Here is a 72,089-nt window from a genome sequence, read left to right as displayed (position 1 = left end):
ATTGTCCCGCTCAAGTGGCCAAAGAAAGGCTATCGTCTTTAAAACCAGCTGGAAAGAGACGCTGCCGCCACTGTTCCGCATTCAGCGAACATTGCGCAACCGTACAGCCCCAACCACATGGAGCGATTTTGCGAGCGACTTGGGGCGCGACGCGACTAGCGACGAACTACTTTTCGCCGCGCACCAAGTCGCTCATCGAATCGCTCGGTTCTGGGCCGCCAGAAACAGTCGCTCGCCTCCCGGAAGTGGCCTCAGCGACTAGCCAATAGGAGAGCCCCTACGTAAGCACGCAACCTCCGGTTTAAAGAGAACGGGGGGAAGATCCACGCAGACGACGTTATTTGCGGTGCAGCGGCAAAGAAAGCTTTGCGTGGCAAAGCTTGAGTACACGCTGAAGCACAAGCAAGAAGGCTCCCGCTCACACTGGGCGAGACCCGTGTGGGAAAAACGACGTCAAGAAAGCGAATTCTTCACGGCGTTCATGTTGGAGCCGAGAAACGAGGCGCAGAAGGAAAAGCGTGCGCTATCGCTAACCCAAACCAGTTTTGAAGTGCAAAAAGCAAGGTAGAAAGGCGTAATACTTTTTAGTTGTGCTTTTTATGACAAATGAACAAAAAAAAAATGTTTGCAAACATCCAGCGTACCAAGCGCATTACTATGCGCAGTGCGGAAACATTTAAATCGCCATCCTCAGTCGCATGCTCAGTCGCTCGAGCCGTCGCTGTCATGTGGTTGCCTCGGCGAGCGACTTCGGTTCGGCGACTGCGGATCCTAGTCGCGTCGCTCGTCGCGTCGCTGGAAAAATCGCTCCATGTGGTTAGCGCTTACCCCTCGCAAGCGCCGCCAGCCCGCAATGTAACAGATAAACAGAAAGACGAAAACCGGCTACCGCGCGAAAAGCCAAAGAGGGAAGTCCCGCCGCGAGAAAGGGACAGGACAGGGGCGCTACGCGTCGTTGTGTCTATTTCCGTTAACAGCACGGTCAAAACCCCCACGGGTCTGACCTTAATCACTAATTTTTGTGTGCGTGTGTGTGCGGTTAACCAGAGCGCCCGACACAAATTTGCTGCACCTGGCGACACGCCGACGGTGGGCCAGATTCGCGCCTCGGTCAAACAGCTCGCGGCAGACGTGCCGCGACTTGGCGGCACACAGCGCCGCCGAGTCTACTCTCCTTTTCCCATCGAGACGGCCGCACCAAATCATGCCTGGGACGACCGGCCCGAAAAAGACATGCAGCAAGTAGACCCTGGAGACGGCGCCGCTGAGTTGCCTTCCCTTTCTTGTCGTGGCTCGGCTGACGCAATCCCTTCGCTTTCAAACTGCGGCCAGTGATAGTCCTGATTGGAAAGATTCGAACTGCACGCGGCTGCGGCGGCACCCCGGGGGATAAAACCAGCCCTGAAGCAGCGGCTGTGCAGCGGCATTTCATTGGAGGCACGGAGTTGAGAAGTGCTATCGCCTTTGTGCGAGCCATGTAACACTCTTGCTACCTTTGTATATAGTGTATATAAATGCAGCTTAAAATCGCTGTCGGCTCGACAACTTCATCGCTCTGCTCTGCGCCGCGTCGATGACGGACTGAGCAGGGCAACGTCGCAACAGTGGTGACTGAGTAGGAATGGCCCAGTCCAAACAGTGTGCGTGTGTGTTCGGGGGGGGGGGGGGGGGGAAGGGGGGGCGTGGAGGGGGTATCGCTCGCAGTCGAGGGCCGCAGGGCACCCAGTTGCTGCCGGTGCTTGGCAGCCGTTCCAGCAGTGTCGAACTGCGCTGCCGTGCTTCGTGCACTCGAGAACAAAGTTTGCAGACGCGTTTTTCGGAGGCATGATAGCTTGCACTGACGTCACTGTATTGCCGTGTTGGTTGGTTGATTGCGCCGTGGAAATCTGCAGCTCTTATCTCGAGCAGTGCGGATGAAGCTGACAGCGATCGATCAAAAAAAGCGGTGGCGTCGTTATGTGCAATCCCCATGTTTTACGAGATGTTCCAAGACGTGAGCTTAAGCGACAATCCCAGCGTCTGGCGTTGGCGTTCATCACTTCAAAACGATTCCTTCACGAGGCCTCCCACAGTGCGAGCTTAAACTCGACAGTAGCTGCTAGCGAGGAGTGTGCGCCCGCCTGTAAACAGTAGTGAAGGGTAGGGGAATAACAACCACCGAAATTCATCATCATCGTCAGCGTCGTCATTACACGGTGGCATAAACGAGAAGCGGCGAATGGGGTTGCCACTCGAAAGTAAAGCCATTCGAAAGCAAAACGCTCCTCCAGCGGCAAGATGCCAGAGCTCTGCGACAAAATATGTGAGACTAAACAAGGCGTCTCACGCGTTCAACTGGATATTATGATGTCCGATTCACAACTCACAAACGTACTTAGGTGTACCCGGATATTTTATTTCCATTGCTGGGGCAAATTCCACCGCCGCGGTTGCACGGTGGGGCTGTATGCTCACTTGTAAATGGCACTACACGAGACCATATTACTAGCGAACCTGAGCAAAATGTTTCAAAACGGGAACCTAATAAAACCATATGAGCGCACGTACATCAGCCAAATTGTCGCTTCAATACACACAGCGAAATGGTGCGGACAATTTCGGTGAGACAAACGTTACAAACCACGTAGTCGGTTTGACGCGAGTTACGTAAACTAACTGCGACTGTTGAAATGAGCGGTTCGGTTCACAAAACGACTACACAGCGCGACATGCGTCTACGGAAACTTCTGAAAACCGAAAAAGAGGGATTTCAGTACGCCTAATGCGTCCATTGTTAGCAGCCTCCACCACCTCTCCCCTAAAACAACTGGAAGGGAGCACGCGCAATGAAGCCGCCATGCGTTCACAGGCCGCGTCAACAAAAATAACTGCGGCAGTCAACAAGTGTCGTAGAAGAGCAACTGCGGCCGCGTTTCCCGCCGGGCCCTCACCCCCTCGTTTTTCCCTCTTCACCGTGACCCCTTTGCAAGCGACCGCCGCGAAACGCTTACAGCGCCAAACATGGACCGGGAAAGGGGGGAGGTGCAGTTTTCGTTGTCTAATTTTGACATCCTTGACAGTTAAGCTGCACAGCGGCACTGCTAATGTTTGCGACTCGTACACGCGCGTCCAAACTTGAGCTCATGATAAAACTTGTTTGCAGTACTGTACTCACGAGTGCACATAATCAAGAGTGCAAGCGCTCGCAAAACCAGTATTCATGAGTATTGTACTCATGAGTACTGTGTACTCATGAGTACTATGTACTCATGAGTACTGTGTATTCACGAGTACTGTGTACTCATGAATACTGTGTACTCATGAGTACTGTGTACTCATGAGTAATGTGTACTCATGAGTACCCATACTCATTAGTACTCAAACTCGTGAGTACTCATACTCATGAATGCTGTACTCATGAGTACTCATACTCATGAGTAGTGTACTCATGAGTACTGTACTCACGAGTAGTTGACTTACCCCTGTACTCACTCGTCATCATACTCACTTTTTTTTCTGGGTGTGTACTCACTCATCATCGTACTCACTCGTGAGTTTGAGTACAAATGAGTACAAATGAGTGTACTCACGAGTGAGTACGCCGACCTATGCCTCGACGTATGTATGTAGCCACCTCTAGTTTAGTTCTTGGATTGTTTACTAGATGGCGTGGCTACCTCTAGTTTAGTTCTTGGATTGTTTACTAGATGGCGGTACTTGTATATGATGAAAAGATGCGCTTGGATTGTTTACTAGATGGCGTGGCTACCTCTAGTTTAGTTCTTGGATTGTTTACTAGATGGCGGGGAGCGTTGTAATAAAATCCGTTCGCTGTTGGCGCGCGCTCGGAGTCGCCCGATGGATAAGGCTGCAGATGTGCGAGCCCGCGAGGCAGAAGCGCTCCGTGAAGCTGCGCGACGCCGCCGCCAAGATCCTGCCGTACGAGAGCGGGAGGCCGAAGCGTGTCGTCTGGCTGCGCGACGACGCCGCCAAGATCCCAGCGTTCGAGAACGAGAGGCCCAAGCGTCACGGCAACGGCGCGAGGACCCTGCCGTACGCGAAGCGGCACGGCTGCGGCGCGAAGAGGATCTCCAAAACGTCAGAGAACGGGAAGCGGCGAGAAAGCGCGCGTATCGGCAGCCAGACCCCGATGCAGTGAGAGCTCGTGAGGCGTCTGCAAAACGCATCAGGCGAGCTCAGCCCCAAGGTGCCGACGCGCGACTTAAGCGAGACTTTCCAGACGTTACGTTCGGACACAGATGTAGTGGGCGAACTTTCACTGAAGAGTCACGGTTTTACGGATGATTTCCCCTCAGGAGCTTCGCCCACTCCTCATCATTCACCCTGTGGATATGCTGTGAATTTTTTCGCTTGTCGCTGTCACCCAGTACACTCTGCTGTTGTACCTTTTGAGTTACGTTTTCGGCGTCGCTTGTCACCGTCACTGCATGTGGTCATCCCTTCACCTTAAAGGGACCCTGAAAGGCATTTTGAGCACACTAAATGAACTAGCGCAACCGTTAGATTGGGTCGTCAACGGCCTCTGTGCCAAGTATTACTCTTTTACGCGCAGCGGAAAGCTCACACTTTTGTTGCAAAGTTTGTCGTTTTTTTCTCACCCTTTCCTTCGTGTTTTTGGACGCCGCCATCTTCACATGTCTACATCATCGATTCCCAGATGTTCGTCATGAGCTAGACATCCTGCTATTGGGCGGCTTTTTCACGCACTTCCGGAAAAGAGATGAGTCGTCTGCTCAGCGTCGGCTCGCCGGCTGATCTGCCAGCGGAGTGCCGGAGTGCTTGGGCATTTTACGACAAACGAAACAAGTGTAAAACAAACGCTTAACCGTTTGTATTGAATGCAACACGGCCATAACACGACATGGATATTCTCTTACCTGAGTACGTTCCATAAAGAAAGCGTTCAAGCCCCGTGGCACTTCTTTCGTGCAATCGCAGAGAACGCCCTGAGCCGGATGCCCGGGTTTGACGCATACATTTTATTCAGCTTCAAAACAATCCAGAGATGCGTTTCTAACGAATACAACGTCACAACATGCGTTGAAAGTCTGAACCCCGATTGACAGAGGATGGGTTGCCTCCTGCCCGTCGTAAATTCGGTACTCACCTCGCGGGCGGTTTGCGGGGACGAACAGCAAGTCACTTACCTCTGGCGCACAAGCCGATGGCTTTTAGCCACGCACACTGCACATACCCCATGCGAGGTTGAGTCGTACGTCGCTCGAGAAAGATTATCCAGACCATGGGAAGAACTATCCACCCGCAGAAGCACAACGTCGCATTTCATCGCGAAACAAAGGCGTCCACAACACACACACCATCGCCTCCTGTAATGCCAAACGCATCTCGCACTTCCCAATAGGAGTGGGTGGTACGCCTGCAGTGCCCACATGTCGCGAGGTGGGGCCACAAGCTGAACCGGGATCACGGAACCGTAACTGACTTCTGGAGCTGTTTGTGCCTTGTTGCCAAGGCAACCGATGTTTGAGATTGTCAAAGAAACGGCGCTCGCTCCAGCGCTAGAAAGCTCAGAGCCGCGGCGGAGCATGTTTTGCCAACGTTGCCGCTCTCCACCACGCGTCGCCCCAAGCTGAACTGATCAAATGATTGCAGCGTTTTGTGCACGGGTTCTGTATCGGTTCAAAATGTCTTTTTCACATTGCGCCGGCAGGAATTACCACCGCCGCAAAATAAGACCCGGCACCAGCGGGGCCACATCTGATACGGCGCTTTTTGGATAAACAGTGCGCGGTGCATCAAGGGAACGAGCGCACGACCCTCCCCGTGCGGCTGCGAGTTCGCCGCCGATAAAAAGTCATGTGCCGCCAGCAACGTACACCGCGAAAGGGCAAGGCCAGGCCGCCGCATACATGCGGCCAGATTTTTCGTTCGCTTTTTCAGCCTTGAGCGGAGTGCGTGCGGGATTCATGGTGTCAACAAAGCTTGCCCGTAGCAGACGACGGTCTGAGCAGCGCAACAGCGGAAGTACGTCACCGCTGCGGAGCGCAGCATCATGGGAGGCAAGGCTATCGCGCCGTCAACAGCGGAGAGTAAGTCGAAAGGAGGAGGAAACTCGGAGCGACGATAATGCGCGGTTTTTGATTTACGATTTCTCAGCTAATACTCATCGCTTTAACAAAATTCTTGCGGGAGGAGATTGCAAATACATTGCTTTATTTGGGTGCATGTACATCCATGCATCGGCGGAAGGTATTTCAGGACCCCTTTAAGAAACTCGCCGCTAACGCGAGCACATGCGCTAAGTGCTAATCACGCTGTTATTTAGACATATCTGTGATAGCCATTGAATGCCAGAAATTGGCATCCCGAAAACAGAAAAGCACACCGAAAACAGAACTAACAAGCACTTCAGAGCCGAGAAGCCTAATCCATAGCCCTTTGTACTAGCCACTTGCTGCCAATGCGATTCTCACACTACCCACAATTCCCATGTCGGCGTGCGATCTCAGCGACACTTTCCGCTCTAGGTAATATTGAGAAACTGTATGGTCGGAAGGGCAGCGCAGTGATTCGCTATAATGAACTGTAGCGTGGTTACCCGCTCACTGCTGCCACCCAATGCAATTCAAATTTCCCGCATTCGCAGTGCTCGCGTGCCCCTTGCCTGAAACTGCGCCAGCGGGAGTTCTATTCTTTTGTGCTTGTGTTTCCTCCCGCACGTGCCGGCATCGCACTGCCACTTTTTTTTGCTTAATATCGTAAAAACCAACCCAACGAGCGTTCCCAACTATATGATCGTGGCCGCTGCCGGGTAATGACGTATATTTCGCCTCAAATATACCTACAGTTTTCTCTGCACCAAACAACAGGGAGATGTATGACAATCGACCGCGGTTCACGAGTTTCGAAAGCTTATGACTATATAAATCGCTTGGTTTTTGGAGCCTTTGTGGGACACCGCGAGGACAGCCGCTACGATAGAACGCCGTGTGGCTCTACTTGGGTCCAGCTAGCGAGCTACGACGACAAGACGAGCCACTAAAGTGCTCTGCACTTAAAAGGGCCATTGGTTTGAAACGGTGCGGTGGCGCCATCCAAATGCGCGGGTTCTCGGGTTGGGGCAGCGCTTTGAGGGGCGGAGAAAGGACTAAAAGCAGTGAGGGTTGCACAAGGGTTCAATGAGTGCCCCACTTTTGCGCGTCGCTTTGCGCCCTTTAGGGAGTGCTTTCTAGCAGAGCAGGGCATGTTAAATATTTTTTTGGATACCACGCACCGACGCCTGCCTGGCTCTTCTAGGCCACAAGTCCTTCACTGGCAATATTACGGGCCCGACTGATTGCAATAATTTATGTAAAACGATAGAACTGTATGCACATAAAGCCGGTGTTAAGTTATACAGGACGATCGCTCCGTGCATTTTCTCTGAAGCAAGCGCTTCTCACCATTCCTTTCACGTTCCGCTGTCTCGCCAACGCACGGCACCTCGTCGATGCAACCAAGTTGGCGATTGCTTGCTAATAACAGTAACTACATGTGTCATCCTTTGTGTTCCTCATAATATTATCCTTTCGTTGGCCGTAATCGATTTCATTTGCCGTACAGCGGCTGACTGTGCAGTCTCCATCCTGGCGTTGCCGTATTTCCTGCCCAGACTCAGTCCTTAATCCGCTTATCGTAATAGCAAACCTGCCCTCAATGAACCAGTAGAAAGATAAAGGCTATGGAGCGAGAAGGAGACAGCTCTCCTGTAGTTCAATAATACCGGAACAGAAGAAAGGCCGTCATCCCACCCTGTGAAAGTGGATGCGGTGCGAAGCTTTTGTAAACTCTACACATGCTGATGTCGGAGGATATGAAATGTTCTTCGACGTCTCGGCGGGCTTGTGACTTGCGCTCGGCTTGACGCATGCGCTCTCCATCAAATGACGTTACCCCCCATTTCGAGAGCAGCTGAAAACGTAGTCTTTACCAGTGACACATGGGGGGTTCCATGGTTCACAGGCGTGTAATCTATCGTGTGGTTTCAATGCATGTTTTGGGTTTAAAGGGCGAAGCACCTTTACGCCGAGGCTGTGTCCGGCGTCCGTCCGGCGTCCGTGCTCACGGCGCAGCACCGTGTCTATGGTGAGTATGGCTCTCGGAGTCTCTACAGCGTACCATCACGTAGTAATACGGCCTTTGCTGCAGCAGCAGCAGCTAGGCAAATATGTGCGCCGGCGCTCTGAAGATCCAAAATGTTGTGCAGCGTTTGATGAAAGAAAGCAGGGGAGCTTACTCACTTTACCGTCTCGGGAGGGGGCGGTGTTCTCGGAGATAACACCCCAATGAGCTACCTCTGCACCCGACCTCACAGGTCAAACAGTTGGAACCCATTATTATTAGGTTTCTTGAGGTGAATTCATTGGAAGTAAAATTGTAATAAGAATTCTTTTAAACAAAAGGTCGAATCAACATAGTGCCCGCATCTTCCGTACTCGGGACCGCGTTTACTTGGAATGCTGTAAACACTGCCGGTATGGAAAAGGCAGCAAAACAACGCCCAACCCTCTTTATGCCGACAATACGTCACCTAAGTGGTTCTTTATGAATGCTTGCGAATAAGGCGCTGCGTCGTTGAAACTATAGCTCTGAGAATGTTCTTAAACAAACACGCCACGGGATTCCTGGTCAGAAGCGGACGCTTACCCCTTGTTAATGACCTGTTCAGCACTAAGCAGCGCGCGTATTCAATTATCCCTGCGGCATAGGGCTCCATCCAGAGACAACGCGATTTTAAGCGTTCGATAGGGGGCCCGCAGTACCGGTCTTCTCTCGGATGTTTGCGTGAAAAGGGCAAAACGTTCTACTTTTGAAGCCTTTCCCTCTAGCCGTAGAGCAACCTCTCGCAAAAAAAAGGTGAATTTCCTACCTCAACTGTACATTTGTTTTGTTTTAATAATACTCTGTATTTTCATTGACTGCAAAATGTAGGATTGAGAGCAGAACATTCATTGAAAAGGTCTCCTCAGGCTACTATCACAGGGGGGAACGGAGTAATGCGGCTAACTACTACTGAATACCGCGAATACACTTAAAGAGGGTGGTAGACTGGACAGTATATAGCTGAGAAAATCGCTGAGCCCTATTTAAACGCCTAATTGCGACGAACTACAACGTTTCCGTGAATCACTGATCCATTGTAATAAAAGGCTGATGTTTTCGTCCGGTCAATAAATGCCGTGGTATTTCGGTTCTTTTCTCAAGGACGATCGAAAAGTCATAGGGACGCATTTTACCGCGATCACTGAATAAACAACCTCTACTCGGTTGCTGCGAACAACATGAGCCCGCTACATCGTGGTAATGTCACATTTCACCTTACGCAAAAACCCTCACCCCAGTTACAAAACAGATTTCAGAGACTTCAGAACTTGTCACCGAGTGTCTTATCCCATGGAGCCATCCAAAAAGTTCAGTTCTGAACAAACACGTTCATTTTGTTACGTCACTCGGACGGAACAAAAAAGTACTGTTACTTTCTGTTCGAGACGCAGGTCTGCGGCCCCTGGTCTCTTTTGGTGGTGTTGACGCGCAACAAAGCGTGAAACGACGCGTGGAGCGAGCAAACAAGTCAACCGATCGGAAGCCGACCGAAGCGAGGGTCGGCAGGGTGAATTTATGGCATGGACCTAAAGCGACTCGTTTGCCAACTCAACACCCTCGGCATTTTAAATGGTAATATACGAGCTTCTTCTTCTCTAAGTGATTTTCTTGTAAATGCGCGGTGGCCTAAACCATTTCTTTGCGGCATAACTCGTATTTCATCCGTGCACAAAGCACAGCGATGCGATATGCGCATTGTCCGTGGGTGAGATCCAAGTCACGCTAGACGTTTAAAGTGACGGCCAGACTCCAGGCCAGTTGCCGTCACGTCGCGGCGCAGTTTCGCGGAATGTGTGCCTACTTTATCGCGTAAAGTTCAACGGATACTACTCAAATAAACCATGACTTTGTCCCTCTTCCTCTCTCTCTTTCTCACTTGAATATCTAGTGTCTAAATAATTACCCCTCTCCCCCACGCTTAGTCGCTGTTTCTTGAATTTTGGTTTTCATTTCAACATCCCCTCATTTTTGAACTCAGTGATGTTCCTCTTAGTTTGCGCTTATGACCTAGATATCTAAAAAGTGCCCAATCAAGCAGGGCGGAAATATCTTTTAGAAATCCTCTAAACTAAGGTTATCAGGATGTAATACAAATGTTCATCATTCTACCGCAATATCAGCCTGAAAAAAATAAATTGTACATTAACCATAAAGGCACTTCCTGTTTCTATCAAGCTGCAAATTTTACGACGATATCCCAGCTCACTAAACACTAAAGAGCATACTTGCTGACTTCTTTAAAGTGCGCACATTAATCACCACCGTCATTATCACCAACAACCCCCTTCAAGTGCAGTGCAAAATGAACGCGTCTCCCATTAACTTCCGACTCCTCCTAGCCTGCGCTGTTTAAATATGTTCCTTGCCAATGAATTTTTGATCTCTCCCTCCACCGAAATATCCGTCTTTCCTTAATACTAGCCTTATTCTTGGTAGGCACTTCATTACACCGGTTGTCAGGTCTTCACGCCCACATTTAACTCTTTCTCCATGGCTACCTCGACTAGGATGCCCACCACCGCGCGGGCGCCGCAAATGTGAGAGCTTGCTATCAATAATTGTTCAGCTTGTCTCGATTCACCTCTATTCAAGATAACACGTTTTCCATTTCCCATCCTGTTCGTGGTCTACTCCAATGCGCCCCCTTGCAGTATCCAAGCGGTCAAACACTGCAAGGGACAGGACAAGAAAAGCTTACAAGGACGGGCGCTGGATTAGACAAGGCTGCGCCCGTCCTTGTCAGCTTTTCTCATCCTGTCCCTTGCGCTGTTTTAATCATGGATCCTTACCGACTCGCCCAGCTTCACACTCTTCTTCATGCGTTATTCGTTCAGTATTCTTTGGTGACTCGTTCCGCCGACTTCAGTCTTCAAGGTGCGTTGTACGTCTCCAGGTTTCCGCCCCATCCGCCATCACGGGGAAGGCCCATTCGTTGTCTGCCTTGCTTTAAGTAACAGTGGGACTCTGGTGTTCTATTCTGACCAGTGTTCGTCGACTTCTTTACAGCTCATGGAAATTCTACGCCTGATTTCCTTCTTGTGCTTCAGATCGGCACTTGCAACTTGCGTAAGAGAGTTATATTCGTCCTTATCTTATATTATTTTATTGCCAAGGCCGAAAGGGGGCGGGCCCCTTGCGTGTGTCTCTCAATATATTTTCGACTTATTTATATACATCCTTAACACTATGACCACGTTTGTCGAGTACGGTTCCTCAGGCATTCTTTGTAGGTCTTCTTCCAAATCACTGACCACGACAATGTCACCTGCAAGTGTCAAGTGAATGAAATGTGCATCATTCAATTACATCTCTGCCTTCTCCATTCTAGCTTCCTAAATACCCTTTCCCCTTACTTCTCCCAATCAAGCAATCAATCTTACTAAATACCCCTTCTATAGGCACTTTTTAAATAATTTAGGTGGCGTGGTGTCAGCTTGCTTGACGCCCTTCTATGTAAACTCTTAGGCAAAAGGGAGCAAAATCGGGAGCAAATACGGCCGTTAGTCTTTTCGCGCAACCGTTCAGCTTCAAGGGGAGTAACTGTGGATGAATGTCTGCCGTGTGCACAAATGCGGACTCAATGTTCGTACCCGGCGATCTATAAAGAGCAACGGGAAGCCGAAACGCCACATTTAGGACCGTATTCTGAGTCCCCCCTCCACTCATTTTGCTCCCTCTACTTTGCTGAGGGAAGGATTCTGGAATTAATCATGGGGACATCGATTTTAATGACGTCCTCCAATGGAGGCTCGAGTGGAACAAGAATTAAGAATACCAGGGTTAGCCTCTTTGCTACGTCGTTAATCCCTTGTAATGGCATCGTCATTGCCATTTGACGCATATGCCTGTGGATAGTTTTAGATTTCCAAAACACAAGTCATTGCAGTCAGTGGGTCTTTTACATAGTGCCATGGAAAAAAGTATCAATGTAAAGTATAAGAAAAGCGCCCATGCTGAATCGAGCTGCCGTTAATAGAAGGAAGCGGCGAAGCACGATGGAAGAAGACATCTTGGTAAGGTTAAGGTAATACGATGTGTTGCATTGGATATTCGCGAGGTAAAAACGGCCAGTGGAAAAGTTGAAGAACATCAACAATAAATTAGTAAAAACACCAAACGTTCACTCCTAAGCGCAATGAATATGTGTATGTTTAACAGGCGAGAAAAATGCATTCGTTGCTTAAGACAACTCCAAAGTAAATTCTCGCTACAGCTAAGCGTCTTGAAGTTATCTTTTACACTCGATACATAATTTCCTTGTGCGCCAAAAATATGACAATGCTGCAACTGCTGTAAGACCCAGATGCATTTCCCAGTACCCATCATCTAGACAGAAAAATTTCAAGCTAAGCATTTGTTTCTTCTATGAAGGAAAATATGGCCTGTTTCCCTATTCCGACACTCATGCAAGCGATCGATTTCACACACAATACCGAGAGCCCTTAACATACGGAGCGAACACTAAAAATATACTGTTTCCGCTATTTCGTGCGCAGTCAAAAGAGTCGTCCGATCCCAAAGCAACACGTAGCAACTAGGTGACGAAGTAATTGTTCTTTACGAGAAAAAAAAACTATGGTTGTGAGGCTCTACTCAAAATCAAGCTGAGCAGTAGTCCCTAGCGTAAGCGAAGCGAAGGGGAGAGCGAAAATCACAGTCACGATCACTGGCACGGATGAAAAATCGGACTACAGTTGCAATTAATCGTCGCGTTATCCACAATACTGAGGATACACTTCAATACACATTTTCAACCAAATCTTCTGTCTGGCCGCATCGCCCAGTCATTACAAAAAAGGACGCGTTGCCTAGTGTGTATTGTAATGGATTCGTTGGGTACTGTGGCGGGGATTGGTGGTTCGATCTACACTGGTGCTGGTTTTTTTTTACCTTTCGGCGACTACCTTCCAACAGTTCATCCTTGGGGAATAGCGGAACGGGCCAACCGGGTCGCGGACTGACCATTCGTCGGCTCCCATTTAGTCTCCAAAAGGTGTAAAGATTGTGGCAAAGTCAGTTAGTCCCTCAGATGACAAACTTTTGGTCCTTTTTGCCTAATCGTGTAGGTACGTGATCCTCAACGTACCTAAAGTTGGAGAACACCCCAGAGTGTTTGCACTGTCAGACATAGGGGGGCATTTACTCTCAATATGGAGTTGCGCCAAAAATTCTTCCATGCCGCACACCGCCTTCGCCTAAATTAACTAGAGGCTCCAGCCCCAAGCGCTCCAGGTCAGTGACAGCGGGCTGCCCTTATCAGTCCTCTAGCGGTCTCACACTAGATTCAGGTCTCAATTTCTATCTTTTTTTTTCTGGCACGAAACCAACAGTGTCGATTCTGCACTCCTGGTCTGAGAGTTCACCAAATCGTGCCCTCCAACCTGTAGCAAAACCACGTGACCTAGCTGGCTCCTTTGACTGTACTGCCGACAAAGGCCCGTTTCCCCTAGGCTCTTTTCTTTTGCCTCTTGCTGGCCTCCGACGAAGATCACGGCTAGGATATCTAGAAAAAAATCATATATTTTAAAAGTGAAAGGTCAGCCGCATTCCTAAAAGCATCCCCCAAGTACTAATGATGCTCGCCTCTTCAGACCACTTCGAGGTGCGCAAGCGTGGCTGTAATTACTGGTCGCGAGACGTTTCCAACGATGACTGAAGTCGGCTAATTGCTGCTGTTATGGGCCCGAGCTTTTCGTGCCGTTCCCTTGTACGGGCTATCAGGCCATGAAAGGGGATGAAATGTCATTCCTCCCCAATTTTTGTTTGTGCCTTATTGTGTGCGTGCTTGCGCGCGTGCGTGGAATTTCAGCGCAAATGTGCGCGTGAAAAATAAAATTGGTGCGATGTCACCGGTGGGTTTCTTTAAAACAAATTAGGCCGCGTTTATCCGAAACCAAATCTCGCTAACTGTGCTGGGTTTGCGGAAATTAGTGGTTCAACAAACCAGGTAAAACGCCTACTAATTCTCATACGTTAGTGGCATTCAAGTAATAGCGGTTGTTATAACTGAATATAAGAGAATTTGCGAAAATGTCACTAAAATGTATGCAACCTAACAAGCTGTTTACAAAAGGGTGGTATGGACCTATCCAGTCCTTGGCAGTCTAGGAGGCCGGCTCCATTACGACGTCGGCTACTGATGGTTCTACCTACATTAGCGACACTGGTGGGTAGCCAGATCAAGAAATTCAAGTTTTTTTAGTTTTCAATTGCACAGAAATTTATCAACTTTGCCAGACTGTTGCCTACGTTACAAAGCACCCTGTGAAGAGTTTTAGCGTGTTCATCAAAACAAATTACAACCGTGTTTTTTTAAGTAATTCGCTCTTTCTAACTAGCCTAATTCCAGTCTTTGTCTCTTCACCCAAAAAAACGCGAATAATATTTACAAACTTTCAAACTTCGCACTATTGCATGTCAGCAGGGATGCCATAGCAAAATTTACAAAAAGAGACCTGCCAGTAGGTTACATGCATGTCGGCATTCAAGTGGTGCGAATAAATGGAACTACAGCCATCAGTAGAGTTGCACGGTGATTCTTCGTCACCTTTGCTTTGTAAAGATCTTCAATGCCTAATCTACAGCCCTGAGGATCTCAAATACCTCATCTGGTACTACCCTAAGTTCCCATTAACCCAAACATTCCTGCCCCACGCCTTACATCATAACACCGCCATTCAGTTCATACTCTCCGGACGACCATTTTCTACTCTCCATAGCTTGATTTGGCTTGAGAAGTTATCTTACATGTAAGACGTAGTTCTACGGCTTACTAAAATGTTCGAGATCTACACTACATGTGCAGCCCGCCGCTGGACTGCAATGAATGCTCCTCGGGATAGATAATTTAGCCCCTACCATTTGAATTTAACCTACCTTTCCCATTTGAACTCAACCTACGTGACTCTCGGCATTCTTCGGAAAAATGCTAAAACATAAAAAGAAGCGTGCAATGTATACGGAATGAAGAGGACTGCCAACGAATTCTAACAACATTTTCGCTTTTGCGAAGAATACATTACTCGAGGAATCCATTACGGCAATTTACACAGCCACAATGCGCCCGAAAGCAAGCAAAACAGTTCAAGACATTCTTCGAAATTTTGTACTCTAATAAAAACACAAACAACACTTGGAGCCATAAATTAAATTTGACGTGGGCCACAATGCGGCGAAAGCTTCCGGGTGCTTTTGGCCAAGAGCTAGCAAAAAAAAACGTCAGTAGCAATGCCTCGTAACATTAGCACAGGCTGAGTCAGGGCAAAGAGTAGCAGTTAATCTCTAATGTGAAGAATCCAAAATAGAATTCCGGAGTGTAAGAAAAAACACGTCATGTGGAGAAAGATCAAAGGTGAGATATGAAAATTAAAATAAAAAAGGAGGTAAGCCAACAAAGATGCGCTTATCGGCTGCCCTTTTCTGAGGCCGCTAATATGGTTTGCCCGCTAAACGGCACTGCTGCTCGCCGCATCGTTCGGATCGGTGGTAACGAGATGGTTCTGCGCTTAACGATACGTTTTTTTATGTAGCTGTATACTCTGTGGCACAAAATGCGGCTGCTGTGTCGACCAAGGTCGTGTCTCCTTTCAATTTTTTTCTCTTTCTTGAACATTGGCTTTCATGGTTTGCTCTCTATTTCTTTTGTCTGGATTCGTTCATCACGTTAACCATGCAGCAAACGCTCATTATAAAGAATCTGTTTTGTTCGAAACCTCACTTTGTTTAAAACATTTCTTGGTCTCCACTGCAGGGTAGATCATGTTCGTATTTAACGAACTATTGCTTATAATGAAAATATTGGACTGTCTTTAGGGATTTGGTGCTGAAATTGTGAAGAAAGTACCTCAAACAAAAAATAGACGATGAATCAAAGCGTTTACCAACTAGCAACAAATTACTGCCCTCTCCAGCACATTTATTGCCAGGGCACTGCCAGACTGGTATGTCTTGTTCATTGATCTGCAGCTGTGTTTTAGGCTTAATGCAAGAATGGGTGGGTTTGAGCCAGTTCTTGCATACCTGAACTACATTCATCTTCACATTGGACAAAAATGGATTTGGTGAAGACGATAAAAAATCCGCTGAAGTTTCAAGGAAATACGTTCGCAGGACGCGTGTACCTTGTCGCCATCCCCGATGTGGAGAGCCAGACGTTCCTAACAAAGCAATACTTTTTATGAATACGGACGTACCCGCCGCGGTGGCTCAGTGGCTAAGGCGTTGCGCTGCTGAACACGAGGTCGCGGGTTCGATTCCCGGCCGCGGCGGCCGCTTTTCTGATAGAGGCGATAAGCAAAAACACCCGTGTGTACGAGATTTCGGCGCACGTAAAGATCCTGAGGTGGTGAAAATTAATCCGGAGCCCTCCACTACGGCGCGCCTCATCGCCTGCGTTGCCTCAGTGCGTTAAACCCCACAATCAATCAATCAATCAATCAATCAATCAATCAATCAATCAATCAATCAATCAATCAATCAATCAATCAATCAATCAATCAATCAGTCAGTCAATCAATCAATCAATCAATCAGTCAATCAATCAATCAATCAATCAATCAATCAATCAATCAATCAATCAATCAATCACTCGATCAATGAATCAATCAATCAATCAATCAATACCGACGTGGCTCAGACCTGCGCCAAAACCCCACGACTCTGGTGTCGGGGCTTCCTTTGAAGTGACAATCTTTGTGTATTCGGTTCTGAGAAGCTCGAAAGAAAAAAATAGAACCTTCCGCTTTAATTAAATCCCAATCCTTCAGAACGACACACATCGCCGCATGAAAACCTGCTTCTGGTTCACGTTGTTTTAAGGCATGTGCAGTGCATACACACGTCTCGTACACACGAGCGTCTTTGCATTTCGCCTACATTAGAAAAGCGGCCGCCGCGGCCGGGAGTCGAATCCGCATCCTCGTGCACAGCAGCACAACGCCTTAACCACTGAGCCACCACGGCGGGTACCCTTTGGAATGGGAGTTGTCTTCTAGATTGATTTACATGTTACGCAGGCAAAAACAACGCATGGTTATTCCACCAGAGACAAGTTTTCTCAACTGCGCTCGTAAGAAAACTCAAGGACGCAGTAGACGTGTGAAGCGCTCATTAGGGAAGCAGCAGCTCGCTCTTTTGTTTCCACCGGATTTAATCCGCTGAAAAGGAGCTCGGCTCACTAATCTGACAAGCTACGTACGTACCTAACATTCGTATTGTTTGGCAGTATTCAGAGTGTTTCGAAAAGAAAAAGCCCAACCAAGCAAGAATAATTTCCGGCAGCCACTGCCTGCCACTGTCTGCTGCTGAAAACCCTACGATAATCTCAAAAGCATAAAGAGCGTGATTTGTGTTGAACTCAAGGCAGCACACCCGACTAATTCTACGGCAAAACCATTGTCATGCTGTACGGTAATCTTCCGCTCTTTGGGAAGTTGTTTCCAAATCGCCAACTTTTGAAAGATGCGCAATTAGTCCGTGCTGCAGAAACTTGTTCATAGTACGTTCGTTTCGTAAAGAGTGGTATTAGAGGTACTTTGAATAGGATACTCAGTGTTTCTCTTTAATGAGCTGCTCCTTGGCGGCGCAAAACCCAGCGATTGCAATTTGGCGATTCCGAACATAAACCGTACCAGCGTTGATATAGAGGGTTTGCTTTCAGTGAAGCTTACGGTGGCCTTAATGAGCTCCCCGATATGGCCCAAGGAGTGCAGGTGACGTATAGGTCGTAAACAAGAAAATGCAAACCTGTAGCCAGGGCGCACGTAAACGTTAATCGGGCAATCAACCGCAAGGCTCTCGTATCTTAAGTAGGCAAGCCTTCTTTGACGTTTCTGGCTGGCGATGACATTCCCGGATGCGTACTTTTATTTCGTGAGAATGGCAGCAAGTAAGGCGCGTTATTTATCTGGCACGCCAGAGACAGTGCGTCATTATTTCTACGAGGCCTCACAATTTTCAGCAGGTAGAAGGCTGCTCTAGTCATCTGTGGGGAACCTACGCTCTCGGTGGCCGTTGTCGAAAAAATTCTATGTAACCGGTGTTCTCCCTCATCAGAGCACAAAGTGCTAAAGGCATCGTTCACGCGCTTCATGAGAACAACGGAATTGCACAAATCACTACATAATAAAGGTTTCTAATGTCGGTCATTGAACTCTTACGTGCAGTGCCATAACGCTGGGCACACCACTGTCTGTCCCGTTTTTGCGCTGCTGAGCACGAGGTCGCGGGTTCGATTCCCGGCCGCGGCGGCCGCTTTTCTGATGGAGGCGAAAAGCAAAAACGCCCGTGTGTACGAGATTTCGGCGCACGTTAAAGATCCCCAGGTGGTCAAAATTAATCCGGAGCCCTCCACTACGGCGCGCCTCATCGCCTGCGTTGCGTCGGCGCGTTAAACCCCACAATCAATCAATCAGTCTGTCCCGTTTTACATTTCATCTTTCTTTTCTGGGTTATATTTTCCTGGATTCTTCTTTCCCTACATGGACAGCAAGATAATTTATAGCTTGGTTAACGTGCCTGGTTCCCTTTCTTTTTCTTCTCCTTTAACTTCTTTCCTTCCTTCCTTCCTTCCTTCCTTCCTTCCTTCCTTCCTTCCTTCCTTCCTTCCTTCCTTCCTTCCTTCTTTCCTTCCTTCCTTCCTTCCTTCCTTCCTTCCTTCCTTCTTACCTTCTTTTTTGCTTCCTTCCTCCCTTGCTTCGCTGCTTCCAACCGTCTTTGCTTCCTTCCTTACGACTTTACTTGCTTCCTTCCTTCGTTCCTGGCTTCTTTGCTTCTAGCCTTCCCTCCTTCCTTGCTTACTTCCTTGCATCCTTCACTGATTCCTTGCTTCCTTCCTTCCTTCCTTGCTTTCTTGCTTCATTCGTCCCTGCTTTGCTTCTCTTTTCCGTCTTGCTTCCATCCTTCCCACCTTCCTTCCTTCCTTCCTTCCTTCCTTCTTTCCTTCCTTCCTTCCTTCCTTCCTTCCTTCCTTCTTACCTTCTTTTTTGCTTCCTTCCTCCCTTGCTTCGCTGCTTCCAACCGTCTTTGCTTCCTTCCTTACGACTTTACTTGCTTCCTTCCTTCGTTCCTGGCTTCTTTGCTTCTAGCCTTCCCTCCTTCCTTGCTTACTTCCTTGCATCCTTCACTGATTCCTTGCTTCCTTCCTTCCTTGCTTTCTTGCTTCATTCGTCCCTGCTTTGCTTCTCTTTTCCGTCTTGCTTCCATCCTTCCCACCTTCCTTCCTTCCTTCCTTCCTTCCTTCCTTCCTTCCTTCCTTCCTTCCTTCCTTCCTTCCTTCTTACCTTCTTTTTTGCTTCCTTCCTCCCTTGCTTCGCTGCTTCCAACCGTCTTTGCTTCCTTCCTTACGACTTTACTTGCTTCCTTCCTTCGTTCCTGGCTTCTTTGCTTCTAGCCTTCCCTCCTTCCTTGCTTACTTCCTTGCATCCTTCACTGATTCCTTGCTTCCTTCCTTCCTTCCTTGCTTTCTTGCTTCATTCGTCCCTGCTTTGCTTCTCTTTTCCGTCTTGCTTCCATCCTTCCCACCTTCCTTCCTTCCTTCCCTCCTTCCTTCCTTCTTTCCTTCCTTCCTTCCTTCCTTCCTTCCTTCCTTCCTTCCTTCCTTCCTTCCTTCCTTCCTTCCTTCCTTCCTTCCTTCTTACCTTCTTTTTTGCTTCCTTCCTCCCTTGCTTCGCTGCTTCCAACCGTCTTTGCTTCCTTCCTTACGACTTTACTTGCTTCCTTCCTTCGTTCCTGGCTTCTTTGCTTCTAGCCTTCCCTCCTTCCTTGCTTACTTCCTTGCATCCTTCACTGATTCCTTGCTTCCTTCCTTCCTTCCTTGCTTTCTTGCTTCATTCGTCCCTGCTTTGCTTCTCTTTTCCGTCTTGCTTCCATCCTTCCCACCTTCCTTCCTTCCTTCCTTGCGTCCTTAGTTTCTCCATCCCTCTTATTTGCGGCAACGTCATCGTACCCACATGAACGAATAAAAGCGTGGTTATGGGAACAACCCAACGAAACGCGAGAAAGGGGACATGGAGCATTTTTGATTGACAAACAGCAGTTTTTTTATCAAAGTGAATGCACCATATATTCATAAAATTATGAAGTATATATATTAATAATTTTAAACCACAGCAAATGTTCAACGAAGTGATCACTTGATTTCTGTAAAAATTTTCCAAAAAAATTCCTTCGGCGATAAAGTTAATGTGTTTATTTTAATTGTCGAAAATATGTTTTTATTTTATTAGTTTGAATGCAGTTATGACGCTGTAGTAGTAATACATTTGAGCCAAAAAGGGATGCCCGTGTCCTACTCTGGAGAATGGTGGATTAGAAATTGAGTACCACGAGTGAATAAAGGCAAGATAATATTAGCTTCCGATCCAGTCCATCATACGAACGGCAAAACTATTTTTTTTGTCTTATGAGTGATTTGGGGGTGTATAATAGTAGAGCATAAAGCTCAAATACACCTACAGCGAACTGAGGATTGCCGACCCAGGATTCTCAGTACTCGTATTAAACTACTTTTGAGCGAATAGACGGCCGTTTCTGAAGGGGGCCGTACTCAATGGGTCTTCATGTGGAATGAGTTCTAAGGTTGGTAGACGGGGGGGGGGGGAGGGGGTGATATTGCGACAGGAGGCAAAAGTAGAAGTACTGAGGTGAGATAGCCGAGTGTGTCTAGTGTACTCTGCTGTAAGGTACTGCTGATGATGTACTGATGTGTGAGTTGAGGTATGAATATAAAGGAATTCTGATGTGACGATTGGGCAGCGGGGCGGGAGAGGGAGTTTGGGTAAGCATTATATGTGAAAGGTCTCTTGAACGTACACTCCATTGGCAGATAGTTAACTGAGGAATATTTATACGGTTTCATGAGGTAGAGGTGGGCCTAGAGGCTGCTTAAGCAGTCATAAGGAGTTTTTTGTGTTGTTTTGGGGGTGACGTGGGGACGTCTAAGTTTAACCGAGAACTCGTAATGACGACAACTGTTTCATATCCATACATTTCTATGTTTTACACTTCATTAGGTTAGCTGAAAATCTGAACACATGGGTTTTAATTTTATTTGTTCAGTCGCTGGGAGCTGGCAGCCTCTTTATTTACTGCTATTCCATATTTGCGGTTTACTTTACTTTACTTTGAGGTTAAGCGAGGACTCTCATTCAATGTAATTATTAGGCCCTCTGTTTGCGATTGCTAAGAATGTTGTGATCTGTAAAGACGGTATTTACAAAATGTTTTAAACGCCAAATTTACCCTTTGTCACTTATTTTGTTTCGCGTAATCTGGTACTTACTTGGGCTATGTATTTTTAGCTATTACTATATTGTGTCATCTTACAATGCCAATGCTAGCAGTGTAATTTCTCTCTACTTTATTAATTTTACGTCATAGTATTGCACAGTTTAAATACCTTAACAACATTGATGTTTTCTGCTTTCCAGTGTTTCCAGTGTCACAACCGCCGTGATAGTTCTCAAAATTAGGCGTGAACATCACTTGTTTTGGTTCCTGCTCGACCAACTTAGTGTTTCCAGGACATAACAGTTGTCACCTCCGCACGCGTTTAAGCCTCACAACGTACAGGCGACGAAGTGGTTTACCGACTTTCTCGTGCGACCAGTACAAAGCTACAGTGCCGCTGTCGCCTTTATTCTCGCAGGTGTATGGGATGAGTTTTGTAGTTACGAAGCGTCCGCGTCATTCTTCGCGTCGGTCCGATACTCAACACGCGTGCATTCCGGTGAACTTGTTTTCGTAAGTCCATTTCGGTCGTTACAGTTGAACGTTCGTTTTTTTTTTCCTGCAAAAGCAGTTTTTACTTTTCCATTGATGTTGGACTGAACATTTTTCTTACGTGTAAGGTTCTCCTTTCCGATTGCATTCCTGGTAAGATTAAAATAACTTTCTTGATTGTTTGTTGGTTTCTTTCTTCAGCTACAAGAAAAAAAAGTTGTCTCCTGTGTACTGTCCACCGCCCCCCCCCCCTCCCATTTTTTGCTTTCGCTGAATACTTGATTGTATGAGTCCGTAAAGCAAGTAAAGTAAAAAAAAATATCAGGAATGAAGAGAGACTTGAAAGCGTTTGACACTTGAAAACAAAAAGGAGTGCCGTGGTGGTTTCTGGGTAGTTTGTGTGCATCTACCGCGGCAATTGCATTTCCGTCTGTACTTTTTGCTCCAGATCGTGGCAGGCTAAATTTTTCATAGCTATAAATACGACATGGGCGAAGGCCCGTTGCATTTGCAACTTGTATTAAAGGCTCTCCTTGCAAGCAATTTGGGGGTCCGGAGTGTTTATTTTTTGCAACACAAATCTATGAAACACGCGAGAAATGAATGGGAACTGGCGACGGAAAAAAAGCGGATCATCCGCAACACGGAGGGATATAAATCACGCCGTCTCTTTGGGAAGCCTTGACCGCCTTTGTGAAACTGACCGCGCCATTTTTCACACTTGCCAGTTCACTTTTTCTCTGCTTCATCCTTGCACGAAACAACTGCAATTTTTTTGTGTTTGCTGGTTACTCGCAGTTTAAACAGACAATGGCTCATGATAACGTTCCTTGAGACGACGAAAGGAAAACATTGCAGCTTTATTTTGCTTGTTGTCGAAAAGAAGAATAACATTTCGCCACACTATTGCGGTGTTTTTTTTTGTATTTTTGAGGCTGATGTCTGAACCTTGATTTCTCCAGCGTACTGCTTGTAAAAGCATTTTTCAGGCATCTCGCCTTTGTGCGATTTTGATTAATATGTTCAAACCGAAAGCAAACTCCCCTATCTTTCGTCGAGTACTTTTTTTGCCCGAGACGAGAAAATATAATTTCTTCTAGAATAAATTAAATGATATTTGCAACCGAGCCATTACCGCTACTGCGCCACCTATGCACACTGCTAGAGGGGAAACGAGTGCGTAGCCTGGTGCGCAGCCTGGTGCGTGACTGGGGACGTGACAAAACGTGAGTAAAAAAGGTGCATGGCAGGCAAAAAGATCTATGATTTAGGCAAAAATGTCGCGTTGGTCACGAACTCTGGTAACTTGGTTTGTCGAAGGTTGGTCACGAAGGCTGCTCTCGAAGGTTCCTCTCGAAGTTTGGTCACGAACTCTGGTTAGTTGTTCCTGCTGCGCATGCGCGGCCCGTCGCAAGGATGCGCGCTATGCACTGAAAGCCACGCGCTCCGTTCTTCGTATGCCAATGTATCACGATGGTACACGCTTGTGTCCAGGTTTCATTTATTCGTATTCGTCACAAAATACCTTGATTCTATTTAAACAATCTCGCGCAGCGATAATAACTCGATAATTTTGATGTCTCCCAAGCAAGTTTCCGTTCTTCAGCTATTTCGAGCATTTTCGCCCTCATTGCTGTCATTTCGATAACAAGTACTCTTGAAGCTGTTTTGTTTCCAAGGTCCACATTCACAAACGGGACGAAGTATATTTTCTCATGCAAGTGTGTTATCGTAGGCCTTCTCAAAGTCCACCACCGCATGTACTTTTATATATTGTCACGAAGACAAGGACGATGCAGTTGTGTTGAATGAGAAACACGTTTATTGGAGCGAACTTGTGCTCCCCTAACAACTCAAAAGAATACAGAGGCGGCGAAGCAGCGGTCAACAAAGTGACTTGCACAGGCGAGTGTCGTCGAATCGAATGCCCCGGCGTCCGCACTGCAGGCTTTTTATCTTTTAGCGCGCGTGGTTCTCGAAACGTCGATTCGCATCGAGAACATAGTAGATCCAAGAAGATTATTCTGGGCTGTTCACGTTAGATCGGAATGCTCTCCCTATCACAACAGATAACACATGCGGCACAGAAAGAAAGAATGGAGCACGCGCTTCCCTTGGCGCACAGACCGGCGCAGCCGGGCGGTAAAAGGAAAACACAAATAAACAAACCCAAAGTATGGTTCGCGGCATTACCCCCCCCCCCTCTAAGAGTGCATCGACCCGATGCTAACATAAGCGACAGTCCGAACAAATGAAAATAAAAGTTCGTCATCGTCCGTAGAAAGGTTTTAAGCGAACCACATGGACGACTTCAGGCCGCGTGCGTCGTCGTGATGTGCCGGAGTCACCATCGGTGATCACTTCGTAGGTAAGTTGGCCAACACGTCGTAGAATCTGGTAGGGTCCGAAATAGCGTCGCAGGAGCTTCTCACTGAGTCCGCGTCGTCGGATGGGAGTCCAAACCCACACACGATCCCCTGGTTGGTACTCGGCGTCTCGGCGTCGGAGGTTGTAGCGGCCCGCATCCACCAGCTGCTGGTCCGTTATACGAACTCGAGCGAGCTGGCGGGCCTCCTCCGCACGTTGAAGATATCCGTGGACGTCAGCGTTGAGGTCGTCGTCTTCTACGTGCGGAAGCATGGCGTCGAGCATCGTAGTCGGCCTTCTACCGTAGACAAGCTCGAACGGCGTCAGCTGCGTCGTCTCCTGGATAGCCGTGTTGTACGCAAACGTGACATACGGGAGCACTTCGTCCCAAGTCTTATGTTCAACGTCAACGTACATTGACAGCATATCTGCGATTGTCTTGTTCAGACGTTCTGTTAGTCCGTTCGTTTGGGGGTGGTACGCCGTCGTTCTTCGGTGATCCGTGTTGCTGTAGCGTAATACTCCTTGCATCAGCTCCGCAGTAAATGCCGTTCCGCGGTCTGTGATTAGGACTTCCGGGGCTCCATGTCGCAGCACAACTTGGCTTATAAAGAACTTTGACACTTCTTGTGCAGTCCCCCTCGGAAGAGCGGCGGTCTCTGCGTAGCGCGTCATGTAGTCTGTCGCTACGACAATCCACTTGTTCTGTGATCGTGACGTAGGGAACGGGCCTAAAAGGTCCATTCCAATCTGTTGAAATGGTCTCGATGGGACGGCGATCGGTTGTAGAAGTCCGGCGGGTCTTGTCGGCGGCGTTTTTCGTCGCTGGCAGTCACGGCAGCTCCGGACGTAGTGGGTGACGTCAGAGGTAAGGCCGGGCCAGTAGTACCTCGCCTTGATTTTTCCAATAGTGCGGGCTGTGCCGAGATGTCCGGAAGACGGGTCGTCGTGGGACGCTTCCAAAATTTCGTCACGAAGGTCCGCGGGGATGACGAGAAGGTAAGTCGCTCTTGTTCCGGGGCTGAAATTCTTCTTCACGAGGACGGAGTTTCTCAGGCTGAATGCTGGTAAGCTGCGTTTGAAGGTCCTAGGAACGGCAACGTTGCATCCCTCGAGGTACTCGATTATGACGCGTAAGTCGGGGTCGGCACGCTGCTGGGCGGCTAGGTCGCTCTCCGTCACGATCCCGAAGAACACGCTGTCTTCATCAGAGTCTTGTGGTGGTGGGTCGACGGGGGCGCGGGACAGGCAGTCGGCGTCGGAGTGTTTCCTGCCTGATTTATAAACGACTGTAACGTCGAACTCCTGCAGGCGCAAGCTCCACCGCCCAAGACGGCCAGAGGGGTCCTTCAAATTGGCGAGCCAACACAGCGCATGGTGGTCTGTTACAACCTTGAATGGCCTTCCATACACGTATGGGCGAAATTTTGAAATCGCCCATATAATAGCCAGGCACTCTTTCTCAGAGGCAGAATAGTTTTTCTCCTCCTTCGACAGACCACGGCTGGCATAAGCAATTACCCTTTCGCAGCCGCTTTGCTTTTGGACAAGGACGGCACCCAAGCCTATATCACTGGCGTCCGTGTGCATTTCCGTTTCGGCATTTTCGTCGAAATGAGCGAGCACGGGCGGGCTTTGCAGGCGTTTTTGCAGCTCGCAGAATGCTTTTTCTTGGTCGTTTTCCCAGCTGAAAGGGGTGCTGTCTTTCGTCAAGCGCGTGAGTGGCTCTGCAATGCGTGCGAAGTTTGCGACGAAGCGCCGGTAGTATGCGCACAGCCCGAGAAATCTTCGCACGCTCTTCTTGTCTTTCGGCCTAGGGAAGTTCGCGATAGCTGAAGTTTTTGCCGGGTCAGGTAGGACTCCCGCGGCGTTGACGACGTGGCCCAAGAACTTGAGTTCCCCGTATGCGAAACGGCACTTTTCAGGCTTCAGCGTCAACCCCGACGTACGAATGGCCTCGAGTACAGACTCCAACCTTGCAAGGTGTTCGTCGAAAGTCCGGGCGAATACCACTACGTCGTCGAGGTATACGAGGCAGGTGTGCCACTTAAGGCCAGCTAGCACAGTGTCCATGACTCTTTGAAACGTCGCTGGTGCTGTGCACAGCCCAAACGGCATCACCTTGAACTCGTATACCTCGACGACGTAGTGGTATTCGCCCGGAGTGTCGTCGAATCGAATGCCCCGGCGTCCGCACTGCAGGCTTTTTATCTTTTAGCGCGCGTGGTTCTCGAAACGTCGATTCGCATCGAGAACATAGTAGATCCAAGAAGATTATTCTGGGCTGTTCACGTTAGATCGGAATGCTCTCCCTATCACAACAGATAACACATGCGGCACAGAAAGAAAGAATGGAACACGCGCTTCCCTTGGCGCACAGACCGGCGCAGCCGGGCGGTAAAAGGAAAACACAAATAAACAAACCCAATGTATGGTTCGCGGCAATATTCTCAGCGCGTAGACCCGACGTTCTTGCTCTTTCGCTGTTTGTAACGCCTCCCCGCATCGTTTTGCTTCGCCGCCTCAATAATGTCTTCTTTTATGTGCGTCCTAACTTCAATTAGCGTCATAAGGTTTCTAATGTCCTGTAGTCAACCGATATTCTCTGCACGTATCGCTGCTATGAAAGGTCCCACGCCTGTCCCCCTCTCATGTTTTCTGGCTTTATTACTCGTCCAATTTCCTGCGGTGAATACGGCTCCCTATTCCCGCACGTACCTGCAAATGTCTTGCTTCTCAACTGAATTTTCTTGTTTTTCTTTCTGTTACGAATCGTAACACCTTTCTAGCGAGCTCGGGTTTGTCCTTCGCCCCAGACTCGGAACGTAAATGTGACCGACCTCGACTTCCGTCATTTCATTTCTTTACCTCTCATTTCATTTCCTTCTTCGTCTCCCATACGAGCTAGGGCTGCCAAGAAAGTTAACACACGACACCACACTTTGCAGAATCCGTCCTCCAATTTCAGTATCCTGCTGACGTTTCTTCCAAACATTCTTAAAAGAGCTTCCATGGAACCTTGTCGCCTTGTCTTCGTTGACTTCTGCAGAGTTTTTTTATCTCCTCACTCTTCATCACGACAGCGTGTTTAGTGTGCTGCCCTTGTCCTCACTTTTCACAGAATACATTTTCGCCTAGTCCAAAAACACGCCTCGAGGCAGTGTTTTAACGACTTCTGAAAGGCATCGGTGCCAAAGCGATTGGACGCTAGATGTCTGCACGCCGCTAGCCGTTTTGTATCGTTGGGATAGGACTATGAAGTGACGCTTGAAGTGCCACAAAGACTACGAATATCTTTTAAGGTATTTCAAACACCTAGCTTTTGCTAACTCGCTCAATTTAATTGCAGCGCAGCCCCAGAGGGCGTCGCTGTGAAATAAAGAAAAGAAAGATCACAAGTGTTTCCAAAGTTTCGAATTTCCCGTTGCGCAATGTCAGCGGCGACATCGTTGGTGATACAGCAACAAACAATAATTACTCTGTTCGCGTCAGGCTGACATTGCTGCGGTGAGACAAAAAAGCAAGAACGCCCGTGTGTACGAGATTTCGGCGCACGTTAAAGATAACCGGGCGGTCAAAATGACTCCGGAGCCCTCCACTCCGTCGTGCCTCATCGCCTGCGTTGCGTCGGCGCGTTAAACCCTACAATCAATCAATCAATCAATCAATCAATCAATCAATCAATCAATCAATCAATGCGGTGACGCAAAAGAGAACTACAGAGGACCAATACAATCTCGTAATCCTTATTTCTGTCGGTAGCTTTTGTCGGCATCAGCCAAATCACACAACTAGCCCCTGTGCCAACATAATTCCAGTGTGAGAAAAATGCTGGCTAGTGGTCACTCTTTCATCTATTTCCCTCTTTGTCGAGCTTGAGGAAGTGTTTAAAGTTGGTTATGAAATTGCCATAATTCTGACATTTTAACCTTTCGAATGTAAAAAACTTTTTCTCGCCTTCAAGGTATTGTTAAAACGAGGAGGCGCCAATATTTGTCTACAGCGTGTAAAGTGAGGTTCAACTAGGACTGGTTCATGTATACGATACAGTCACACGTAACTACGCAATAACCACATTCTCAACCCCAACTAAAGAGCAGACACAAAAAGTAAAAATATCCTGCTCGCACGCTTAAGCACACTCACTTCATTTTGTTTCGAAAGGAGAGCCAGTATCCTCAGCCACAGCAATAGTGGTATTTCCGCTGCTACTGCAAGTCCGACAGCCAACTCAAAACTTCCAAAAGCCTGCAAGCTGCATTCAACGTGACTCACTAACGTTTACAAAAACCACCGCAAAACTTAGTTCTCCAACGCAGAGAACCTACCTTACTTCGCTTCCGGTCTTCCATGGAAGCACATCAGTGACAAAGCCCTCACTTCGTCCTTCTATTTATTTTCACATGGCTCTAGACACGCGTGGGTGGCTTGGAGCCAACAATAGATTGGTGCACGGCGGTGCAGCGTGACACTAGTTAAAAAAAAAAGGTCAGTAACGACGGCGAATGGCTGGGCGTCTGAATAAGTGCTTTCTACTCCAGCTCTATCCATCAGTCTAAATCCCTTCCAACATTGCCTGCTCTTTTGTTCAGTAGAAGCACTTTGCTTTCACGATGCAACAGGCCTTTTATTTTGCGAAGAGCGAGGGGCGAGAAATGGAGCACAAGAAACAAGATAAAGGTCCAGTGCTCCCTCTACGCTTCTTTTCTTTACCCGGCAAACATTCGGGGAAACCAATTCTGCAAAGGCAGTACATCCGTCCGGCGCGATTCGAAGTTTCTTCCTCTTCCCTTGGTAGAGAATGGGAGACGAAGAAAAGGAGTGTTGACGTGTCCCGCATGGGCTTTGCCTATTTTAAGTCTCACGTGCAATATACGCCAAGTCCTGGAGACAAACCTCTCATTAACGTCTTCGCGAAGTTCTTAGGACTACGCCAATTCTAAACCTTGGCCCGTAAGTGCATTATTTTTTATTTTACGGGCAGCCTTTGCTCGGAGGTGGCGGCGTCGGTCTAGGCCTGTTGCCTAGACCTACAGCTTCGAACACGTCACAATGACAACCCCTCCTGCGACCTTGAAGAAACCCTCAAGCTTCGCGCAAGAGCAACGAAGTGACGAAGAAGCAATGGAAGACAACCACGAACAAGAAGATACCACCGCGACGAACAGTAAGGAAGAATGGATTGAAATATTCAGCCGAGCCGAGTGACGCAAACAAAAGGCAAGCAGCGCTACGTTAAGAGTAACCCCTAATCATTCATCTACCGTACCTAGCTCAACGACCTCTAAGGCTAAGCCACCCCCTTTCCGAAAGACGACTACAAGCTCGTGATTAGACCAAAAGAAGGTTTCATCATCATCATCATCATCATCACCAGCCTGTCTACGCCCACTGCAGGGCAAAGGCCTCTCCCATTATTCTCCAATTACCTCGGTCCTGTGCCAATTGTGACCAATTTATCCCCGCAAACTTCTTGGAGGTTTATCTCTAACCAAATTGAACCCGGCCAAACTCGCTGGAGCTATTTTACATGAATCAAGACTTACCTGGCGAGAGGCAGACATTCGTATTAGAGTGGAAGAGACTCAAAGCATCATCACCGTGAGTACACCTCACCAGAAGGCAGCGAGGGCCCTCAATCAAATCCGGGAGATAACAATTGACGGGAAAACACATCCGGTCAACATCTATGGACTGGCCCCCGCCGACTCGGTCAAGGGAGTGATTCACGACGTACCACTTCACTACAACATGCAGCAAGTCCTCGATGACCTCTACTCCCCGGGGCATGAGCTTCTGACGTGCCGCCGCCTCGGCAATACCGGGACTGTGGTGATCACCTTCCAAGGACACAAGGTACCTTTTTATGTGTACTACATGAGAGTTGAAGTTAAATGCTACTTACACAGGAAGACGGTGCCAGTGTGTAGTGTGTGCCACGTGTTGGGACATCGTGCCGATGTGCGCCCAAACCCCACCGTTCGGTCTTGTGACTTCTGTGGGGCACGGGATACGACACCAGAGCACGTCTTCAAGCCGCAGTGTGCCCTATGCAACGGAGACCACCTGACTGCGTCCAAAGGGTGCCCCAAGAGGTTTTGCGAGCCTTTCGTCTTGCGCCAGAAGGCACTGGCGAGGGATCGTGAAACCCGGCGCGTGTCCGCGCTATTCAGGCCCTCACGGAGCAGGTCTCACGGACGCAGCTCATCCCGTCACGCATCCCGTGGACCATCCCGCTCCAGATCCAGATCGAAGAAGCGGAGCACATCCCACGCAGGACAGGTGAGCTGGGCAAGCATTGCTTCTCCCGCTGCTCATACCCCCGCACTTACCCAACACCAGTGTGTCGAGTGCACAAAGGTCATGCAGAGAATGAAAGACGAGAGGCCGAATGCGCGACAGTTCAGGCAGAGCTAAGGAGACTTAGGGAAGAGTTCGCTGCCCTCAAGGAAGCAATAACTACGCAGACCAACGAGAAACGCAGAAAGATGGTGGTAAAGAAAGATCTCCCAGTTGAGCCGGGACAGCCTAGAGTTGAGCCACGAGAAGAAAACACACACATATTTGAAATAATCACCGAGGCAATCGAGGCGCTACTGAAACAGTCTACAGCGAGTATCACAGAGCAGCTTGTTACACTAACACCACGGGTAGATCAATGTACAAGGAATCAGGTGCCTTGCACAAAAGAATCGAGGTGCTTGAAAAGTCTCCGAGCAGGCGTCGAGACAAGCCTTACGACAGACCAAACACGCAAGATCCCCAGCAAGGCTTCTCAGGTAGTAGCAATGGCCCGTAACCACAAGTCGAAGCAAAGCAACAATATGGCAGTGGAACTGCAGGAGTGTTAAACCTAAAGTCGGATCCCTGCAGCAGTATATAGGAACCGTCAGTATTCTACCAGACGTAATTGCGCTCCAAGAAACCAATGCATCGGTCAAACTATCGGGCTATATGACTCACGGAGATTCCCATCAATAATTCAGCTACACTCATCAAAAAGGAAATCACAGCCATACAGCATTCGCTAACCCAGCATGAACAAATCGGAGTTCTGTCCGAACTTATCCCCAGAAAAACAGGAAGAGCCCAGAGCCTGTTTGTTCTCAACGTGTACTGTCGCCCCAAGAGGAAACAGGCGGAGATAAAGCAAATAATTCAACAGGCGGTGCGAGTAGCGGCTGATAACCCGCTCATCATTGTAGGCGACTTCAACGCCGCTCGCCCACTGTGGGGATACGGTTACACCAATAAAAGAGGCACAGAACTCAGCCTTGCCATGGAGGAAGACGACCTCACACTGGTCACTGACCACTTGGTCCCCACACGAATGGGTAATAGCGTCACCAGGGATACTTGCCCTGACCTCACGTTAGTCAAGAATATTAGTGAGGTCAGCTGGACCAACACAGGTGAAAACCTAGGCTCTGACCATGATATCATATCCACAGTCATCCTAGGTCCCGAGTACCGAGCCCACCTAGGTGAGGCCAAAATCACTGATTGGCACAAATTTCGTGAACGCCGGGAAGCCCAAGAATTATCGATCGAGATTACAAGCATACAGGAATGGGCCAGAGGAGTACGGGAGGGTATGAGATCCACGACCCAGAAAGTAATGGCCACCACGCAAGTGCGTAGCGTCGATCCCAAGCTGCTTCACTTATGGGAGGCAAGAAGAGGACTGATCCGCAGGTGGAAAAGACAACGCCACAACAGAAAGTTGAAAAAGCGCATAGCCGGACTCACCGCGGAAGCGACGAAATACGCAGCACAGCTGAGTCGAGAGAATTGGCTCTCCCTTTGCGATGGTCTAAATGGGACTCTCAGTAGCTCAAAGACGTTGAGGCTGCTCAGATATTTGATAGACCCGACCAACAGCAAAGGCCAATCTCGCCGCACAGTGACGACGGTTCTGCACTCATTTCCCGGGATGCAGTCAGAGCTACTAAAGAAATTGCAGGACAAATACTTGCCACCATCCCCTGTTACGCCTATCTCAGACTACACGGGAAGGCCAAATCCTGATTTGGACAGGGACATACAGCTATGCGAAGTGGAAGCTGCAATGGCAAAGCTTAGACGCAACACCACTCCGGGACGAGATGAGATTACCAACAAAGCGCTAGCAAACCTGGAGCCTTCCACGGTGACTGCTCTCACCGCATACATGAACACCTGCTGGAAGAGCGGAACCCTCTCACCGGAATGGAACACCGCAGAAGTGCGATTCATTCCCAAACCAGGGCATCCCGGACTAGGGACGCCCCCCACCGGGCGGGTGCCCTAACAGCAGCACCAGCGCTCGTGGAATAAACATTTATTCCTCCTCCTTCCCAAACCTGGCAAGGAACCACACATTGAAAACCTCCGTCCCATCTCTTTGACTTCTTGCGGGGGAAAGCTCATGGAACACATTGTCCTCACGAGGATGCAGAAATACATGGAAAGCACCGGAAAACTGCCATCAACCATATTTAGCTTTAGGCCGCATCTTTCAACTCATGATATCCTCTTACAACTGAAAGAAGATATCATGATGCAAGCCAATAGCCACACGCCAAAAGCCATACTGGCCCTCGACCTAAAGGGGGCATTTGATAATGTCACCCACCAGGCTATCTTAGTAAACCTCAATGGTCTAGACTGTGGGAACCGGACTTACAACAATGTCTGAGACTTTCTGTCAGGACGGAAAGCCGTTATCAAGATCAGAGACATTGCGTCGGACCCCAGCGACCTCGGTGGGAGGGGTACGCCACAAGGAGCGGTTCTGTCACCCCTACTGTTCGATATCGCCCTTATTGGCCTCCCCGCTAAACTAGGGGTCATACCAGATCTGCACCATGGCTTGTACGCCGACGATATAACGGTGTGGACTGGAAAGGGCTCGGTGGGGGAAATGCAGGACCGCTTGCAACTTGCCGCCGACGTGGTCAATGAATACGCCAAGAGCTGTGGCCTCTCTTGCTCACCGCAAAAATCAGAGCTCCTCATGGTGCATAGGGGAAGGCGGCAAGCCCCAAGCATCGAGATCATCTTAGATGGCCATACCATCAGGCCTTGCCGTCAGATCAAGATCTTGCGAATGTTCTTCCAGGCGGACAGCAGGAACACAGTTCTTATCAGCCTGCTCAAGCGCACAACCGAACAAGTCTTACATATGCTCCGAAGAATAACGACAAAATCTACGGGCATGAAGGAGGCGGACACACTTCGGCTCGTTGAGGCCTTTGTGATGTCCAGACTGGCTTACACCCTTCCATATCCCATACTCAATAAGGCTGAAACAGCTAAATTAGACGCATTAATCATAAAGGCATATAAGCAGGCTCTGGGCCTCCCAATAAGCACCTCGAATGAAAAACTTTTAAAACTGGGTATTCACAACACAGTGGCTGAGATTATCGAGGCTCATCTATCAAACCAGCGACAAAGATTGGGGTCAAGTATTACTGGGAGAAGCCTCCTAGGCCGACTAGGAATGACGTCCCCTGAAGAGGTGCAGTATTGGGATATGCCAATCGAACTGCGAGAAAAGATTGCAGTAGCGCCAATACCGCGCAACATGCATCCAGTACATCATGCAGGCAGAGGAGAGGCAAGAGCTCGTGCAATCGGAAGGGTCAATGACAACACGGCCAGCACGGTCTATACTGATGTGGCTGACTACGCTAGAAGGAGATCGATGACGGCTGTTGTGACAACCGCAACGTCGCATATTAGCAGCATTACCCTACCCTGCACGACCACTGACCAAGCAGAAGAGGCTGTCATTGCCCCGGCCATCTCTCAGACCACCGCAGATACAGTTGTCACAGATTCCAACAGGCATGCTGAAATTACCTGCATGGAGGAATATCCAAATGTGGCTTAAATATTCTTCTTCAACGTCCGCTTCACCGACGAGTCAAAATACTCTGGACTCCAGCCCATTCGATCCTCCAGGGAAACAACACCTCCCATAATACTGCCCGAGAGCTATCCCGTCGGGCACCACGAGGGATAGAGGCTGCGAGCCCATTTCTCACCTACCATGAGATCAGTCAGCATTACAGGCTCGAGCGCAGAATTTACCCCCCGGCCCCCGAATCCTGAACGAAAGCGCAGGAAAGAATACTTAGGCTGCTTCAAACGAATACGTTTCCCCACTTGACGAAATTGCGCCTAATGTACCCGACTCAGTACTCCGCTCTGTGTCAGTTTTGTGGCGAACCTGGCACGCTCTACCATATAGTGGGGGGGTTGTCGGAAAAACCCCAAGTTGGACAGAATTCCTCGTCCGTCTTATGAGCAGTGGGAGAGCGTGTTGTCCAGTTCCAGTCCAGAAGACCCGCTTCGGTTGGTTGAAAGGGCTGTCGCAGCTGGCACCACGAATGCGGTCCTGAAATGAGGACACCACTGCACATTTGTTTTTTGCTAAATAAAGAAGTTTATTCTCTATCTCTCTTCCCTTGGAAATCATTCGAGAAGGGCAAGATCTGATAGCTTAGATGGAGAGAAGTCTAACAACAAAAATATATAGGTGTATTTGTTCCCTCGCCAGAAGAGCTTCAAGAGGCTGACGGGCGCTACCATTACGCACAAATGTTTTGTGATAACGCATTGCTGGCAAAGACTGGCTATGTTTTGCTTGTTTATTTTGAAAGTGAGAAGAAGAAAGGCGAAAGGGATCCTGACTCCTGTATTGATTATTGACGAAGAAGGATGAATACTAAGGGGAAAAGACTGGTTTATAGTCATAGTTTTGCATTGAAGCAATCTGGAGCCCTCTCAAGGAGACGGCAGCAAACACTCATCATCATCATCATCATCAGCCCCGCATTGCAACTGACGTGAATGCTTGGGTATGCAATATGGGGTCCACCGTGCTGTGTTATATTCATTCATTCATTCATTCATTCATTCATTCATTCATTCATTCATTCATTTGTTCATCTATCCCTAAAGACTCAAGGTCGTGAGCATCACTATCGCGATTTAGGGGTCGCGATCAAGGTGCGGTTCGTGCATAAGCTTCATTAAAAAAAACTGAAACAGGAATAACAATATACAAGGAAAACTTCAATAAAACAATGAGTTCTACATACAAATACTTGGTTGCCCAGGCTGCAGCGGACACTTCCTTTGCGTCTAGTTACGTTACTTTTGACTTGTTTATATTTACCTTTTATCCTGCGACTAAGTTTTCCAAGTACATCCTTCAGCCATCCTTTGCTGGTCTTCAGTAGTATCACAGAGCAAGACCACAATATTTACAAAGGCCAATTGGTTTAAATATTCAGCGTTGTTTACATGGTCTATGCGGGATGAAATATAAGTAGGCGGAAGCGTCAGCTGTTCTTTGAGGTGTATGATGTGGAAAAATATTTTTGGAAAACGCAACGACGATGATATTTGCGACGTGCCGACAAGTCAGGCAGGCCAAGAACAGATTTCATTGAGGTGACACTGGCATTAGGACTATAGTTCGATAAAATGAAACCACACGCACGATTCTGGATGGCTTAAATAAATTGAGCGAGCTTGATTTTCTCGGGGTTCAGGAGAACGCAGGCGTACTTTAATTTAGGACGAATGAGTGACTTATAAAGTGCTAATTTAACATCTGACGGCACGAAGTAGAAGTTACAGCGCAAATATCCAAGCATGTGGTTGGCATTGGTACTTATGTATTGTACATGCATATTCTAAGTCAGGTGTTTTGTGATGTGAAGCCCAGACATCCGTAAGAGTCAGCGGAAGAGAGGGGTAAATTATTCAAATGATACGCATGTGGGTTGTTTTTCAGCCGAGATATTCGCATGCTTGTGCATTTAGTGATATTTTATTTCATAGGCCATTTTTTGCATCAGTTAGAAACGCTGTTGAGATCATCCTGGATGTAAGGTCCACTTATGAGGTCAGTGGGCAGGCGCGCAGGCTGCGCGTGAGAACCCGCCACTCTGTCTGGTGGGTCAACACTGTGGACTCTACGCGACAGCCGTCGCCAATTCGTCACGACACGCATGGGCGCCGGATAGACCGGCCAACGGAATTCCGCAGGGATGATCCCCCATTCAGGGCGCAGCCGGTGTCGAAGGAGTTGTAAGACCCACTGATGAGGTGAGTGGCCAAGCGCCCGGCCGGCGTGTGAGAACTCGCCACTCCGTATGGCGATGTAGCACTGCCAACACTGCAGAGCAGTCGACGTCAATTTGTCACGGCACGCACGGGAGACTTATTGTCTGGCCGAAGGAATACCGCGGGGATAATCCCCCATTGTAGACGCAGACGGTGCCGCAGGGTTCCGAGAATATCGGCGTGGCGCGCGGGGGAGGTGTGATTACCGACGTCGAAACGTGCGCCGCGCTGGCCTCCATTGTTAACGCCCTCCGGTCAGCACGACGCACAGTCGCGCCTTTCGCCATCACCCTTCGGGGTCGTACGCGATTGCTGGCCCGCGAGCGGGCCGCTGACCCAAAGATGGCGGCGACTCATTGAATATTCCACAGCACGCTGAGTGACAGCTGTCTACGCGAATTCGGGCACTCCCTTACGCGTGTACGAACGCTACAGGGGCGTTCCCGAGAGAGCGTGAGCTCGAGGTGTCATAAGGCCGAACTTTGCCGTTAGAAATCGTTCTTGTCTGAGCGCTGAGCTGGGCAGTTCGCGGCGGGACAAGGAGTCTCGACCGTTGAAGCTAGGTTTGGATTTGTGAGCCCCCTAGGCTAGAGGTTAGGATAGCGTCGGAAGTTAAGGGTACAGCGCCGTACCGGGCAACTAGACGGATCCTGCGGCGAGACAGGGTCTCGGCCGTCACTTCTCGAGTGGTTTGTGTACGCTCCGAGAATAGGAGAGTTAAACAAAGTTGAGGAGCTCGAGTGATTTGTGCGCACTCGGAGCTAGCGTCTAGCTCAAGTTTGAAGTTTTTGTTTTTACTACTCATGTACCACTTATCCTACTCGAGTTACCCACTTAACAACGCCTCGAGTTCGTCAATTCGACCGCTATCTCCACGAATTTCAACATCATCGCCCTGCCAGCCTTCTGCCAAGTCAACCGGAGCCCGGGCGATTGTGTTCCTGATCGACACCGGATTTCGGGGAAACGAACCACAACCATCTTTACTCTTGAGTTCATGCAAATCATTGGGGCAGTTAAGGCTGTGGAATAAGGCATAATAATGTGCAAAAGTTTAATGGATGAGTGAGTGACGCTGCTGGGAAGGTCTTTATCATAAACGAGAAATAGAAGAGTCCCCAAGACTGACGTATGCGGCACTCCGGAAGAGACAGGAGATGATTCGGATGAAAAACCATTAGCAATGGTGTATTGCGTGTGGTTAGAAAGGAAACTCTTGATCCAAAAAAGTACATTGCCATATATGTTTACCTTGCTCTGTTTAACAATAAGTAATTCATCCGAGACAGAATCAAACGCCTTGGCGAAATTGAGGAAAACACAGTCAGTATCACAACCCTTGGCAGCATTATTAAACATATCGTTAGTGAAAGAAAGCAACTCCGTTTCACACGATATATATTTTCTGAAGCCATGTTATCAATAACTGAAGAAGGAATTCAGCTCTATGTACCTAATAGGATGGGAACATAAAATATGCTCAAAAATTTGACATGGAATACTCGTTGAAGATATAGGATGGCAGTTGCCAGGAAATTTTGAATCACCAGACTTGTGAACCGGAACCACCTTCCCTTTTATCCAATCAGCAGAAAGGGCACTTGGCTGTAAATATTGCGCGAAAATTTTATACAGAATGATGGCCGAGCCCAGTTCTGTACATTTGAGCATTTTTGAATTAATCGAGTCAGGGCCAGAAGAAGAAATTTTTAGATCCGTAATAAGTCTGCGAACACCAGGCCAGTCGATAGTTATTGAATCCATACGCTCAAATGTTTCGCTGCGTTCAACCGGAAGACAAGCGGGAGCATCAGCATTGAAAGCTACAAATAACGCGTTATTAAGGACAGTGCAGCATTCGTCAACTGGAACCGCGATATCAAAATTGGAAGTGGGCTGGATCAAACTGGTTTTTGTACCACCTACTATGTTGCAAAATTTTCGTAGGTTAGTTTGTAAAAGCATAGGTAGTGTGCTGTTAAAGAAATTTTGCTTTGCATTGCGCACTGCTTTGATGTATTCTGCGTTAGTTTGGTGGTAGTTCAACCAACGGGCTGCATTATTCGCCACTTCTGGTTTACGAAATAAACGCTTCTTTTGGTTGCGTAAACAGCCTAAATGGTTGGGAAACCATGGAGAACGTGGGTTTGACCCATTTTTTCCTTAGGTACGTGTTTATCGATCAATGATAATACTTTATTTCTGTAAAGTGACCAATTCTTATTGAACGAGCGTTCTTCAAAGTTTTCCAAATATCTCTTCTCGTCTTCTTCCACGAAAAGAAGAAGAAGACGATAGACAAGCATGAAAAGACACAGCTACATAACTCAACGAGGAGGGATGCTCAAGAATTTGCACAGTGCAATAGGGAGCATACCTAAGAGAGCGCAGCCTTTTTAAGGGCAACTTCAAGCTTTTGTTTGTGCTTATTCGTATTGGGGCGATTTTCATGTAACCTTTGTGTACATCAACGGCGTCACTGCTACTATTTTTCGAATACATACGCCGAATAAAAAAAGGTATACGAAAAACAAAAACGAGAACGTAGGAAGAATGGAAAGGTCAGAGAAGAAACACACACGACAAAAAAGAAGAAATTCTGGAGTTTGTTCTCTCCATTCTTGAAAAACATCCGCAGGCCGTATGAAGCAAATGCAGACAGCAGAAAGGGAGGAGAGACAGGGAGATGAATGGTTCCCTGAAAGCGATGAAAGAAGGAATGGAGATGGAAAGAAAAACACCTGAAGCAGTGAAACTACAGTATAGAGTACCTTCCGTGCTACCACGTGTGTGATAAAAGGAAGGCAGGAAGGGCGAAGGGTGCGAACAAACGAGCGTATCGCGCCTTCCCTCTTGTTCCTAAGGGAAAGCTACGAAATAGGGAGAAACCGACCTGCTAGTCGCAAGAAAGATAGGGACAGGGATGTTTCCGGGGGCCGCTGGCCCGACGCGACAGTATTCCCATGGGTGCAGCCTCGTCGCACATGTGGGCTGTTTGCCTCTACTCGGATCTGTAGCGGAGGCCTTTTCGCGTGAGTACTTTCTAAGCTGAGGAAAACGGGGGAGGATGGAAGAAGAATTGTTAGACGCAAGACATCTCATGCTCGCCCCTCTGTCCTTCCTGCGTCTGTCCGGCGTTGTCCGCACAGCTGCGCCTCTCTCGTCTCCTCTCTCCGATAGCGAACACTCTCTCCCAAACAGCTGCGGGTTGGCCCAGCGCGCTCTCACTCCGTTGCTAGGCGCCGGTGGGCGGCGCTGTGCTCGGCGCTGCGCATGTGCAGTACTCTCTCTCTCTCCACGCTCTGCTCCCCTTCGGGTGCTGTGAATATAAAGCGGCATGTCGCGCTCCGACGGTCTCAGTCGACGGTCGTCCGCGTTACGCTTGTACTCTCTCGTAGTACTCAATCGTCGAGCCCTTAACTGTGCACTTTACGGACCACAAGGCACTCATTCTCATCTGCAATAAAGACCGTACCTGAGCATACGTGTACTGCATGTGCATTGCATGGTGAAAATAGAAAATTACGCCCACCTCCCCTTCGCGTGAGAATCCCTGCTATAGGCGTAATCAATACGATGGAAAACGCCAATGGAACCCCCCATGAGATGCGTTGCATCACACCAGGGTTCCCGCGAGGGGAAGTGGGCGTAATTTTTTGGACTCTTTGTTCTTACAACCAGCGTTAAGGAGACGTGCTATCTTTTCCAAAGTTTTGGAGGGCATGGCAACAGTTTCTTGGTCTGAAGGAGCTCAAAGCCAAAGTTTAACCTTCAAGTGTAAGCGAAGTATTTTAATAGTAGAAAAGACAGTTATTTGCAATGTCCTTCTTGTATTAAAATATTTCTTTTCACCCACGTCACTGCATGGTAATCATCCCGATCTGGCGTAGCAACCACTACCGCTGGCAGAGCTGACCCCTCCAGCCCACTTTAAGAGTTCTCTCTCTCTCCAACAGCGTAGCTTCCATCTTGAATTTTTCGGCCTATAAGTTATCCTTTTGACATTCCCTTATCTTTCGACAACGCCTGCACATGGCTGGCACGAAAAGGCTGTCGGTGCGGGTTCCGGCGACGGGTAGAGCACAGCAGCGAACGTTGTTTGAACGTTTAAATCTGAGTAGCATCATTCTAGTTCATTGGACGCAGCAGGCTTCTCGCGTTGTAGAAGCTCCGAGGAGTAACGGGGCTCAGCCGATGGGGAGGCAAATATTATTAAGTCATGCCAAATGCTCCCCAGAAGCAACGTTACGTCCACCATGGCTGTGGAAGGCACCATGTGCGTTCGTGTGCTTGGTAGCTCCGGGCTACCGGCAAAATAGGTACAAGCGACTCCCCGGCCTGGCACTAGGCCCTTGTGTGGGACTACAACGCTTGGGAAGTTCACCCGGCTTGCACGGGAAATCGCCCCTATGGAAAGGGGCGGCTGCAAAAACGCAGGAGCGTTGGCGGGCGCAACTATGACCCTTTTATTTCCAGCGCGGAAGCATGGATAACGAGAATCGCCCAATGGCTGGGAGCAGTAACGCGCTGCTGTAATCCTGCGTTGGAGTAGGCCGGGGTGTCAACGTTGCCTATAACTACGTCGCTCAACGTTATAGATGTGGTGCCTCCTCGGGTTATTAAATGTGATGGAGACGCGGGCCGGAGGCAATTGCACACCTCTGTAACCCATGCGGTGTCCTAGAGAGTGTTGTTCCCTTTCGCTGGGGGTGCTGGCATAACCCTGTAACCTTGCTTCTGGGGAGCGCGACTGTCGAGTTATGGAGGGTGATAGAACTGGCCCTCCGCGGTGGCCCCAACCTCCACGAGGTTCCCGCTGGGAAAGGCGAAGCTTCCGAGAGGAGGTGCAGCTATGCTAATAGGGGTCACCCATTAGTTGAGCGGCATTGTACGGTAGTCGCAGGGGTGGAAATCTGAGTGCCGTCACTTGAGGAGACCGGGCAATTCCCGCGGATCTCCACACCCCCCTGCCGCTAAAGGCGGGCGGTTATTGCTTTCCGTCTTTCCGTCACGCCTTGAGAAAAACCTCCCACCTCCCCTCGCGGGAACCCCTGTGTAGATGCGACGCATAGGTGAGCTGCAGCTGGCGGGGGTGAGCTGCAGCTGGCGCGGCGAGGAGAATGGGGGAGGGGCGGACAACGCCGACGACGACGACGACGACGCCGGAGGGACAAGGCGAGTGAATGAGATGCTCTTCATCTAAAAGATCGGTTGGAACCTCTGCCAGTAGGTTGGAGGGTTTGCCATCGACGCCCTCGCTGTGCACACCAGGGCGTGATAGTCCTGCCCCCTTTACGATCCACGGGCGAACATTGCAAGTCGGTTTGTGGTTCCCGCGGATCTATCCCCCGTGGGAACCCCGCATCTCATTGGAACCAGTGCGACTGATGTGTTAGCAGAGGATAACCTGCAGGTGTGGACTTTGGGATGCCCGGGGTGTTACCGGAGACCCGCTGGGCGGTCCAGGGCCCTGTGTCTCCCCCTTCGAGGAATTCTTTCTTGGTTACCCGCTGCAGGCCGGAGGACGATGTATAGGCCGCCTGTTCTCAATGACGAAATGTGCCCTGGACCGATGACACGGATGGATCACGCTCTTGGTATGTAGGGCGCGGAGAACCTCTGACTATAAGCAAAGGGCCCACCCAGACTATACTTCTCCGGTCTATTCATTATGGCTCTTCCTGGTTCCGTCGTCGTGAGGCACACTTGTTGCGAGATTCTCGTTACATCAGCGAGCTATCTCGTGGTATTGTGAACTCCTAGAGTCATGAGGCGCTCGTTGCAAGTAGACAATCGTAGGCCCGTACGATGGAGGATATTTGCTTAAGTCAATTCCATTTTCGCACGTTCCACTGCTCGTGCGCCATCTGTTGGAACGTTTCTTTACTGTAGAACTTGAAACGCCGTCACGAGGTCCAAAATCGCTGCATGCTCTCTCTGCGTTTCTGTGTCAAAATATTGCTTTAATAGCATATTTTCTCTCCTATGGGAAAAGCGAAGAAGCCATGTATTTTTAATTAAAAGAACATTGCAAATGCATCTTATCTATTGATGTTTTGCCTCAAATATGCATAATGTTTTCTTTTTTTGCTGAACAATGTTGACAAGTAGGAATGGTGTCTCAGAATTTGGTGTTTTAAAATTTTGTTCTTATAAACTGCTCATTTTAACTTTTGGCGGGGACGTTGAATATCCATTTTTAACAAAAAGCGAACATATATCTCCTTGCATGCGCGTGTTGGTGTACCTTAAAGGGCGAGGCTAAGGAGCGCCAGACGGCCCACTTTAGTACTGGTTGCCGTGTTCTAGCGAACCGAGTCACAATACGTCACCGTGTATGAGGCGTTAGGAGTATATACCATCAGAACTAGAGCCGGAACAAGCATAACTCGCACACGCGTAAGGCAGCCGAGCGGCTGGTGCAATACAAGCCTATGCGAACCTATGCAACTTACATGTACTTACATATACAAAGCTTCTATATGCATGGTAACCAACAGCGGGTAACGTTAATCTCTAAAACAAAATATGCATCATCATCATGATCATCTGCGTGCAAATGGCCATCCGAGACTTCCAACCTACATAGTCCGACTTCGTTCTGGCCCCAGAATTCTCTCACGTGATCACTACACCAATTCGCGGAGAATATCTTCTGCCCCTATGGCAGAATGCTGGGGTTACTTTGTACTCGTCGATCTTTTAGGCCAGTTTCCACCGACAAGGACCAAGCGGAACCAAATGCACTTGTTCCACAACAGAGCGTATGAGTACTATGCATATATAGAAAAAAGTTTCCCTGTCTACTAGTACCGGTGGAATGGGTAATAACGGTGAAAATTGTTTGGTTCAAGGAAGACCTTGCGCTTACTTAAAGCGAATTACCAGTCTCTCACTGGGATCAGCAGTGTTTTTAAACATGTGATATATAACAATTTAATTTTTCCGAAATCGAATTACAATTATCTTATCTAGATTACTGAAACATGTCCAAATTGGGTGACATTAAACAATAAATGACCTTAATTCTTTTTGTGAACCTTGTCGGGCAAACGAGGCAAACAAATCGAGCAAACGAGTCCACGAAACTAAGCACTGTACCTCACAATTTTCGATTTACCCTCGGCTATAAATACTGTAAATAAAGGCTAGTAGCAAGAGTAACACCAGTAACGCACTAGCCCGTATTCCTTAATTATTTAAATTGTTACATATCGCAGTTTCCTTTGCCTCACTGAATGCGACCGTCCGCACTAAAACGCAGTGCACGGAAACCAGCTTGCTGCGACGATGATGGTCATTGTGGACGAAGTGAAAGGTGGTTGAAACGTGAAGCTTTCTTTGATAAAACGCCGCAGACTTCAAAATCATGACGCCCGAATGCACTGCAGGAAAGCCAACTTGCACAACATATTTCCACACGGGCACATCAAGCGCCTCGGGAAATGGCAAACAAAAATGCCGGGCCTTCACCACTAACGTGAAATCTGAGGAAAGGCGAAGCATGCAGTGTAGAAGTGTATTCTTGGCGTGTTGGCGTTTTTGCCGAAGGAGATGAAACCGTTTAGGGGTATAGGTATACGGCTTTGCTGTAAAAGTCTGGCGTCTTTGAAGCACGAAGCTGTATAGCGCGAGGCGTGAACGAGTGTCCCGGTGTTTTAGTACCGTGACTAAATGAGACGACGATTACGACGACGACGACGACAGGAGAAAACGCTTCCCGTAGTGGGAATCGAACGTGGGTCTCTCGCCTTATGAAGCCGACTTCTACCCAACTGCGCCATTCCGACAGTGTCGAAGCAGCTTCGCGTTTTAACCATCTTTACCTTAAAGGGAAGATGAAGAGGTTTTAGAATTAAAAGGAAAGTTGACTAGCAGCAGGTACACATTGAATAGTTTCCGTGCACGAAATATTTTCCCAATACATGCAATAGAAGCTTCGCAATGCGCAAACAAAAGTGGCCCGATGCCCCGCCCCCACTTCGGCGCGCGATGCCGGAAGACCGAAGAGCGCAGGCGAAAACCGGCCGGGAAACGTCATACCTGGACTTCCGGCCGGATCGGCCGCCTCTGCCATGCTCTGTTCGCCGTGTTTCCTGTAGAGGCTCGCCACAGGAAGAATGATTCTTGTTATTGCTGCTGATAACACTTATTTGTACAATTTTCGTGTTCAAAAAGTATGCACGAAAGCCAAACGAGGCATGCGTTACCATGCCGTGTTCCTAAGCAGGTTGATACCACACCGGGGTGTTTTATAACATACGGAAGCGACAACCCAGGTGGCTGTGCTTGATGGCAGAGAATATACCACACTACGTTAGATACTTTGTAAAGCGCTCCAATGCGTTTTTCCTTTTTTTAGATGCGAAGCGTCTTATGGTCGAGCCTTGTCCCGCGTTGTTGCGCCGGCGTCCACACCTCCACTGCGCATGCGCGTCTCTCCTCCATTCTCAAGGGCGCACAGAGGAGGGCACGAGGCGCTGCCGCGTAACGGCAGCGGCGAGCGGCGCATCCCGAACTCCGTGCACCTGAAGCGGAACGTAAACGTCAGCGCAGAGAAGCGGTGTTGCGCCGGCGTCCACACCTCCACTGCGCATGCGCGTCTCTCCTCCATTCTCCTCCTCACAGTCGCATAAGCCAGGTGTGCACACTACCACCCTACCCACACGTACTCTAACACCATCCATCAACTCTACTTACGCACAACCCACCCCATTGCTGCTTCGCATCCTACTCACGGTTCCCCCTCGGGAGCATGGCGTAATTTTTGTCTTTCTTTTTTTTATTTTTTTTTTGCTTTTTTGAGACGACAGACATGAATATTTACATCAGATGCTAGATTTAGGAAGGATGGTGAATACTGCTGTACTTTGGCCGGGGATGTTTTGTTCCGTTGCAGAAACAAAGTCAGATTTGTTGAGCAAATACCTGTTCCATTAAATGCGTCTGTTTTCTTTTCCTATCGGCTTAGAACAGTGTTGAAATACCCAGTTTTCGGCGAAACTAAACCAAGGGGCCAATCCTGATAGATCTCTCCCGGCTAATAGGAAAACAGTATTCCTACAAAGTAAAAGAACTAAGAATACCACATTACTTATTTTGCGAGTATACCACCCACGATAAGGTAATATTTGTCTGGAATGAAAAAACACCGCTCCGAACCACCACCGTACCATTATTTGTGTTGACGGCGCGGGCCTAATTCTTTGCCGAAGATTCCCTGTGCCTGCATATTATAACCTGGCAAGCACTTGTTGCCGCTGAACCTCAACTGTGCTCCAGCGATAGTCGTTGATATATATAACGATGATTTAAAAAAAAAAAGTAGGAGCGAAGAGTATATATACGGCCTTTGTCCGACCAGCGCGGTAAATGCTTAAATCTAGAATTGCAGAAACAAGCCGACTATTCATTATCACAAGCGTTTGGATATTGTTACCTAAGGTAACGTAATACAACGTAACTGCCTTGTCCGACTGGTCTGTTAATTATAACGAGGTGGCCGCATTATTGTAGCAGAATGCGGTGCGCACACGCGAAAAATCAAGCCCTACAGAGCCGATAATGCTGCGGAGGAACCAGTATGCTAGTGTTTTCAGAATAAATGCAAGTCAAGCAGTAAGACGTCACTCATCGAAGTGCAGCTAGCGATCGCGGAGGCGCCTTAGCGCCGCTGCCCAAACTGCGCTCGTGCCCGCGCGCCTGGGGGTGTGTGTATGGGGATGAGTAAGGGAGGTGGGGTGGGCGACAACGAACAAAGGAAATTCGGAAGCAGAGTCCGCTTGTTGGTTTTTGCGTGTACCGGCAATATATGTCTCGCATATACGCTTACAGCGCTTCAACGCTATTTTTTCGCGCAGTGCACGTACGTGTTTTTCTCTGGTAGTTTGTTCATAAAACACCGCTTAATCTGGGGCATAAATTGTTTCGTATACAGTAACAAACAGTTCAGGCAGTACCTAATATAAACATACGGAATAGAAACCCCTGTGCTGGTTGCCTAATTCGGAAATATTTTGACGGAACCCTCTAACCGACGCCACAGTCACTGCTTTGGCGTTCTCGGTCGTGTAAAGCAAATTTAAGCTCCAAGATACTTGAACCAACAGCCCGGGAAGTTGGAAAATAAACTTCAGACTTGTGCGAACATTAAACTGGAAGCTAAATTGCCGAAAAGGCAAGCGCCGCTGCCGTGCTATCGTTCCCAATGCTTCCGACAACCCGTGCCGCCGAAGGGTGTCCTCCATTGACGTCATGACCGGAGCAACCAATCAGAGGCGTCAAAGATGAAGAGCGCGCGTCTTTCAAACGGGACCGTGCGTTTTGCAAAATAAATGCCGGTAGCACTTAAGTACAGTAAAATTCAATGTGATATTCGGAGTCAGCGCGCAAGAAACTCTATAAACGTGCCTATAACTTATCTTTTTTTTAAAAGCGCTCAGCTTCCCTTTAAAAAAGGGGCTTCAATATTTTCTTCAATACTTGGATCTCGGTTAAGCAGCCCAGCGCCCAATTAAACAACCCACCGCCCCTCGCCGGCAAAATGGCGCGCTGACACTACAGGCTTCAAGAACAATGTTGATCCGCATGCCGTTTGGGGCAATTACCCACCCAGCCCTAATTCCAATGCTGGCCGTGGCGCTGGGATTTAAGCATGCTTGCCGGGGCAGCCATCCATAAAGTGTTGCGCGTGTTGCTTCCTCGGAGCGTCCAGTTCACGTATGGGTGGCCTATAATAGGATCAAAACCTCGTGGAATATTTTGGCATCCTCAGGGCTGGCGTGTCTACGCTGTAGGCGGGGCATTTCGGCCTGCTAAATGGTCCAGTATAAGAGCGGTGAATACGTGCCACCCACGTGGAAAGCAATGATCATTTCAGTCTTTCGCAGCCCGATCACCTATTAACATTTATATTTTCTTTCCCGATGTTTCAAGTAGCAGAGCACATTTCAGTAGCAGAGCACATTTTTGTACGAGTTGACGAAGGATTAATTCATTTTTATCGTGTTTGATTCCACGAAATGCTCTTTTGAAGCAGTATTTCATACTTTTTATGTTTATTCTTTAACTACGACGTTTTGTTTCAAGTGCTCTGACAACTGCTTTTTATGTTTTCTCTCCGCAGTGCCGTTTCATAACGGCCATGCATCGCCAAAAACATTTTGACACGGAACTTCGGTGACCGGTATTCGCGCATAAATTCTAAAAAGCGAGGAGACGTACAGGCTGTCCCGTACGCTGAAGGTTGTGGCCCCCACGCAGATCTCCTTTTTAGTTTTGCTGCGTGGGGTTTCCGTGCGTGTGAGGACTCCCGAACATGCATTCCCGTTCAATCGTGAGGGAATGTTTTTGACACGCATATGCTGCGTTGCATATCACCGCGTTGTCTTGTTGTATCCCTAAATGTTATAGTTTATTTGTTTAGGACTGTTGCAGCTGCTTTCAAAAGTGCAAGCAGCGAAGATGCCGACGAAACGACAGAGTTTTCAGTGTGCCACAAACTGTTATAACGCAGCCGATTCCAGAAATGTCGTATGTCGTTGTTACCTAGTGACATGAAGCAGAACGATCGACTTCGATTTAGGTGCCAGGAGTGAGCGTTCAAAAGAGTCTTCCATTCATGCTGTCGCTGGAAATGAAAATGTTGATTCTAAAATATAGTTTCACGTGTCTGAAGAGGGCGCTGTTGTACTATCCGTAGAAGAAGCTCTTACGCCGGAGAAAGCGTCGATTCTAAAGGTCCAGCTGATTTAGAAACAGGTGCAATCATGCGACCGGCACTAATAGTAGTATCCGACAGAACATTCGCAAGGGGTGCCTGACATTTAGGTTTCGAATCCAAATACATATGGGACAAGAAAAGAGCGGAGTGAACAAACGCGTGTTAAGGATATATTAGTAGAAAGTAGGACGATAAAATGGCGGGGTTAGGGCATGCAATGCGAAGGCAAGATAACCGTTGGTCATTAAGGGTAACAGATTGGATTTCTAGACAAGGCAAGCGTGGCAGAAAGTTAGCTGGGCAGATGAGATCAAAAAGTTTGCGAGGAGAAATTGATCGCAGTTAGCACAGGACCGGGACAATTGGAGATTCGTGTGAGAGGCCTTTGCCCTGCAGTGGGCGTAGATAGGCGGATGATGATATCCTCCTTCCTTTCCGGTGGATGTAAAAAGTGAAAACACTCGTGTGTTTGAGATTTTGGCGCACTTAAAGATCCCCAAGTGGTCAAAATTAATGCGGAGCCCTCCACTACGGTGCGGTTCATCATCTGTCAAACGTCTGCGCGTTAAACCTCATAAAAATCAATCAAATCAACCAAATTTATGCTACATATAAAAAGTATTGGCGAGTGATCAACGGAGTCATTGGTAGACGCGATGCTGACAAAAACCTCCAAGGTAAGAAGAAAACCAGGTTTCAGAGTCCTCCCTCGGTAGCCACACTGACCATGCGGGTTCGACTCTGCTTAAAAAAGCGCGCCAAAAATATCCCCACATGGACGAGTAATCGCGGCTTGTCTAGCCATCCCATAGCTTGGGTAAACTGCGGTTGGCGGTAGCTGCCAGGCTCTTTTCTTAAGAGCCCCCTGCAACATGGTCGCTTAGTATGAGGATGAGTGTTAACTTGATGCACAGTAACCGTTTACGGAGATGATTATTCCAGGTGTAAACTGCGGGTGCAAGCGGTGGGTGTGAACTGGGGGTGTAAAGTGTCACATTTTGTTTTTATCGGGCGAAAGGTGTGTTGACAAAAAGAGCAATGGTTTTCCTAGGTTTTTGCACAAATCAAGCTTGAAGCATAAAACCTGAAGAACTCTTCGCGACTACCAATGATCCGCGAAGAATGGTGACTTCCGGAGCTGTCGGATTCTCTACGTGTATCGAGGGAGCCCCACCTCTTTAGATAGCTCCGTCCACAGTCCACTCGCGGATAGAGGTGGTAGTATAGGTAACGGTCTAAAAGATGTTACATCATGGTGGCCATGGGAGCTGTCATAGTTGATTTTACCCAACCGGCCTCGGCGCTTCCGCTCACTCACGAGCCAGGGTCACTATTAATTCTTGATAGTGACTCTGGCTAATCAATGAACGGCAGCGGGAGAGAAAAATCACGAGAGGCTGATCACTTCCAGGTGCGGAACGACACCAGCGAGGATTTCCCTACTGGATGGGAAGAGAGTGTCTTGCCTTTTACCCAATCGGCCAAACCGCTTCCGCTAACTGAGTAACCAGTGTCGCTATCAGTAATTAACGGTATCTCTGGCTAATCAATGAGCAGCAGCGGTTGTTCCGGTTGGGTAAAATCAAATATGACTGCTCCCAAGGCCCCATGATGCAACACTATTTAGACCGTTGCCGCAATAGAAACGTCTATGGAGGCGGCTGCACGTCTTGACATAGCTCTGTCTACAGTCCACTCGCGAATGGAGGTGGTAGTATAAACGTTTATGAACCCCATAGTACTCTAAACCCCTGTAAACCCATACCCACCCTAGGTGGGTAATAGAGCGGATGATCTGCGTAGATCTTGAAGTGATCACACGGGGTGGTTGGCGTTTCTAACCCAGGATTTCATGGCCTGTCGCAGCACCAACGGCCCGTGTTACCAGTACACTCTGGTTCTCCAGGTTCACGCCGGTCAGCACGGCCCCCCATTGCTACTGTGACAGTATTAGGGTCTCGGATAGTTTCTGTACGCTCTTGCTCTCCCACACCTTGTTATCGAATGGAAGATAAAAAATTGAAATAAAAACAAGATTTTTTCAGTAATCAAACCACTGGAAAAACGCTTCGCAGATAGGGCAAACCAAAAACATAACCAAAGTCACTCGGTCTTATGTGGCTGTCCACGAATTTTCTTTTTGTTCTCTGGGTAAAGATTTCGTTCGCTGGTTTGTTTTTTATTGAAGTAGTCATGAACCAGCAACCCTACCCTTCCATTCTAATTCTTCAGATTCTCACTACACTATCAAGAACCACAATGCTCAGACTTCCCGCTAACGTTCCTATCGTACTTTGTGAAGATAAGCTTTCTATTCCTTACTAATGCCAAAAGTTCACACTAACTCGCACTGCAGGAAAGCGAACTTTTTGTTGCCGTGATCATGATCATGGAAGAAGTGAAAGGTGGTTGAAACTCGAAGCTTTTACTGGCCGAAAGCCAGTATCCTCAAATTAGAAATTCGAAATAAAAAATCTAGAGCGTTGTACCCAACATGAAGTTAAGGAAAGCCAACTAACACAATGAGTTTCCGCACCGGTGATCAAAGGCCTCTAGAAAAAAACTTTTACCGTGGTGGTAATCAAACGGAGATTTCTCGCGTTATGAACAGCGTTATCAATTCCATTGCGCCTTCCCAACACCGTTGAATCAGTCTATGTTTTGGACTTCGACTTTGACTCACGTTTCTAGGAAAAAAGGTTTGCGTTTTAACCATCCCTCTCTTAAAGGAGCCATGAAGAGAAAATACAACTTCATGTAATTTGAAAGAACTAGGATTCAGTATCTCACTCAGCTCCATTACAGTCCCAAAAGATGCTTTTTAACGAAAAAAATCAAGAAGTATTTAAAAACTTTCAAATTTTGCGCCACAGTGACGTGTTATGAGCACGAATGACGTCATACGGACCAACAATAAAACATAATTTTCAGTGCGTTAACTGCACGTTAGCATTCAAATGATGCGATCAAATGGAACTAGAGGCCCCATTACGGACGTCCAATCATGTGTCGTCACGACAGGTCAGTTAGGCGGCCGCCAATTGCGCAAACAAGGTTCCGTGACGTCATAGAAAAGTTGCGGGAAATTGGCTAGGGGGTCACGACTGCTTCACACGTTTTCTTTAGTATCTCCGTTATTTTTTCGAAGATTGCGATGATATTGGTACCATTGTTATCGGGACTAAGCAGTCTTTCTAATAAACCTAACTTGTGTTTTGTCTCCATGGCTCCTTTAAAGAAAAGGGCCATGAGTGTTTTGTTCTTTTTCTCTTTGCCATCTTCAAGAAAGCCGGTAATAGGAAAAATCTTCACCTCCCCAGACGTTGAATGCTCTTCCGCCTTATTGTTGTCGTTCTTTATCGCCCCCATTTCTATTTTAACAAAAAGTGTCTCCAAACACCAAAATGAAAGTGGGAACCAGAACAAGGGGCTCACTGCAGTGCTATTCCAACGTGACCTCTGCTGTTTCAGAAAGCCCATCGGGCATTCAGTTTGGAATTCACGAGCACTCAGAAATATTTTCCTCAAATTTTATTTAAATTTCTCCATCGTACATTGTTAGGCACCTTCCGGCAAGCATTCCATGATTCGCTTCAGGGTGCCTCTTTTTACTCTCCTAAGCTACCTTTGAGGTTACAAATCCTGCTGCTCAATCGACGCTCAACTACCCCGATTAATCTAGGATTCATTTCTGACGTTGTATGAACCTTCTCTTTACTGGGCATATGGCGGCTGTAAATTCACTGCTATCATCCATCCTGTCGCTTTAATTTCGAATGTCATGTACCACCTCTATTTGCTTTCCGCGATTCTTTTCTCCGCCAGAAAATCTCGCTGGAAACACAACCCGGCGAGCTCTGCAGCTCGAATAAATCTCCCGCCTGCCAACCTAATCAGTACCTCTGCGGATGGCCATACAGAGTTATTTTTCACCACACATCATATTTGTGGGCATGAAGAACGCCATGGTATCTTGGCAGCCTTTATGTATGCTTAACGCACTGTGTAGCCAAAATCAGTCTACCATATACAAAGTGTAGAAAAGCATGGTATACAGTGTAATAAGAAAATCGCGTTTGATAAGCAAAGACTCAAGGCTTCTTGCGACGGGCCCATGCTAAGTGGTCGCTTTGTGGCGCCCATCGCTTTGGCATTTCCGCGGTCTGAGTCGCCCTCGCGCATTCCAAGAAAAAAGGCGGTGGGTCACCGTTGTTGGAATATGTTAGCCCACGCAAGCTTGCATGTGTCATAGTGGTCGCTTGTGCATATTTCAAGGCCTATGTCTTTGTTCTCTATTTATGTCAACGCTGGAAAAAAATAACAACAGAAGCCACAAACCAGACCTGACAACTCGGGAGGACAGCCCGCTAAAGAGTGGCCCATTTTTTCTTCACAAAGAAACGTGTACATTTTTTAACTCTAGCATTTTCTCCTTGATCTCTTCTTAGCAGCCCTTCCCAAATCACTGCAGTTTTAACACGAAAGTGTTTTATTGCGGGATACACGAATATTTCACTGATGTCATATCCGTCACGGAAATGACGCCAGTACAACGAAGCAAGTAGCCTGTAAAGGGTGCTCCCCTGCACACAGGGTCTTCTTGCGGGATAGCAACCTGTAGCACTAAACAGCACGTTAGGGTTGTTCGTTTTCGCATTTTTTTATTTTAGCACGAAAGTTTTACGCTGGGATACACCAAGATTTCACTGATGTCATATCCGTGACGAAATTGACGCCAGTAGATCTTTGGCGAAGCGACCCACCAGCAGGACGTTGCGCGGCAAGCACACCCACAAGACAGCCGCCTACACATAGATCATTCTCAGCTGCAGATTTCGCTGCATATTTCACTTTCATGTGTTACCGATTCCTATGACAGAGGACTCACCCACAGTTTTTTTACATAGGCCAGTTCGGTAGCACAAACATTCCGACGATTGCCGGAACTGGCGCCTAATTGATATTTTTACACCGAATTCCGGATTTTACTGCCGATGTCACCTTGTCGATGGTATCGTAGTTACTGAAAACGCGCGTATTAATCCTCTTGACTGGAGGTGCACAGATACTATATTTATTTATTTCCGAGTAAGTTTTTTTTTCTCGAGCTGACTCCCACGACTACTTCATGCTTGCGATCGGGTTACTGAATGGAAAAACCATACGCTCAATTTATAAATATGCAGGATTCTGAACCGGGAAAACTGAGGTCTGAAACGAATACGTTTTTAAGAGCACTACGATATATTTCCTATCCAAGTAACTTCCGGCGCTTTGAGAGTTTGTGAAAAAAATTGATCAATGACATTATCTGACCCAAGAGCACAACATCAAAACAACGCTTTCTGCCAAATCCAAGTGCTCTGCCCGCGACGGCATCTACGTATCCTCTAACAAAATGAGCAGCAGTTTCTTGGCAAAGCACTTTATCACAACATTTAACTCAAAAAATGAATCAACGTTTACGTTTTCTACGCTTTAACCCAATCTCAGATAAAACAGGAAAGGAGTGCGAACCAACGTGCTTAAATTTTATTAGAGGTCGCATCGGCGCTAAATGCACTGTCTCAGCTTTACACATGCCGGGGTCCGCATCCAAATTATTCTGACACTCGCTGCCCATAAATATGTACTCATCTTGAGTGTTAAAATGCAAAATGGTTTTTATCTAGCCCCTCCGCAATTTTTGTGGGGTAGTGTTTGACGTGGCAGGGGTCCACTTAATAAGGACCATATGGACGAGTTTGTACACTGAAATCTTCTACTTAATTGGGTTTAAATAGTTTCTTTAGAATATGCAACTACATAACGACGTTCATCACGTTGCTTTCTTTTATAAAGTGCCTGCTCACGGCGAAGTACCCTTTACATGCTTCGTTGATTCCAGGTTTGCTGCAGGCTAGCAACTGGCTAAGCGAAACTTCTAGATGATTTTTGTAACAATGCCACTGGCAACTTCTACAAATGCCATATGCGGTTGAAATTGTTCGCTCACAAACTGCAAGAAAGACGAGTATCACGTTCAAAATCTCGTGCTCTATATGATTTTCACAATAAGCACAATGATCATGTTCATAACGTGGCTTTTCCTCAAGAAGACGCTATTTACTGTGAAGTACCCTTTACAGGCGTTTGTGTTTTCAGGTTGACGCGCATCAGCGAACGCCTGCGGGAAACCCTATCTTCCATCATAACGACCTTATAATTATTCGCCAAGCACATTCGGGCATACGAACAATTCTGTGATGTCAAATAAAATTGTCGGGTACTATGTTTTTCTTTAGTTGTGCGCGATACAGCCGTCCTCTTATTGGGGTATTTCCTGAGAAATCTCGCTAGAACTGCCAGCGTGCGGGACTGAATCTGTAAGCATTCCATCGCTTCTCCATCGTTACCGAAGAGCAAACGTGTGTCATAGTAGCACTCCGTTTACTTTAACTGAGCATATGCAAGTACTATATGCTTTACAAAACTTCCATTAGGCTCTATCTTTCTTCCATCATTTCGTCTAGGTCTAATTTAAATTGAATATGTTTGCCAGCAAATGCGTTTGTCCGCCACTAACACCGCACATTCCAGTGGTGGGCCTTCACTAGTGCTGACCAATTACATTGCTCAAGTGAACCGAGAAAGGGCTGAAGATTTTTTTACTTTACTTCTCCCTGAAACTTGTCTGTGGTGCGCTCAGATCAGGAACTAACAGCACTCAGATATACCATTCTCAAAAGCAATAGAACATGGGAATAAGTAGGTGCTAGCACTGCATTTGCGACCATACCTCCGCCGAATCAATTCATAGCTAAATAGTGCGATGTCAACCTGTCTCTGATACAGCAAACCTTGCCACCCTTGGTTATACACGTATAATTAGCGCACTGTTGTACCGGCATCATATCATAGTCGCAATCACTGCTCCAATATCGTAAGATTGTCGCAAAGGCGCGGTATCGCAATGTTGTCCCCGCATAATCCAAAACGACGCCGTACTTTGCATTATCGTTCGTATATTTGATTATGAGGGTATGTGTGTGTGCATGCGTGTGTCTGAGTTTCTCTCTTCCTCGTCCTCTTCTTTCTCTGTGGCTGCGTACGTGCATGTGTGCAAGGAATGATTTAGGCAAAGGCACAAAAGGCGATAGATAGAAATAGAGTCCAAGAAAGGGGAAGAAGGAGAGAACGGCTAACCGATAGAAAAGGTTGTTCACAGGGCGTAGGGTCCAGTTTTGCTGCCGGAAGAGTGGGGTTAGGGATCAAAGAGATGCCACGCGAAAATGGCGAACTAAGGGTATATATGCGGGCGCCCTCATAGTAATTCAGTAAGGCACTATAGATGTTCATGAAAATTTGTGTCGCTGAAAAAACGGGGGATAAAGTTGGACATCTTCTCTGAAAAACATTTTATAAAATCATGCACCCCTCCGTCTAGCTACGACGATGGCGGAACGCGAAACTTTCTCCTGATGAATTATTTGGTATGGCAATCGCACATTGCGAATTATGTGCTACTCTGGAGGTACGCACCGTTTATATGGAATACCCACAGCAACTCCCGCGTGTGCACTCCGTAGGCCTAACGCTTGGGTTTGGAGTGTACAATGCGAATTGGTACCTGGTGCTTAGAGTTCAGTGAGCAATTTTTTTTTGTGGGTGCCGATTTGCGGGGTTAAGCCCCAAGATGCGACGTTGGGCCTAACGTCCTCAGCCTCAAATAGGGAACTTAGGCCTAACGTCTTGTAGCTAACAGGCTTACGGCACGCAGAGCAACGCCAGTATTCTCGGGATGGGTTCTTTGCTTGTCGTCTGAGTTTTCCAAACGGCTTCGACCACGTCGACATGCAGCAATCGGATAGACGCCGGCTTCATAACGCTAGAGACCCGGTCTCGATTGGGGCCATGGAAAGCGTCTTTTTTTTTTCTTTCGCTTCCCCCACGATCATTCACCATCATCGTCAGTGAAAGTTGCCTTTCATGCAGGGCGTATTGGCGTACTACGGAATCAGTGAGGACACAAAAGCTTTGCTTTAAAGCTATTGTTATAATCTTTTCTCTGGCATGTACGGCAGCTGCAGACGCCTGTGCAATGACCCCTTACACCGCTATTCTGTCTCCAGCACCACAAGCGTCACAGCAGGGACACCGAAATAAAAAAAAAACGTATGATATGAGACGCTCCTTCGCACTGCGTTCTTCTTCTTCTTTTAAAGGAGGATTTAGGCGGAGAGCACGAATAGTGTGACTATAACTACGCGGGGACGGCGTACGGCTGTCGATCTGTTAGCTGTCTTGACCCGCTTCCTCTTTTTGGGGCACTATTTCAATATGTCGCCTTTCGAACCAACATAATTACATCAGTGCTACCGGCGTTTCTTTTCGCAAATTGTAGAAACTTTTCATAGAAGTACAAAGACCACCTTTGCCCTTGTACCCAGAAAAAAACTGAAGGTTGGCCTTGTTCACAATTCTATTTGTAATGTATAGGTTATAAACCCATCCCAGAAATCCTATTCCGGCATCGTTGTGAAAATACCCTCTCTGTTTGTAACTGAACATGCCTCGGTCAGAGCCGCTCACATGACGGAGTTGTGACCGCGCGCAGCTTAAAAGGGGACGTTATCAGGGTGTAGGGTATACTAACGCCAGGGTGCGAGTGTAGGGAATACTAACACTACACTAGTCACAGAATTGGCTCTTCGTGCACTTGGAGTAATGCGGTGCAAAATGCATGTGTTTGGGTTGGGACAAGAAGAAATTTACACTAAAGCGATATGTCGAGTAAAGCGATTTCGTAATAACGCATGATTACTGTACTTCAAAACTCTTCCCGCGGCGAAGCAGGATGTTGTTTCCTGCTTTCCAACCTTCTATTTTGTTCTCCGCTCGTTTACCACTTTTTGTTAATTGATGATTTCGACTCCAGTTTTCATGTGCGTCCTTCTTTGAAACAGTTTTCTGTATTCTCACCCCGGTTGTATCATCCCTTTCTCCACCCGAGAAAATAAGATAACACTTGTTCTTAGCTTTATTACGTAGGGGAAAGCCTTCGTTCTTATTCCTTCCTCTTTCTTGTTCTTTTATCGGCATGTATCGTTGCGATTCTTTCTCGTTTATTTTTTGCGAGCTTTTTCTGTCGCTTTCCGGCTCTCTCTCCAGCCGTCTTGATTCGCTCGGTTTCTCGTTCCGGCACCTGTGGACGTGTCGAGGGTTTAGCGAGGCCCACTTGGCAGGTGTAGGCTTATTCACCTTGACTGTGCAGCCCTACTGAGGACTCCGCAAACAAGGCTTCACCGCCTACTTTTTTTTTATGTCCTTCTACCCAATCGTCTTCTCCGTGAGTGGTCCGGAGAGCGAAACGTGATCGCTAGGGGCCGCTTTTTGGGTTTGTGTGCGCGGAACAATTGTTCTTTGGTGCAACGGTTACACACTCATTGGAAGCGTTTACTTTGCGAGACTAGTTTTTTGTTGTTGTTGGGCTTACACTCGGAAATTTACGGTTGCTATATCGCTGAGAATATTTTTAGTTGGCTAATCGAGACCAGCCTTTTCGTTTGAAGGAGTAGCTAGATATGCTGACATTCTCCAAAAAAAAGTACCCTGAAATTGGTTGATACGAAAAAATGCGCTGCAATCCAACCTGTGAAGGTAGCTGGAAAGCGAAGCTACGGCACCCACAAAGATTACCCATGCGACGTCACTTGAATTCACACACGTGGCTCTACAAAGAGTACTGCGAGAGGTCGCGTGACGCAATTATGTGTACTTCAGCGAGAACGCAGGCGGAACCCCGCAGCTTCGATTTGTGAGCCTACGGTCTGACTTCCCCGTCTCCACGGCGCTCGTAGCTCAATTGGTAAAACAACGGGCTCTCGCTCCGTTTCGGTATTCGTTCAAGGCCCGATCCCTGAAGGGGCCAGAAGTTTCTTTTATTTGTTCGCGGGGGTTTTCTGTGGACGTCAACGGCCGCGACAGAACTCTTGGCTGACGGAGGTGGAAAGCTGCGCTTTAAAAGTCTATGTTACTCTGCTATAAACCACCTAAACCTTCAGTGGCGTCACTGTTCAATATGTTAAAGAAAAGGTATTGACAAATACCACCTACCTACCAACTTTATTACCGTTATTGCCGCGTCTCTAGGAGGAGGGAATTAAATCAGCGCAGTTCGCTGAATGGATCTGTGTGATTAGAGGCTGAAGCGCTATAATTGAAAAGGGGAAATGCTACGATAAATTCATTGTTTCTTACGGTAATTTTACATGAAGATGCGAGGGTGCATCCTATTTAAGGTGTAAAGAGGTTGTCTTTCCAGGTGATTTTATTTTTAAAACATTGTTCTTCACGTGGCTCTCGGCTTACGCTGTGCGGTAGATTGCGTTTGAGGAGGGAAATGTCAGAGGGCAGTGTGAAGGAGGGCTGGAACTCAGATAGGATGCGGTTCGGTACAGCGAACCTCGCGATAGAGAACAAAGACGACGAATGTGCACAGAGTCTCCTCCTTATCGGGACACGTGCGACTAGTGGGGTCAAACAACTCGTGGTACTGTTGAGGCCTTAGTTTCCCCAGACAAAGCAGACTTTTGCCGCTGATGTTTCGGTGAATGGGGCGTGCAGATGATGTGTTCTGGGCTTTTTTATTGTTCACGTGGTTTTGTATCGTTTTAGTGTGACACAACACACGGCCTTCGACCAGCAGTAGAACAGGGGTTGTGTCACTTTATCACTTATTATTTTGTTTTGACAGGGCTCTTAGAATGCACTTTTTAAGTAATTTAAATGATCATTAACAGTCTAAATCTGTGAGGTATGTTGGCCATTCAACGCTATGAGGTGAGAAAGCTCACAACCCGTAACAAAGCTAAATTTCTTCCCTATGGCATATACCAGAGTATTCTTGGTCCAACCTCGTTACAGTCAGCGGTGAACAAAAAAAAACACTAAAACATTTGCCTTAAAGAACTTTGGCGATTCTACACTGTGCGCCATTTTAGCGAACCTAATTATGATCGCTCGCTTACAACATATTCGGAGTGGCAGATGTTCATTTTTGCCATAAGCGGGAAGCCTACAATTCGGCTTTTTATGAAAATGGCACATCAATTGACGGTTCAATCATTTCTTCCACAGATATTCCATCAGTACAAGGTTAATAACCTTTTAGTGTATTGATAATGAGTACTTTTGCCTCATTTAAATATACTAGGATGAATAGAGTGGTGGCCCAAAATTTCTTGCATAATCGAAGCTAAGTAGACTCAGTGGATTCATAGAAACTGAAAGGCTCAGTTCGCAATTAGGTCTGCGCGGTGAGAACCTAAACTGACGTGCACCCTTTCCATTCCTTTTAACCCCCCCCCCTATCCCTTTATCTTCGGCGTCTAATGTTTATTTTGAGATGCCTGAGGGTGTTTCTGAACGGTCAACTGCACTGGCTTCCATAATACATCGCGCGAAGTATTTCCTGCAGTCGCAATGACCAGAAGTGCGACCAAATGACGATAAAGATGTAGGTCACTTCATTACCATCAAAAACTACAAGTTCCACTTACCCTGAAAAACCTAGAAATACACCCAGTAAGCAAGCATGGTGTGCTGGTATCTTACAAACACTAGAGGACAGGATCCACCCCTCCAGTGAGATTGTAGCTACCTGGGAATTTATCGTAGCCGTAAAGGTTACCGTGATCGTTTGCTGACCGCGACAACACTATTATACCGCCCAAAGCCAGCCGTTTTACCTGACATTTGGGTAACGAGTCTCCAGCAGCCAAGTTAATGCGTTGAATAATACCACAATTGGTGACAATTTGGCGCAAAAAGTTTATGCGTACTGCACTGCGCACGATTTAGGCATGGAACTTGCCGATAAAAAAGTGGGGTTTAAGCCAGAAGATGCTGTTAAAAGGTCTTATTCTACAAGGCACAGTTTAAAAAGTGGTTAAAAAAATCAATTTTATGAAGCGATACTTATCGATGGGAAGCAATAATTGTCCTGATATGTCTACGGGTTCACTTGTCAGGAGTAAGAAAGTACTAGGCTGAGTTTTTATATATTGTGGTGTTTGGTGCCCTTAAGCGTTAGGATGTGTTCTACTTAATTATAACTCTCGTTTCCTCAGGAAGAGGTTCCGAAAGCTACCAAACTACTTTGTAGAGATCGCATCCAAATCTAGGACTTCAAGTTTTAGTTCTTGCTTTGCTTTCTGGAAAGGGGGAATCACACAGCCCACAACTTGTGTCCCGGTGAGCCTGCAACCATACATGGTGTCTCCCTTCTCTCAAGCGCGTGTGGTCACCTAGCTGATGAGTACTCACTCCCGCTGAGTCACACTTTAATTCACCAGCAAATGAACCAGCAGGGGAAGTCGACTCTGAAGAGACGCATACAACAGACAGGTGAAACGACCTGGCAGCTTTAATCTGCCATCATTTTTTTGGGTGAATGACCTAGCTGTTGCGGCATTCACAGTTCATTTCCTTTTTGGCCACCGCTAATCAATAGCACAAGGTGCAGGTTTCTGCCTCTGACGTAAGTGACGGGTCTTCTTCGCACAGGGGTGTCTCTCGGGCGCATAGTGGCATCCTTGAAAAGACATACCTGAGGGAGGGAACGAGAGCATTTTTCTAATCAACTGTGCCTAGGGGCGAGAAAGCAGCACACTTAGTGACTCGCTCACGCTTTACCGAAAGTGGGTCGTGTAATGTTGATGGCAACGCCTCTGGAGTCAACCGAAAGGGGGCGCAGCTTCCTTTTTTCGTTTTTTTTTCTTCTCGCTTTTCGGTGAGCCCATCAGCGGCCACCCGCTCCGGTGAGAGAATGGGGTGCCATATGCAAGTGGCATGTGCCCGAAAGACCCGCATGGTGTCATTCGTGAACGAGAAACCCTAAGCGCGTGAAACTGGCGTCAAAGCAACGGTTTCGTTCTATGTAGTGTATCAGCAGGGGCGAAACATGTTTTGACAAGGTTGTTACAAAATTATCTACCGATATCGAAATTTTTCTTTATACGGCTTTTGCGCACATTTATAACAAACGAGGCGGGGAGGGGGTGTCACTCAGTAATTAAGCTTACAGCACTACAGTAAATATGTAACCCTGGCCGCTATTTGGAAGATGTGTTGCTTGGAGTCCCGGTGGAGTGCACCCGCTTTGAAGGGAATATACATTGCGCCCACGTTACAGTGCACCTTGATCAGGTTAGGAAGGCTAAGGTTTTACAGATTAGGTCTCTCAAAGCAAATTTCAAAAAAAGTACCTTTGCTGTTCTAATGCCCTTTAGCATAATAGATTCTAATTTACCACTTTATAACTGGTCTTCGATAGTTGTGAATATATTCTACATACTAATTCTACAAAGCGCTTTTGATCAAGTCGAGCACGCCGCAATCCTCAGGCAAGTGTCCGGGCTCAACCTAGGCGAACGGAGCTACAACTACATCAGGGACTTCCTGACAGACAGAAGAGCCGAGTTGGTGGCGGGGGACTTCAAGGTCGCAGAAAGGAGCATGGGGCCCAGGGGCACCCCACAGGGGTCAGTCATCTCCCCAATGCTCTTCAACTTAGTCATGATTGCCGTGGCCAAAAAACTCGAGAAACTTAAAGACGTCGGGCACACGATCTATGCCGACGACATCACCCTTGGGTGTGTCGCGGCAGCGACGGACACATCGAGGCGACGCTCCAGAACGCAGTCGAGGAAATCGAGGACTACCTCAAGGACACAGGCCTGAGATGCTCGCCGAAAAAGTCAGAGCTACTAGTGTACCATCCGGTGAGAACACGCAAGAGCAAGTCGAGCAGAGAGTGCGACAAGATCACGATCTGGACCAAGGACGGCACCATCATACCCACGGTGCCCAAGATGAGGATACTCGGTATGGTCATAGAAGCGAACGGAAGAAACGGAGATACGGTGAACCGACTCGTGAACAAGGCAGCCAACGCCACCAGGCTGCTCAAGCGCGTGACCTCGAGACACGGCGGCATGAGGCAAGACAACCTCATCCGACTAATATAAGCTTTCGTGGTGTGCCACGTAGCGTACGTGGCAGCTTTTCATCACTGGCACGCGTACGAGAAGAAAAAGATTGACATCCTGATACGCAGGGCTCACAAGATCGCGCTCGGGCTGCGGGAAACGGCGAGCACCGACAGACTGTTGCAGTTGGGCGTACACAACACGCTCGAGGAAATCATCGAGGCGCAGAGAGTGTCTCAGCTGGAGAGACTGTCGAAGACCAAGGCCGGACGCACCATCCTCGAGAAGCTGAGCATTGGGTACCACCAACAACAAGGACGCAAGGCCTCGCTTAAGGAAGAGATTCGCCGCGACCTGCGAGTGGATCCAATACCCAGAAACGTACATCCAGATCACAACAAGGGCCGACGTCAAGCAAGAGCCAAGGCCCTCGTAGACAAGTACGGCGAGGACCCAAAAGCCCGCTTCGTCGACGCCGCGGAATTCGCGGGCGGACGCCGTTACGTGGCGGTCGCGGTCGACGGCACGGGCAACACGAGATCGGCGGCGAGCGTAAAATGCGACCAGACTGAAGAAGCCGAGGAGGTGGCCATTGCCTTGGCGATAATCGACTAGGGATGCACCGCGGTCCTCAGCGACTCGCGTCAAGCAGTGCGAAATTTCGCCAAGGGCGAAGTTTCACCGACGGCTGCTCGCATCCTGGAGCGAGCCCATACTCGATCCAAAAAGCGCATCATCTGGTTCCCGGCGCACGAGGGCAGTGTCGGAGAGCAAGCTCACGAAGGCGTACCGCCTGGCTCGAAGGAATCTCCCTCCACCCAGCGAAAAGCTGGACAGAGCCCAGGTGGTTACATTCCGACAACTGCAAACGAGGACCGTTCCGACGCTGCAAATGATGTACAGGATGTATCCCGATGCCTACCCAGACAGCAAGTGCAAGGTCTGCCGAAGGGAGACGGCCACGCTAACGCACATGCTGTGGGTCTGCAAGACACACCCGGACGAAGCTAACTCAGGACTCCTACCGCAGCGGCTAGAAGCGGCGCTGGCATCATACAACCAAGAAGACAAACTCTCGGCCATCCAGCAGGTCCGAGAGGCAATGGCTAGGCAGGCCCCGGAGGACCCCGTTGGGGGACCGTAAAGGGACGGCCCAGCCGTCCCCTCGAGGATGATCTAGGCCAGATCGACGAGTGCTAGCGTCTCGACGTCAGCGTTAGTTTTGCAGGCTTAATGAAAGTTTATTCAATCAATCAATCAATCTCTAAGCCGCTCTAAGGCCTTCGCAGGGTGTTAACATATTCTTTTTTTTGCGATCGTAAATTCATTTCCGACCATCGTATCAGTAAGAAACACACGCTCCTATTTCGGATCGCTTACCTTTACTCACTCGACGGAAATGCCCTTGGTTCGCCCTTTCAAGGCAAGCCTTAAAACAGCCATCCACCAGGGTTTTCTCCTTTACATTTATTTTAGATAAGAGTAAGATACTAAGTAGTCGCATGGATTGGTTCAGCTTTGTTGGACATTTGCGGGTGCCCGAGATGCATTTTGCTGCCTCATATGCGGCAGAAGCTGTTCCTCCTCCACTATAACTAGAATGTGGACGTGCTGGCGCTAGTGGCCGTGATTTTCAATTCCAAAAGCCTCCAGAATTTCCGGGGCCCCCTGAATCCCAATTGGTTTTACGAATAGCGTCGTCAGACAGCCACCCGTTACACTGGCATTTCTATCGATACACTGCCATTTGCCTGGGTCTTACCCAGTCTGTTTTACATCTGTGTATAATCCATGAATTCGTGTAGCGCAAAAAATAGGACGAAGGACACAGGGAGGCGACGGGCACAAGCGCTAACTTCGCTAAGCGTGAGCATGACTACAATGTTCACAAGGTTGTCAAGGGCCACTCGGGCATTCATTGCCGCGTTTACGGTTGTACGCCCCTCTTTGACAGCTGTGCCGTAATCGCTCGTCACTCCAACCAGAAGACAAGGGAAATAATCCAGTCGGCCGAAATAGCACGCCGGGGGGATCGTTGCGTGTCCACACCGTCCTTTGCCTTGTTCGATAAGGATATTGGCTATCTGAGGGGGGGCGAAAGGGGAAGGGGTGCCACCTTAGTCAATGCCTCGTGCTGTCTTTTGATGAGAGACCAAGAAAACTTCGCTTTAAAAATTTGTCGTGTATCGCTTCAGTCCGCTGCAAATGTCATCGAAAGCCAATAGTCTTCTGCCGTCTCTTCCACGTAAATAGGGAGTTTTAGCTGACCGTTTTACACGCTCCGCTCCGCTCCGATAGCAAGCGGGAGCGCTACTGCGCATGCGTGGCGCGCTTGGCCGCGAACGGCATTGGCTCCGGTTGGGCCGAGCGGGCCGCCGATATCGGAGCGGACCGTCGAAAACGGTCAGCTAAAACTCTCTAATGCCTCGCTTTTCTTTCTAGCCCAACTCTCGCGCTGTTCTCCTCCCTTTTCCCTCCTCCCAGGATAAACACGGCTAGTTTTTGCTCAAGTTAATTCATTTTTCCGGCGTTCCACTGCTCGCGCCATCTAATGGAACCTTCTGCTGCGGCTGAATTAGCAATACTGCCACCATGTCCAAGCTCGCGCGATCTTTTTTTGTATTTTTGGGTGAAAATATTGTTTTAAATGCGGATTGTTTATTTGCTGTAGCAAACATTAAACATTTTAAGCTCAATTGAAATACCACTGCGAATATTATTTGTGCATTTATGTTTTACCTCAAATAGTTCTTATGTTTTCTATTTGCTCAGTAACGCGGACAAGTATCAAGCACCTTTTTATATTCAGTCGCTGGGAAAATGTTTCCTTTTTTAAACTTCTTAAAGAATTCTAATTACTTGTGGACGCATGGCTGAACAGAGGGACACGGACAGACAAACACACAGACAGACCAGAATTTTCCGGTTTACGTAATCCAAGAAAAACGCCTCGTTAATAAAACGCGCGTACCGAACTATATCCTAGGAATTTGAGCGGAGGGAGGGAGGACGGCGGGAGGGAGGGCGGAAGTGACGCTGCGGCTACAGTTGAATGTCTGGAATATGTAACGTTCGCTTCAGAATTACCCACATCGTTGTGAACACAATATTTGTGTATGTGTCTGCGCCTTTCAGACTTTTTTCTTTTATTCGGGTCGTAGTCAGCACGAATGCGCGAGCCTTAATTCATATCGATTATCTAATGAATGGAAGGTGTTGTATCGAATCTACTGTATCAACTTTAAAGAATGTTAACTCCCATGTGAACACCATTTGTGAAACATTAGTTAAAGAAATGCTGCTTTTTTGGGGGAAAAAAGCGAAGTAATTCAACTAAACATGGCGAGGGGGCAACCATCTGTGCCGCTTGGGCTCCCTTCGCGAAATAAACAATCCCATCGCAACAAACGCGCACTTTCTGTCTTCCTAATTCGCTTAACGTAACTGAATTATTATATTTTAAGATTACTCCATTCGTTTTTCGTTTTATAGACACTGGTCATACAGTAGGGTAAAGCGAGAGGCAATGATCGAGCACAGGTGGAGAACGAAACTGGAAAAGTGAAACCCAATGTCACCCAGCGTGGAATCTTCTGAAAGAGCGGAATCCTGGAACTCTTGTGTCGTGCTGACGTCAACGGGTGAGTACCCAAGAAAGGCACCGCCGTCGCATCCCAACTTCTACGGTTCGAGCAAGTAAATCGGCATCTAAACGTCAGCAGTAGGAGGTTCCCTACCCTGTCCCTCTCGTAGCGGGAGTGAGACCAACCCGCTTCTACGAGACCACTGCGCCCTGTATCGGTGGGTTTGAGAACCGGTTACTGCGGGTCGCCGGCACATCTGGAAACTGGTCCCTACACCTGCGTGACGTACTTCCTTCAGGAGACGGACGAAAAGGCTCCAACTACAACAGCTCCGCCGTTAAATTACGTAACGTCGTGCCCTCCACTCACAAAACAAGCACATCCTTCTCAGTGACACTATCGGGTCAAAGTTCTGGTGTGAATCCCTATCCAGCAAAAAGTATGTTTCTTGCAAAAAGTGAGCCAATAGAAGGTAAGGTTGCGGCAATCGACACTGTGCAGTGACGGGGTTATTTCAATGTGGCCGTCATTGGTACTCAATGCTATGATGTTTCATTGATGGCCTACTGCAACAGAGAAGTGGCACAACTACTCAAATGTCTCTGATTGAAAAAGCACGCAAACGGACCAAACGCATCTCAGAATTGTTTGTTTGACATTTGAATGGTCAGCCAAATAGCGCGACACCTTCGCTGCCGTTTTTTTTTTTTTTTAATGCCGCATGAAACGAATAAAGGTGTTTTCGCGCCGCAGATATACACCTGGGCTATGAGACGTGCCGTAGTGGAGGCTTACTGAGGAGGAGGACGAGGATAAACATCTTTATTGTTGGATAAATTTGCATGCAATCTGGAGGAGGTGAAGTCATCAGTCGAGGAACCCGTTGCCTTCGCAGTCACTACATCCCGCTCCGCCAACCGAAGCTGGTCGTACCGGCATGAGTAGGACAGGTTGCGCCAGCAGGGCTTGGGAAAGTCGAAAGTATTCGGTTTGGGGAAACATGGTGGGTCATCCACCAACAATGCGGAATATGGGGCTGTCCGCTCCAAAGAAAGGGCAGCTAGGGGCCGTAATTTGGGCGTAGGGGAAGTAATTTGGGCGGGCACTTTCTGGGCTGAGAAAGGTGTTTAACCTGGTGACTAATTTTGTCTCTCAGAGGGTCTTTACGTCCCGCGAAATCTGGGCACATGAGCATTTTCGATTTTCACCTGCATCAAAAAAGCAGACACGCAACCAGAATTGAACCCGCGTCCTTGGGGTAAGCAGCACAACGGCATAGGTACTGAGCCACAGCGGCGGGTCAATTGATGTTAAGCAGACAAACCACTGATTTGTTTTCATGAACTGGTAGCGTAGTCCCAATGGAGAACAAAATATTTTCTGCATATTATGTCGCCCTTTCGTTTGGCATGAACCCCACAACTCTTTCATTAAATATCCACAAATGCATTCAAGAAATCGCGTTTGAAAAGTACAAGGCAGCTGATTTTCTCGCGCTAAGTTTTCGTTCTCCGTTAGTCCTCTCTTAATCTTGACGTTGCTTGAGCGGGCCTATCTAGAAACCGCGGGGGAGGACATTTTACAATTCCTACAGACAAAAAAAAAAGTTTTTTTATTAGTGGTACCGAGAAAAAGGACTTTTTTTCACGTAATACACGGTGCAAAAACAACTCACCATTGGCCTAGCCACTTAGTATTTCGTTCGCAGACTGCTCTTCAGAACGTTTCTACACAAACTATTCAGCGCAAACTTTGGCAGCAAGGAAGGAAAATTAGGGAAGCGGTTTAACCATAGTTTCCACTTTGGCGCACACATGCGAAGGAAGAGGTTTGGGGGTTAGGAATGGTAGCTGGAGCCATAAAAATGAGACGACACTTACTTTTCGCCTTCAAGAATGGAACGTGAGCGACAAGCAAGCGCAGACGTAAATATTCCATTCACACCGTAGAACACGGCTACCCTGAAGAGTTTTACGCCTTGGTCGACGGCAGCGTTTTCATCACCCATGTCCTTATCCAGCGGTGGGGATGGGGTAATCGTAAAATACTTTCCCGGCTCTCTGATGCGGCTCTATGTACCATCCGCACACAGCAGTCAGTTCAGCGTGTTCGTGCCCACGCTCCACGGAACATATTAAGGCATCCATCGTTCGTAACCCGTTACAACATCATCGACATACTACGGCCTTGATAGGATCTACGCAGCGGTGGCAGTGAGACGGATCCCGCGCAGCATCTAAACCCGTACTACAATCTACTTGTTTAGTCTTGGCCCTAGGTAGGCAGGATAGCTGCTGTTCAGCGGTGAAGCGATTGAAGTGAAGGCAGACATATAAACAACGTGCAACAGGCAGACTCCATCAGAGAGCGTGCACCACTGTCACCGCAGACGTTCACCACCATTTATTAACACCCCATTTCAAACGCCTGTCGCGGGGGCTGATCCTGTTGGCTGGGACTCGGGCGGCATGGTGCCATTCTCTTTCCTCACACTAAACACCCTTGCAATTCTTCTAATAATACATCGATATCTTCGCGTATACGCCAATTCGTCCTGAAGTAATCTTTTCAAATGAGGACCTTCGGTATTGTGCCCGACGTTAAAGACAGCTAATAAATTTGCACGACTCAACCCGAAATGAAAAGCGCAAAAACAGGTACTTGTTCCTCGGCTCCAAACAATTTATTCTGGCGTTGCCGATGACAAAACCGCACAGGCTGGCGGGATAAGTCGCTTTTCGTTGCAAGTTTTCTGCGCCACCGCCTACCTATATGCACAATCCTCGGGGGTGCGTGAACGGTGGATCGTGCAAAAAAAGCTTGTTTTATACTGAGCCGGAACATAAAAGAGATTTCCAAAATCAGCCAAGAAAAACAGTGAAAGTACGTTGTTTTTCTGTTTTTACTGCTGTGCTTATACTCTAAGCGTGCTTTTTTTTGTGTCAGGCCTGACTCTCACACAGCGCCCTATTTTAATCGTGGAGCGTGAATTGAATATGTTTTGGAACGTTTCGATTCGGGCCATTCAGATACCGAGCTTGAAAATTCCCTTGGTGCGTCGTGTTATCAAACGGAAAGAGAGGTAGCTGTTTGCTAGCTTACAATGAAAGCTAAATGTGTCCTCCAATTTGGCTATTTTTTTCTTCGTGTTCCTTTTGTTTCAGGTCATCCACTGTAATAAAGAAAACTGAAACTTTCTTTTCTGAACTTTTGCACAGGCTTCAAAAACTTTACTAAAGCAAGCAATACTACCACAACGTTCTGACCTCCCTTTCATACTTCATTGTGGTTTCTTCTGAGCCATTAAAAGCAAACACTACTTATCTTTTTCATCACGCGGCATTCTCTTCCCCAACGGTACAGGCATAACATTTACAGTCAACCCGGAACCCCATGAAGTGGGTGCTTTAATAATTATATTCTCTGCAGCAACTGCCAAAGCCGGCAGCAAGGACGACATCTTACGTGAGCTCTATCAATTCATTGATGCTGGCTTTGTGTACGACGGTAATGGTTTCTGTGTTTTTTTTTGCGTCTACGGTTCGATAAATTTCACAATTCCACAACTTCCCCGAGGGTGTAACAACGGATTGAGACTGGGATGTCCCGTACACTTAATGGGTGACTTCACCGACGCATGTTTTCCAAAGATAGCAAAAATAAAAATGCGTTGCGAAAAAGACGAAATGTGTGCTTTATAACAGCGGAGCTGTTATAGGTCGAGCTTTTTCGTTCGTTTGCTTAAGAGCGTGCGTCATGCAGGGTGTAGGAACCGGTTCCTAGACCCGCCGACGGCCTCTATCGATAGGTCTTGGAACCAACTCGCCAGCGGTTCCCGCCCATCAATAGAGTGCGCACTGCTCTGGCAGGGGGGAGAAGGCTAGAGCAAGTTGCTTGAGAAGTAAGAGCTTTGTGGGGAAGTGGGCACAAAATGATGGGGTATGCATGGTCTGCGGAAAAGAAACAGATAGTATTCGGCACATAGTTTTGTAGTTTTTTTGTAGCCCTGCGAGTTAAGGTCAGCACAGAGGGAGTTAGCTTCAAGGCTGTTGAGGTGATGAAAACAAGATCGCAATGCTGGAGGATGGAAAGCATAGAGAGAAATATTGCCTAGGACAGCTATTACCTGCAACATAAAAAAAGTACTTTGTGCCTGTCCTAAGAGCAGCGCTAGTATAACCAAAGAGTATAAAACATGGATATACTAGTTTCTTGGTAAGATGACACGTCGTTACCACGTTACGATGGGGATACTAGCAGCAATCACTCAATCAAGTGGGTTACTCTCACTCCCGCTAAAAGAAGGAGAGGGAAGTACCCTTCCACCGCTGATGTTTAGTTGCCTTTGCGTGAACCGTAGATTACGCAGGGCAGCGACGGTGCCGTTCTCGTGCGGGCGGCCGTTGAACGTCAAGCCGGTGCAACAGAACCACAGCTTTACTGTTTCAGGAGATTTCGCATTGGGTAGAAATGCTTTTAATTTTTACAATTTCTAATGACATCAAATTCAAAGGTACCATGCTTTTTAGTGGAAGTGGTTAACCGTACATTCCACTTTTTATCAGGAATCCTCCCATTGGTCTTTTACACCACAGTTACGCATATGGTGAATGGTCACGACTATTTTATGGCAATTCGATAAACCAAGTCAGTTTTGGGTGACTCTTTACTACTCTTGCGACCTTCGGTTAAAATATGGAAAGGAGAATTTCAATCGCCAACTTAAAAAACCAAGCGTAAATTTCCACGACCATGACATGTGCGGACGTGCAATCAGCAGCATATTTTTGTTATTACACCTTCGAGTGTATTAGTAAATATGAGGCAGAAAGTACTTCAAGGAAATAAGTAATAAAGAATATTACTGAGCAGTTTAGCCTGCATGATTAGGAGGAAAGAAGACGAGAAAAAGGTTTGCGGAAAGACCAAAATGGTGGGCTTACACATAGAAGACAAAAGACGCATAAACTGTAAAGTAGAGCCGAGCGGGATAGTAAGCTAGGAAGGCGTAACAGTAAGTGCTATTGACCTGGGAGTTTTCGAGGAAGTAGGAAGAAATACGTGAATGCGTGCGTATGGAATACGCATGCATGCGCGATTTGTAATAACGGTTTAAAAAGCAGCAGAAGACAATGTATGCGCCTGTGTTTTTTCTCAGCACTATGCGAAGTGTTCTCTTAGTGATTACAGAAATATGAGAGCGTGTATGAGGTAAGATTTTTAGAAATGCCGCAAACGGGTGGTGAAACATGCAAATAATTGGGATCGGAAATCAATGTCGCTAAAAGGGAAAACGCTGTCGATGAGTCAAACGCCGCATAAAAAGGCGGAGCCCGATAAGACCAGCATGCACTAAATAAAATGGTTAGGTCGTGATTCCGTTTACTACATGGTCTGTAATAGAGTCTCACAAATTGTTACGGAGTCGTCCTTTGTGAAGGCGCAGGTCGCAGCATTTTGAAGCGCCGTATTAACGTTCCCTACTGTGTAAAGCGAAATGCGCTTGTTTCGTCAAAATTCAAACACGCTCGCACGCCATCGTTTCCCTTCCAAAACTTGCAAGTCGGTTGTGTCCATCTACAAGGTAAAATGCACCTCTCACATCGACTCCAAACCCGTAGACGCTGAAAATGTGTCCACAATGGGTGCAGAAACGTGCCACGTCTTCCAAAGGGAAAGACTCCACTTTTTCCCAGAAGTCCGTGCTTTCTCTTAGGCTTACCGGCACCAACGCGTCTCCGTAATTTGATCAGCTCGTTATCGGACGTGGTGCCTCGGGGAAGCAAAAACAAGTGTTCCTGCCAGCGACATTTGTTGTGTTCCCACACTGTCCACTCTAGATTGCCTCGCTAGAGGTTCCCCAGCAAACTTGTAAGTAGGTTGCAGTTGCCAACAAGGAAGGACAAAATGGCAGCTGTTATTCTTGACCAGACTCTCCCGTAACCTATTTCCGTACCACAGCTGCTTTTGTGACTGTTTCCCTTTTGTAGTGTTATGGTAAGAACAGTCACTCACACTTGAATTTCTTGTTTTCGAGTAAAGAGGTAATACAATTTTTTTTTTCTGATATTGTCATCTGCCCCAAAGTAGGTAATGTTCTGTCTGGGAGATTCCGGTTGATTTGCTTCATTTCACAGTCTTTTTTTATTTGGCGTGTTTATTTGGTATGGCCACAGGTTCTTCTTCGCTGCCTTTCTTTAAACCTTTGGGAATGTCTATGGTGAAATCTCCTTCGGTGATTATACCGGAGACGAATGAGAGAGAAACTTTAATAAGAAGAAATGTGAAGATATAGTGAAGTTACAGTTAGAAAAAGTACCAGCGGGAGAGAAAAGAATGAACAATTATGTAAGGAGGTGTCGCCTGCGGTAAAAGAAAATAAAATTGTTCGGAAAAGAGGAAACTGTCATGGTTATCTGGACCTTCTTACCGCCGTAGCTTCGCTTAAGGGTCGACTCCCTAGATTCTGCAGCCTGAATACTCGGTCCCATTTCGATAGGC

The sequence above is a fragment of the Haemaphysalis longicornis genome, unplaced genomic scaffold (genome assembly GCF_048455015.1).
Source record: "Haemaphysalis longicornis isolate Haplotype H1 unplaced genomic scaffold, Haemaphysalis longicornis Haplotype H1 scaffold_5, whole genome shotgun sequence".
Taxonomy (NCBI): domain Eukaryota; kingdom Metazoa; phylum Arthropoda; class Arachnida; order Ixodida; family Ixodidae; genus Haemaphysalis; species Haemaphysalis longicornis.
Note: the sequence above shows the minus strand (reverse complement) of the source record.